This window comes from Hordeum vulgare, chromosome 7H (assembly GCF_904849725.1).
Source record: "Hordeum vulgare subsp. vulgare chromosome 7H, MorexV3_pseudomolecules_assembly, whole genome shotgun sequence".
NCBI lineage: Eukaryota > Viridiplantae > Streptophyta > Magnoliopsida > Poales > Poaceae > Hordeum > Hordeum vulgare.
In genome coordinates this window covers 367,440,531-367,512,619 of record NC_058524.1, presented here as the reverse complement: position 1 = coordinate 367,512,619, position 72,089 = coordinate 367,440,531, and positions in this window count along the sequence as shown.

Here is a 72,089-nt window from a genome sequence, read left to right as displayed (position 1 = left end):
GAAAGCCAAGACCCGGAATAAAATGGTGAATAAAAACGACCCTCTCGCCTTCTCTAGGCTTAGGGATGACCTAGCCCTTCTCCGGAACGCAGTGGATGATGTTCGCCGACAAATAGTCGGCGCTCCTCAACTCCACGACATCCTCCTCAATGACACATGAGGCCTCCCACTTGCCTTTCGAGCCCGAGCTAGCCATGGATGGACTCAGGAAGATGTTCAAGGGGATTGGGGGAAGGAGAGACCTTGAAAGCTAAGGAGGTTATTGTTGCGGTTTTTATTTTATAAGGTGCTGAAGTACCAAGAGCCCCTCTATTGTCCTGTAAACTTCACCATTTCCCGATAAATCATCCAATTATGCATGCGTGGGATAAACTAAATCATAAACCATATCCCTCGAAAAGAGGGACACGATCTCCATGGTGGAACGTGTCAATAAATATGGTCTCGAACCACGCTTCCATAGTGGGTCATTGGTCTTGACGACCCGCGACCTTTTGTTAAAAAGGTGTCACACAAAAACACTGTTAACTATTGAATAGTTAGCCTGGGATGATAAATTTTGTCTTTCTAGATTTGGAAACAGGAAGGTCATCGTCGGCCGAGTTATTACCGGTTGAATGTAAGAAGGGGAGAACTCTTCGTGCAAGCCGGAGACCTTGGACACATGAAGTAGCCGGAGGTCAAGACTATGGCATTGGAGGCTAGTTAGGGGCTACTGAGTGAGTTCGGGACTAGGGGATCCTTGGACCACTTACGTTTTCCTATGGGCCGAACTCCTAAGGTGATGATGTATCCAAGATGGACTCTTCTGAAGACTTGGCGTGCACCCCATGGCCAGGTGGTAATCGTCATGTTTGCTCCTTTGTGTAACCGATGTTGTGTAACACTATCACCCCTGGTATCTTTATAAAATGGAGGGACTTAGTTCATAGGACACGTTAAGATCATTACTCCTAGGGTTTAGACCACAACATAATCGAAAGAAGAATCAGTGTGACAAGGAAGCACCTCAAATAATCAAAAGAATGTTCATATGTATAATCATTCAATAGAAACGTAAGTATGCTCGAAAAGCAATTGGGACAAGAAAAGGAGCACTATCTTCAGTAAGTATTTTGGCAATATTTCGTCGGGATGCATACCATGGAGGAGCTCTCCACCGGCTGCATTAGGTAAGCCTCTAGATCAGGCCGCCAACATAGTGCAGTTTCTTTAAAATGAAACTAGGTTTGAGTATAATACCTTTTCATGAAGTATATCATTGGTAGCCTTCAGAATGCCTTCTTGCAAAACGGAGGCACAAAGGGACACTGCTGATGGGAATTGATATGCTCATCTTTCTACAAGTAAGTGCAAGAAATCTCATTGGAAAAATAAAATTTCATGTGGGGCGAACCTTGGTCTTGAACATCTTGATCTGCACCGCTTAGCAGAATGGGGTAGTATATTAAAGTAATAATACCTAAAAAATAATAATTTCATCCTCATTTCCATGTTCGGCATCCCCCACTCCCCGCCGCCACTGCCAATCGTCCCTTCGAGCTACTATCCTTTCCTCATATCCCGACCAACTGCAACCACCTCCCTGGTCGACAGTGACTGATGTCGCCCTCCTCCCCTCCCTGTGATAGATGGGGGCCCAGATCCACTCGAAGCAGTTATTATGAAGCGAGTTCCGAAGGGTGACAGAATGGTAAACAAGGAGATCAATAGCTAAGGTAGGGGGAGGGTACTTACAACCATACTATGGCGAGCATCGTCTGGCGCATCCGCATCTCCACACACACACGACCTCATTTTCTCCGGCGCAACCTCTTCTCCTCTCACATGCGGCCTCATTTCTCCTATCCCACCATCTCCGGCATGGCGCCCTCCCTCTTATTGGCATCATGGAGGAGGGAGCCTCCTACAGAGGCCATGGCAGCAGCCACGGCTTGTTGCATGCTCCTCGTCGGCTTCCTTCCCACAGGCTCGCGAACGGGCGTCTACACACTCGCGGTGGCGATGGCCCGTGACATATTGCAAGGCAGTTTCCTTCCAGTGGTGTGGCCATCAGATAGAGAGGAGAGTGGCGACGACGGTGGCTGAAGAGGAAGGATGGAGGATGAGGGACTCTTGGAGAGGCTAGGGTTTGTGCAGTGGGGGTTGGGGACCTACATGACTTGATACAAGACATGGTATGGTGCGCGTTGAGTTGACTGGAGGATGCCTTTGGTACACGAGTGTGGCTGACCCAACTAATACAAGGGCGAGACGGGCCCACCCGTCAATCGGCACGAAAAACAACTGCGTGGTGAAAACAACATTTACCAGCAGGTGTACAACTGACGATCGAGGCTCAAAATGAGGACGACCTAACGGCCACGGAGGCAGCAAATCGAGGGATCACCATGGAGACAAGTTAGCTAACCTCATTATATGTTAAAATAAGGTGCCAAGTAAATCCTTTGGGGTAGTGTGGATACTTGTTTATTTGATTTTGTGCAAAAAGAGAATCTTTGACATCGAGTGCAAAATTTCTCTAATTTTACTGGAGCACCAAAAAATTCTGAAATTTTTACACACTTGTTATATAAAAATTCTATGCGTTGTACTAATGGTTCACAATTGTTAGAGTCACGGAAGCATGGTGTTCATCCAGATCTTCACAGACTATTATGTTTTTTACATATTCTGTTTTGCATGCATAGTTTGCTTATTTTAGTGTTTCGGTAGCTTATATTGAGTGATATACAATATGGTAATGATAGAATACAATAGGTATTATGTTATAACACTTATGAATCTTTCCTTGACTATAACTAAGTGAATGATCTATATTTATTATACTAACCCATCTCACGAAGTTCTCTTAAGTTTTGTCTGATTAAAGTTTTAAAGATTTGGATCAGATACAAATATGAGGGTAATATGGAGCATCAAGAACCTAAGCTTGGGGATGACCAATGCACCCTCAAGGTAATATCCAAGGAAGGCTCAAGCGTCTAATCTTGGGTATGCCCCGAAAGGCATCCCCTCTTTAGGCTACAACACTATCGTTATATATTACTTGGATCTATATTTTTTCAGTAGATGATATGTGTTTTACTGGGAGCGTTATATTTTTTTCTTATTCTCTGTTATATATTATTTATAATGGTATTTTTCAATATAAATTTCCAAGTATTTCCTTTAGAATGCTTGGATTGCATGTGTGATGTGTGTTGTACAAAAGTAAAAACTTTTGATGTAGTAATTTATTAGATTTTACTGGAACATTGAAAGTTTTTGAAATTTTTACACAATACTATCAAACAAATTATTTACCATTTCCTAAAATTTAATAATTTTTGGAGATACATAAGTACACCTTTTAAATAGATTCCCACAGACAGTTTTGTTTGGATAAATTGTTGGCATAGTTTTATTATCTACTTATCCTAGACTTTTCATGGCTTATATTGGTAGATACAAATTACAAAAAAGATAGTATAAAGTACCTAATATCTGAAAATTATTATCCAACTTGTCTTTGTAGTACATGAAGTTTTTATTTATCCTTATGTGTACTAATCGATCTCACGAGTTCTTTTCAATTTTTGTGTGCATAAAGTTTTTGAGAATTAGGTAAAACTTGGATATGAGAGGAATGAATGAGATATGAAACCTCAAGCGTGGGGATGCCCAAGGCACCCCAAGTAAATATTACAAAAACTCTCAAGCATCTAAGCTTGGGGATGCTATGCATCCCACCTCTCTTTGTCAACAAATATCGGTTAGTCCATGTTGAACCTTATTCTTTATTTGTCCACATGATATGTGCTATTCTTCGAGTGTATTTTTGTTTTGTTTCTTGTTTGAATAAAGTTATAGAATCTGAAATTATCAATGAGCTTTATTCTTATTAGTAGTTTCACATTGGGTTTAGAAAGTAAAATCTATTGAGTTTTGACAATCACAATATTGGTGGTACAAGCAATTCAAGAATGATCAGTATAAGAAAGAGAACTTTCACATACAAATATATTATCGTGGACATCCTTATGATTGTGAATGCCCATTAATTGTTTTCAACCTTGATCAAATTGTTGAAGTTGGACAAAGAAGATAACATAATGGTTATGTTTGCGTATATTTGCATAGAAGATATATTGTTATGGATCCTCCAACATGTGGTGCTTGTTTAGAACCATCTGCTAGCCAAAACTTCGGACTAAGTAGAGACACTACTTGTGCATCCAAATCCTTGAGCCAAGTTTCTTCCATGAGAGTCCACCATACCTACCTATATATGGTATTTCATTGCAATTACAAGTAATTTGCATGTGCCACCTCTAAAACATTCAAATGAACAACATATTTGTGTGCCCACCATCCCGCTCATGGAGCGATCAGGACGGTCAATATCTTCCATGCTAAGTGGGTTATTATTAGAATGAGTGTTTATTCACTTGTCATTGCAAGAAAGAGGTTGGTAAATAGATTCCCAGTCCTGCATAATACAAAAATAAATAAACAAGGACCCCCCTAGTAAGTTGATTCTTTGGAGGGCATTCGTGGATACGATTATCCATGGAATGTGTTTGAATGGTTGAGAGGGAGTAAAATTTCAATTTTGTCTGGGAACCACCAATAATATGATTATCTTAGAACATATAGATATCCCTTGTCGTAATGTTGACAAGAAAGGCACACCACCCAAAATATATTCATCGTTGTTTTAAACAATGAGCTATGGCACCTCTGCAAATCCCTGCTTCCCTATCCAAGGGGACAATCTATTTACTTTCATGTTATTTACTTCTCATGTTGAGTGAACTCCTTATTACAATCTAAAACTATTAGTCGGAAAGAACTATGTGGTGGGTAAAGATCCAAGCATATATCTCGAGTCAAATATCTTTGACCATGATTCATTATTGTTGACAATTATCTTCATGATAAATATGTTGGGAGGCGAAACATTGAGCCCCTATCTTTGTGTGTGTTTGATGGATGTTGTTTGTTCTACAAGTATGCATTGAGTGTTAGCAATCATAGAAGACTATGTGATAATTGAGTATGTGGAGATCTTATTTAGACTTTGTTGAAAATAAGATTGTTTGGTGACTAAGAACATAGGCTGCTAAGTTTGAAGAGAATGCATTGTTTGAAGCATGACATGTGAATTGATTGCTACTCTATCATGATCAGTTCTATGAGAAAAACTTGATGGTTATGATGCTAGAAAAGTGACTGAAATTATCGTTGATCAAAATTATACAGTATGTTAGCATTTAGACTTTATAAATTACTTCTTTTATCATTTACCTACTCAAGGATGAGTAGGAATTAAGCTTGGCAATGCTGATACGTCTCCAATGTATCGATAATTTATGAAGTACTCATGGCATATATACATATATTTATAATACATTTATGTGGTTTTAATGCAGTTTACATGATTTAGTTAGAACTGACACGGACTAACGATGTTTTTAGTGGAATTACTGTATTGTTGTTTTTTGTGCAGAAAATAAAAGTTCTCGGAATCGCCCGAAACTTTTTGATGATTCTTTTGGACAATATGAGAAAAATATTGCGAAGAACCACTAGAGGGGTGATCCTGTGGGCCACAAGCCAATAGGGTGCACCCCCTAGAACGCTATGTTAGCTTGTGGGGCCCACATGGGTCCGGCTAACGTGATTGCAATACTGAAAATTCCTATAAATCCTGAAACCCCCAAAAGTTAACCTATAATTTACTCTCTGCTGCCGCAACTCTCTCGGTAGAAACCCCCCATCTGGAGCCTTTATGATACCCTGTCGAATGGGGAAATCATCACCGGTGGCCATCTTCAGCATCCCGGCGGCATTCATGACGAGGAGCGAGTAGTTCACCCTCGGGGCTGAGGGTATGTACTAGTAGCTATGTGTTTGATCTCTTTCTCTCTCTCGTGTTCTTGAGATTTCAAGATCTTGATGTATCACGGGCTTTGTTAATATAGTTGGATCATATGGTGTTTGTCCCTCGCTTCCTGATGTGATGAATTGAATCTTTCCCCTTGAGATTTTGTTATGTTGGATTGAATATTGGATTTGAGGTCACTTGATGTAAGTCTTGGTACTCAATTGTGGATTCCCGTGGTGACAGTGGGGTAATCTATGCATAGGGGTTGATACACATTCTTCTCCTACTTCCACCGATTGAAGATGATGAATCTGAAATTGTTGGATGCATGTCAAATAATTAACCCATGGATACTTGTGGTGACATTGGAGTATCTAGGTAACATTGGGGTTGATTGATATGTATCATAGGTGTTATTCTCGTATGAACTCTAGGGTTGTTTGTGACATTTATAGGAATAGCTCAATGGATCAAACTAAAAGAATAACTTTGAGGTGGCTCTACTACCTACAACAATTTCATCTTATGTTCTCCCCAAGATATGAACTTTGGAGTGATTCTTTGTTGCACTCTGAGCAATGATCATATGATTATATTATGTTAGAATTGTTGAGAGATTGCACTAGTGAAAGTATGAACCCTAGGCCTTATTTCCAAGCATTTATACAACATTTTGCTCGCTCACTACCACTTGCTACCTTGCTTTTTTTTATAGATTTAGATTATAAAAATCTATTTCTACTATCCATGATACACTTGTATCACCATCTCTTCTCCAACTAGTGCACCTATACAATTTTCCTTTGTATTGGGTGCGTTGGGGACACAAGAGATTTATTTTATTTTATTGTAGGGTTGTTTGAGATAGACCATCTTCATCCTATACCTCCCACAGATTGATAAACCTTAGGTCATTCACTTGAGGGAAATTTGTTGTTGTCCTACAAAACTCTACACTTGGAGGCCAACAACATCTACAAGAATAAAGTTGCATAGTAGACATCACTATGCAAAGATTTAATCTCGGTATGGACGGTATGATCAAGCTACTCACTCAAGAGCACCCCTTGATAGGACGACTATCGATCTTATAACCTCGTCTCCCAACTAACACCATGAGACTAGTAAGATAGAAAACATATAAAGGTTATACCTTTTCCTTGCGCATAATCCAATTGACATAGATGATGACAATCTTGACCTTCTAAAGTTGGACCATCTTTCCTGATTGCGGTAGCTAGATTAAGACTAGATAATTGCTCCCCATACTCCATTATGGGGGAGCCTCTCTTAGGCACATATCCACTTGCACATCATCACCAAATGGATGGTACTTCTCTAACATACCTATAATTTCTTGTGGTTCCATGCTATTATATTATCATTCTAGGATAGTTTCTAAGTATTTACTTGTAAATTTATATTATTTTTAGCACTAACTAGTTAACCCAGTGCCAAGTGTGAGTTGTTGGTTTCTACATGTTTTTGGCTTTTCGGGAATACTATACCTAACGAAGTCCAAATACCCCGAAACTTTTTTGATGATTTTTTAGACAAAATAAGGACTTGGAAGCTTTGGAGGAAGACAAGAGGGCACACGTGGCACTCCAAGCCAACAAGGGCGCCCAATGGGGTCACGCATGATGGCTTTGGCCAACCTCCCAGCCATGCAGCCCTTGTTCCCTGGCTTATAAATTCTCTAATATCCCAAAACACCTAGAGAGCCACTCGAAACACTATTTCCGCTGCTGCAAGTCTTTGTTATGTCGTGTGCCCATCTAGAGCCATGTTCTGGTGCCCTGTCGGAGGGCGATCGATCATGGAGGGCCTCTACATGAACCTTGCTACTCCCATAGTGATGTGGGAGTAGTTCACCATAGACCTACGGGTCCGTAGTTAGTACGTAGATGGCTATCTCTCTATGTACGTTCTTCGTTGCCAAGCCATGATTCCCGTGCTCATCTGTCTTATGTAATCACTTTTGTGTGGTGTGTTTGTTGGGATGTAATGAATTGTGGGTTTATGTTCATATTATTCATGAGATTATATTGTAATTATCTCTGATCTATTGATTTGGTTTGGGCAACTAGATTAATATATCTTTGGTAGGAGAGATGCGTTGTAGTAGGTTCAATATTGCGGTGCTCAATCCGAGTGAGAGAAAGGCACATGGAACTTCTTGTATTTCTGCCACTAAGCATAAAACGACGTGGTTAATTCATATTAGTTGGATTTACTTTGTCTACATCATGACATCCTCCTCCAAGCATTACTCTGTTTTTACTTAATACTCTAGATGCATGCTGGATAGCGGTCGATGGGTGGAGTAATAGTAGTAGATGCACGCCGGAGTCGGTCCACTTGCTTATAGACGTGATGCCTATATGAAATGATCATGGCCATGAATAAATATTGCATAACTATGCATTTTTTTATCAATTACCCAACAATACATTGTTTACCCACTGTATTCTTTCTACGAGAGAGAAGTCTCTAGCGAAAACTATAGCCGCGGGGTATATTCACATATATAATTACAAAAACTCAAAATACCTTCCTTCCCTTATTTACTCTTTATTTATTTCTACTTATATTTCTCAAACTATCCATCTACATTACTTATCTGTTGCAAGTAACGAGTTTAAGGGGATTGACAAACCGTCTTGCCCGCGTTGCGTGCAAGTGTGTGATCTTTTGTGTGTAGGCGCTAATGACGGGAAATTGCATGGTTCTCCTATTTGTTCGATAACCTTGGTTATCAATGAGGTAAATACTTACCTCTACTGTGTTGTATCGTCCCCTTCCTCTTTGGGGAAAAACCCAATGCACATCATAAGTTTCATGAAGGATATCTGGCGCCGTTGTCGGGGAGTATCAATAATTTCCTATCAAGTACCTTCTCACAAATTATCATTTGCTTATACTAATTAATATTTGTTGTTATATTTTTCTTATGAAAATAAAAATATAAACATATTTACATTTGCTAGTTTACTTGTTTGCTTGTTTTGCTTGCTTGAAGTTTCTATCATGTATGATTTTACCATTGAGAATGATGATGAAGGTAAAACCCCAAAAGAGGAAACTCCCAGAGTGAGATGTGAAAGTTTTTATTGTGGTTAAGGAGAATATCATTGGGAAAATCATTATCCAATAAATCTTTAACTATACGGGTACTTTGTCTTCCAAGGATACGAAAATTTGCTTACCCAGTGCATTCTTTCTACGAGAGAGAAGCCTCTAGCGAAAACTATGGCCCCAGGGTCTTTCACAAATATAGTTACAACAACTCAAAATACCTTGGTGCACTTATTTACTTTTTATTTATTTTATATTTATATTTATCAAACTATGCATCTATTATACTTATCCCTTGCAAGTAACAAGTTCAAGGGGATTGACAACCCTCTTGCGCATGTTGCGTGCAAGTGTGTGCTCTTTTGTGTGTAGGTGCTGAAGACGGAAACTGCATGGTTGTCCTATTTGTTCGATAACCTTGGTTCTCAATGATGTAAATACTTACCTCTATTGTGTTGCATCATTCCCTCATCTTTGGGGAAAAACCCAACGAACATCACAAGTATAGGGAAGGATATTCGTCGCCGTTGCCGGGGAGTATCAACAATTTCCTATCAAGTACCTTCTAACAAATTATCTTTCACATATTCTACTATTTATTTCCAGTTATATTTTTCTTGCTATGAAAATAAAAAATATAAACTTATTTATATTTGCTAGTTTACTTGTTTGCTTGTTTTGCTTGCTTGAAGTGTCTATCATGTCTGATTTTATCATTGAGAATGATGATGAAGGTAATACCCCAAAAGAGAAAACGCCCCTACAATGAGATGAAAAAGTTTTTATTGCGGGTAAGGAGAATATCATAGGATAAATAATTATCCAAGAATTCCTTAACTATACGGGTACTTTGGCTTGCAAGGATACGCCAATCCTAAAAAGAAGCAAAAGATACGGTGATGCTATTTTTGCTCTTGTTCTTAAACTTGAAAGAAGATTTATGCATACCCACCATACTTTGCAAAGGATTTTCTATGAGTTGTCGGTCATAAAAGACCCTAGGTCTAAGAAGATAGCCACTCTTACCCTCATGCATGAATTTCACTATATAGTGAGAGAGGCTCGAGATATCTTTAATCACTATACTACAAGTCGTGAACATCCTGTGATAGACGAAATTTTCTATAACTTAAACTTGAAAGAAGATTTATGGATACTCACCCTACTTTACACATGATTTTCTATGACTTGCCGGTCATAAAACACCCTAGGGACAATAAGATAGCCACTCTTATCCTCATTCATGAATTTCACTATGTAGTGCAGCAGAGGCTCGAGATATCTTTGATCACTACACTACGAGTCATGAACATCGTGTGATAGACAAAATTTATATAACAAGGACTATATGATGAGGTATGTGTTTCGAGATAACCATACTTTTGATGAAACTACTATGAAAGAAGTTCCTCCCATTCATATTATCCAACAAGTTTTCAATGCTGTCAGTAAACAATATTCTTGGATAGTAAGAGAGAATACACAAGGTTTTGAGGAAAGTAGTATTGATAATGCTAAGATATTGTTGATCATGTGTTTTCTATTGTATTTGAAAAGCCTCATTGTGAACACACATCCCAAGATGTGAATGCCAAGAAGGATGACAATACTTTAAATTATGCATTATGCCTAGCTAGGGGCGTAAAACTATAGCGCTTGTTGGGAGGCAACCCAATAGGTATCTTATTTTTATTGTTCTGCTTTTTGTTTTTTTGATTTAACATGATTATTGATACTATAATTATTGTGTTTTTATGTTTAAATTAGTGTATGTGACAAGTAAAACCTTTGGGATGATTTTACTGATAAGTGAAATTGATGAAGTGGAAAAATAGAAACTTTTATGCCTAGTGCAGAATTTCTGTGATTTTATGGGAACGTATTTTTGATCTGAATTTTTTACGAAGTATTGCTCTAGAAATTAATCAGGTCGTCCTAATATTTCAGAATTTGCATCGTTACAGAAGAATGGTGTTTTGCAGATCACAATAGATTATTTTGTTTTAGACACATTCTATTGTTGTTTGCTTTTTTTATGATGCTATTGATTATGTCGGGGGGGTATTAGTCATGGAGAAGTTAGTATACTGTACCTTATGAAATAATAAAATATGAATCAATTTGTAACAGTACCTAAAGTTTGGCTCACCTATCATACTAACGGATCTCATGAGTTTTCTGTTTATTTCCGTGTGCTGTAGTTTTCAAGTTTTGGGTGTTATCATGATGTATAAAGGAATAAGGAGAGGCAAAGAGCTTAAGCTTGGGGATGCCCGAGGCATCCCAAGGAAAATTCTAGGAAGACTCAAGCATCTAAGCTTGGGGATGCCCCGGAAGGCATCCCATCTTTATTCTTAATCCATCAGTATGTCACTTGGAGCTACATCTTTATTCATCACATGATATGAATTTTACTTGGAGCATTGTGTGCTTTAGTTTTTTTTTGTTTTAGATTTCCACAATCATTGTTTCTTTTACACACGCACTTGAGATAGACATATGTTCACCATGATTTGTTAGAATACTTATGTGCTTCACTTATATCTTTTGAGCTAAGGAGTTGCTCTAGTGCTTCACTTATATCTTTTAGAGCGTGGTGGCACATAGATTTTCTAGAAATAATTGTGCTCTCATTCTTCACTTATATTTGTTTGAGAGTTACATAAATACTAAGGGTAGTTTGCATGTATTATAAGACTAGTCCAAAAATAATAGGTGTTCAAGGAGTGCATAATCAAAACCTTCCTCTAGCACATAAAAGAGAAATTGTGGATTAATAATATTGATGTGGTAATATGAAAGGGCGTGAGTGCATGGTTGTTGGTTAGTAAACATATCAATAGTTAAAGGATGTTCATTTGTTGTTCATCTAAATATTGGTTATGTCATGGTGAAGATGTGTGAGCATTCTTAATCCTCATATTTGCTAGCCTCTTCGGTACCGTTCATTGCCCATTCTCAGCTCGAGGATCGGTGCAAACTTTGTCGATGCATCCAAACCCCGTGACATGGTACACTCCATTGCAAATAAGCCAGCTTATATATTCCTCAAATAATCCACCATACCTACCTATCATGGTGTCTCATAAACATTCCTAGATATATTGGCATGCTATTTCGGCCGTTACAACATATAACTACTACACTCATTGTCGTATTGCTTTGCATAATCATGTAGCTGATATAGTATTCGTGAGAAAGACACCATTAATCATTGTTTACATATTATGCTAGATCATTGCACATCCTAGTGCACTGCCACAGACATTCATATAGATTCATATTGTTTAGTAGTTTTTCATAACGAGTTGTAAGTAAATAGAAGTGTGACGCTTTTCATTATTAGGGCGCTATATCGGTGAGGAAAGAATGATGGATATAATAATTCCCCCGCAAGCGAGATGAGACTCTTGAAGAATAAATAAAAAGAAAAACAAAAAATAAATAAAAAAGGAGGGAAAATAAAAATTATAAATAAAAATAAGAGAAAAGATAGAAGGGACACTTCTAGTACCTCTTTTTCCACACTTGTGTTTCAAAGTAGCACCATGTTTTTCCATATAGAGAGTCTCATGTTCTATTACTTCCATATGCTAGTGGTGATTGTTCATTATAGAAAATTGCTTGTATATTCCGATGATGGTCTTCCTAAAATGCCTGAGGTCTTCATGAGGAAGCAAGTTTGATGCACACCCACTTAGCTTCAGTTCAACTTTCATACACTTATAGCTCTAGTGCATCCGTTGCGTGGCAATGCTTACTCCTCGCAATGATATTTATTGATGGGCATATCCATACCCATTGAACCGCTTAGTTGATGCAAGACTTTATTCTCCACTTTTACCCTTTGAAACCTACCACCATATTCTATTCCACATTATGATGTATCCATGGTTCACGCTCATGTATTGGGTGAACTATAAAAAGCTGAAGTCCGATAAAAAAAAGATGATCCAATTGCTTGGCTTAACACCATGGTGCTTGGCATTCGTATTTAAGTGGAGAAGATGGAGCCATTCCATGATAATATGATGAAATGAATGGGGGGTAAACATTATCTAAGGATCATATATTTTTTAAATTGATGATTTCGTTACTTATGTTCATGGATATTACTGTGTTGATGTTCGTTAATTCATAGTTTCGCAATGATCATACCTACAAAAGATTAAAATGTTGGGTACCATGTCACATAATTTTTTTTGTTTTATAATTTATCTACTCGAGGACGAGCTGGAATTAAACTTGGGGATGATGATACGTCCCCAACCCCCATTGAAGCGATTCTTATATTACTGATTTCCCCTCACCTCTATCCTAGTCATTTGACTTGGTTGCTCGAAACAGGATGCTGACTACAACCTGCAACAACACCTTTGCCAACCCCGTCGCCGACAATTCCACCTAACAGCAGGGACCTGCTGGGTCTACTCAGGCTGGAGATCACCTGGAGTAGCCACAAGGAGACATTCCCCCGCCACCACCTCCATCGGAGAACATGACCATAGCCCAGTTTCTCCAAGTTCTCTGGGAGGAAAACCAAGCCAGCTCCGCAGGTATCCAATATATGGCTTAGATCCTTGTCAATAATCACCAGCAAGGAAGGAATGGTGATGGCCGCTCCACTCTGTTGGATTTCATGAGGAATTCACCGCCAACCTTGGGAGCTACACCCTTCTTTGCCTTAGATGGAGGCTTAGGAGCAGATTTCATGGCATCTACCATGATCTTCTTCTTCTTATGAGGAACCGTGATCTCATTAGGAACTTCTTCTTCAGCAGCTTCTTCAGGGGCTTCATACATAGAAGTAGGTCTCCCACACCATGAACTATCATTTTCCTTGTTTTCTACACTCCAGTCTTCTTCACAGGTTCATCACTAGGAAGTGTTGTGCTTCTCCTTACATAAGCAGGTGCTCTCAGATCAGCAGGATCAACAATTACCTTCCTGACTGTCTTCCTTGGAGCCTTTGGAGGAGTTGAAGTTTCATCCTACACAAATTCTAAGTCCTCTTCATCAGAATTCAGTTTCTTCCTCTGGCTTGTGGCTGCCTTCGGCAAGCCATGGGAGTTGTAGGATCCATGGTCAGTGTCAGACTTCTCTGGACTAGTGGCTGAGTCCATCTCAACACTTGGTTCTCTAAAATCATTTTGGCTATCTTCTGAACCAAACATCTCTAATACACAAGCAGAAACTCAGCACCAAACAACAAAACATGTGAAGTGTATATAGGAAAGGTAGAAGGGTTGAGCATCACAAAATTCATATGTTTTCAAAAAAATGGAACAAAGAAATCCTTAGCTTTCACTTTTCGTAGATCACATTTCGGTAGCACCAAGTTCAAACTTTCGGAGTCACCGAGACACAAGAACTCCTTTATAGAATCTTGGTCATCATTTCGGTGGAATCGAAATTGACAACTGGGTTTCACCGAGTTCATACTCAGGAACCCTAGGTTCAAAATCGTTGGAACCGAGTTTTGCAAATCGGTGTCACCGAGATGAGGTCTTCGGAAAATTAAACTTAAAAACTTCTCGTCGACTAGTTCTACGGGAACTTCTGGTAGAAGAGGGGTTTGCACGAGGTGGATTGTAGATAAAACTTCCCAATGGTAAGAGTTGGATAGAGGAACGCAGAAGGATATCCGAACCATACTCTAAATAAGCGACGGTTCGGATACATCGACGACGGTGTGAAGAATCCGTCGACGGCGGCGATTCCCAGTGGCAGGGACGCATGGGGAGTCAAGGGCGACGACCAAGGATCCAGGGGAGGCAGCTTATGGCTTGAGGCAAAACGGCTTTGACGATAGGAAATCAAAGATTCTGTCCGCTGGAATATATACCCTCGCGCTGTCGGTGTCACGAGATGACGGAATCGGTGTCACCGAGTTCCTCTACTGTCTGTTGACAGGGAAACTCGGTGTAACCGAGTTTGTGATTTCTGTGGTACCGAGATGGAAAACCATATCAGCTTTGTAAGTTCGGTGGAATCGATTTTGTGAAGTTGGTCTCACCGAGATTTTCAAAGAGGTTTCAGAAGTCAACCATTAACTATACGAAACTCCGAGTGCACCTTCAAACAGAGGGATCGACAAGTGCTTGTTCAAGTTTTGTGATGAAGCATGAATAGAACTTGAGATGAGATAGCATAGATAGCTAGAGAAGGGTCGTAGGCATTCTTGTGCATCCAATTGGGAAAAGATAAATCAAGAGCCAAATAACAACAGTTGGATTTCCTCAAATGATCAAACACATGCAGACCAACATGCTCACAGAATAAGAATGAAACATAGAACATGGTGAACATGCACAAACATCCTAGCAGCTATCAAGCACTAGGGCGATGACAATAGTCATCTATATATGAGTATATTGACATAGGAGCCAAGTAAGAATACTCGATCATAGGTCATACTCATCGTTAAGCACAAGTGGGGTTACCACTTTATATAAGCATTAATGTGTTCATATCCTTAGGAGATACTTATACTCAAGTCTTTGAGTAAAGCACCCCTTGATATGACATCCCCCCTAAGAGGGATCAACGAACGTTGGGTTTTGTCGTAGAAGACTTCAAGTAAGTGAAGTAGTAGTGGATGCTCGAAGTTGATGAAGATCATCTTGAGTTGGGAGTAGTCTTTATTGTTTTCTTACTCTTCTTCCCTACATGGGTTAGTCCCAAAGCACAAGGAACATATGCATGAATATCTATGGACATGGAGTGAAACACAAATGGGATGATGTCCAAAGATGCATTATTTACCTTGTTCCTTGCTTACCTTTGAGGAAATGTGTGACTCCTTGAACTAATACATATGGTTGAGGTTGATTGCAAATAGTTCTTGCCAAAATAAATAAGAGTGAATTTCATTGGCAGAGTCACCCGTCAATAACTTTCTAGTTCTTCCTCTTGGGAATCCACATCAACTTGATGGGGATTCTTGGAGTTGTGGTAGCACTAGATGAGGTAGAGCTAATAGAGTCCTTGGGAATCCACCTAACTTTGACTTGGGGTTCTTCTTCAAAGAGGTCAATGTCATCTTGATGCTTTCCCTTTACTTTGTGGTCTTCTTGTAGAAGTCCATCTTGTGAGCTCGTTCCTTCGGGAGGAGTAGGATCATACTTCTTCTCTTGGGGAAAAAACTTAGGAATAGGGTATGGACCTTCTTCCCAATCATCTCTGTTGACGTTGAAGTAGCCAACACCTTGCTTCTTCCGATGTCCTCCTTGCATGCGCACAATTTCCTCCATTTGCTTACTTCTGGCAAGACTCTTGAAGACACCTCTCTCTATAATCCCTTTCAACAAATCATTTTGTTTCTCAAGTGTAACTTGGCTAAGAGAATCATTAGTGGAACCAATAGAGCTACTAGCAACAACATTATTGGATTTAGCTTTAGCATTGTTGCCACTAGATGAAGAAACTTTATTGCATTTGTTACTAGTGTTCCTAGGTTTAACATGTGGAACAAAAGTAGACAAGAGTAATCGTTTGGCTAGATAAGAACTCTTTTTCAAAGATCATCATTGATCCCTTTTAGGAATTCATGCTCTTGCTCCAAATTGAGCTTATCGAAACATAGCTTCTCATGAGTTCGTGCAAGCTCTCTATGATCTTCTAGAGTAGTCTCATGAGATAACTTGAGAGTTTTTAATCATTGAGTTAGTCGTCCAATATCTTTCTTATCATCATCATTCGATTTATCTTGACTAGCATTATAATTAGCAAGTTCTTTTTCAGTGCAATCACTAGTTTTCTCAAAGAGCAAGTCATCTTTTCCTAACAAGTCATCTTCATAAGTATAGAAATCAAGATACTCGGGGTGTGATACCTTACGGCCTTTAGCCATGAAGCAGTTTCTGACTCCCTCGTTTGGTGAATCAAATAAGTTCGTACGAGTTGGAGGAAACAAATGCAATGCCGGCAACACCTTCATATTGACTATAGTTGGAGTTGGAGTGATAGCTTCGCTCAGAGTGGTGATCACACTCAGAGCCAGAAACCCATTCACCAACATGAGCTTGATATTTTCTTCTTGATATGATCTTGGTGTATTTTTCCTACTTCTCTGATTCCTTGCCTCTCTATGAGTGTCTTCGTTCATAGCGATCTTCTCTACTCCTTCTCTCTCTGCGAGGTGACTAATCTCTTGAGCTTCGTCTTCGAGGTGACACTTCTCTTATTTTGTAGGGAGCTGAGCACTCATTGGAGTAGTGTCCGGGCTTCCTACAATTGTAGCAGTTTCAGTCACGACTTGACGAACGCTTCTCATCATGTCTTGAGCTTGAGCTTCTCTCTTTTCCTCTACTCTTGTAGAACTTGTTGAATTTTCTGATCATGAGGCTTATCTCTTCATTAGTGACAAGATTGTCCTTTGAAGTAGCGGAAGTATCAGATGACGCTTTGTAAGCACCGCTTGACTTGTTGTGCAGCTCATCTTTGACCTTCAGTGACATTGCATGAGCGACAATCCTACCAATGACTTCAGTTGGCTTGAGATCTTTGTAGTTTGGCACCATTTGGATCAATGTGCACACTGTGTTATACTTGCCATCAAGAGCTCTAAGTATCTTCTTGATGATGAATTCGTCGGTCATCTCTTCGCTTCCTAAGTCGACAATCTCATTGGTGATGAGAGCTAGCCTAGAGTACATTTCAGCGACAGCTTCACCATCCTTCATCTTGAACTTGTCAAGCTAACTTTGAAGCACATCCAACTTAGATTCTCTGACAGAATTAGTACCTTCATGCATATCGATCAAAGTATTCCAAATTTCTTTTACATTCTAAAGACAATTGATTTTGTTGAATTCTTGGGGGCATAGACAGTTGAAGATGATGTCGCGGGCTTGAGCATTGAGTTGCAACATCTTTAGTTTATCAGTTGTCGCATTACGATCAGGTTCATGTCCTTCTCCAAAGAAGTTACCTTGCACACCAACACGAATAACAACCCAAACATGATGATTAAAACCAAGAATATGCATTTTCACTGTTTGCTTCCAACTAGTAAAATTAGTGCCATTGAAATATGGACCTCTATGGTGACAATTTCCCTCACTAGACACCATACTATCCTAGGTTGTTAAGCCAATGAAATGGAGACCAAAGCTCTGATACCACTTGTAGGATCGAAAGTATGTCTAGAGGGGGGTGATTAGACTACTTGACAAGATAATTTTTTTGCCTTTTCCCAATTTTACTTGAGAGGGAGCTATGGAAATTATAGCAAGTCAAGTACACCCTACACATGCAGTTCTAAGAGTATAGCAGAGGAATGTAAAAGATGAAAGTGTAAAGTAGAGGAGTAAGGTAGGGAGATCAAACGCATGAGGTTGACACGGCGATTTTTGGCATGGTTCCGATAGGTGGCGCTATCGTACATCCATGTTAGTGGAGACTTCAACCCACGGAGGGTAACGACTGCGAGAGTCCACGAAGGGCTCCACCCACGGAGGGTCCACAAAGAAGCGGCCTTGTCTATTCCACCACGGCTTCCGTCCATGGAGGACTAGCCTTACTCACGGTAGATCTCCACAAAGTAGGCGACCTCCTTGCCCTTACAAACATCTTGGTTCAACTCCACAACACGAAGTAGGAGGCTCCCAACCAACACCTAACCAATCTAGGAGGCACCACCTTCCAAAAGGTAATAGATGTGGTGGATCAACGAACTACTTGCTCTTGTGCTTCTAAATATAGTCTCCTCAACACAAAATCATTCTCTAACAGAATATGCATGGGTAGGAGAGATTGATTTGGTGGAAAGCTGTTTGGGGAGTCTAGAGATCAAGTTTGAAATGATTGGATTGGAATATCTTGGTCTCAACACATGAGTAGGTGGTTCTCTCTCAGAAAATGGATTTGTCAATGAAGTGTGTGTTGTAAGTGCTTTTCCCATGAATGAGAGGTGGGTGAAGGGGTATATATAGGCATCACACAAAATCCAACGGTGACACACAAAGTGGCAAACTCTGTGACACCCAAGTGAAAATCTCGATGGTACCGATTAGCACAAAGGTAGCAACTTTTGAATCTCAATGAGACCGATATATGAAACTCGATGGCACCGAAAAGGTGGCTAATGGTCAGATGGACAAACTCGGTGGCACCGATACTCAAACTTGGAATTTCTGATTTTGTGCACCGAGGCACCCGAAAGTTGGTCACCCAAACTCGGTAGCACCGATATAGATTCGGTTGCACCGATTTGGTGGGAATGGCTAGGGTCCGTGTGTGAGGTCAAACTCAGTGGGTCCAAAATGTGGAAGTTGGTGACACCGAATTTGTGTATATGGACATGTGGGAGAAATGACTGAATATTTTGGTGGCTAACTTTGAGCATTTTGAGAAATCAGTTCATTTTACTACTTCACCCCTTTTAACCGTATTGGCTTTCCTATGGACTCAAAAGTGATTTCTCACAAATATAAAATGAAGAGTCTTCTAGATTGAAGCTTGAGTCAATATTATTCCTTTCTTGTATCAAGGGGCATCTCCTCATAAGCCTTTAGCAATAGCATATTTTGAACTTTTTTGAAATATACTTGGAAAACATATTAGTCCAATGATGCATATGTTGTGATCAATTATCAAAACCACCCTAGGGAGCAATTATGCTTTCAAAGACCCTGCTGCTGCTTGTGGTGGGATTGCTTGAGGTGGAAGACAAGTACAAATGTGTGTTCATCCCCTAGCCCGGGGATGAAAGTTGGATCCCCTCTATGGAGGCCGAGACTCTCCTATATATTTGCCTGTTGGAATTATGCCCTAGAGGCAATAATAAATATAGTTATTATTATAATTCCTGTATCAAGATAATCGTTTATTATCCATGCTATAATTGTATTGAATGAAGACTCATTTACATGTGTGGATACATAGACAAAACACCGTCCCTAGAAAGCCTCTAGTTGGCTAGCCAGTTGATCAAAGATAGTCAGTGTCTTCTGATTATGAACAAGGTGTTGTTGCTTGATAATTGGATCACGTCATTAGGAGAATCACGTGATGGACTAGACCCAAACTAATAGACGTAGCATGTTGATCGTGTCATTTTGTTGCTACAGTTTTCTGCGTGTCAAGTATTTATTCCTATGACCATGAGATCATATAACTCACTGACACTGGAGGAATGCTTTGTGTGTATCAAACGTCGCAACGTAACTGGGTGACTATAAAGATGCTCTACAGGTATCTCCGAAGGTGTTAGCTGAGTTAGTATGGATCAAGACTGGGATTTATCACTCCGTGTGAACGGAGAGGTATCTCGGGGCCCACTCGGTAATACAACATCACACACAAGCCTTGCAAGCAATGTAACTTAGTGTAAGTTGCGGGATCTTGTATTACGGAACGAGTAAAGAGACTTGCCGGTAAACGAGATTGAAATAGGTATACGGATACTGACGATCGAATCTCGGGTAAGTAACATACCGAAGGACAAAGGGAATGACATACGGGATTATATGAATCCTTGGCACTGAGGTTCAAACGATAAGATCTTCGTAGAATATGTAGGATCCAATATGGGCATCCAGGTCCCGCTATTGGATATTGACCGAGGAGTCTCTCGGGTCATGTCTACATAGTTCTCGAACCCGCAGGGTCTGCACACTTAAGGTTCGACGTTGTTTTATGCATATTTGAGTTATATGGTTGGTTACCGAATGTTGTTCGGAGTCCCGGATGAGATCACGGACGTCACGAGGGTTTCCGGAATAGTCCGTAAATGAAGATTGATATATAGGATGACCTCATTTGATTACGGAAGGTTTTCGGAGTTACCGGGAATGTACCGGGAATGACGAATGGGTTCCGGGAGTTCACCGGGGGGGGGGGGCAACCCACCCCGGGGAAGCCCATAGGCCTTGAGGGTGGCACACCAGCCCTTAGTCGGCTGGTGGGACAGCCCAAAAAGGGCTCTATGCGCCAAGAAGAAAAAATCAAGAGAAAAGAAAAAAAAAGGAGGAGGTGGGAAGGAAGGGGGACTCCCTCCCACCAAACCAAGTCCAACTCGGTTTGGGGGGGGAGTCCTCCCCCCTTGGACTCGGCCGACCCCCTTGGGGCTCCTTGAGCCCCAAGGCAAGGTCCCCTCCCTCCCACCTATATATACGGAGGTTTTAGGGCTGATTTGAGACGACTTTTCCACGGCAGCCCGACCACATACCTCCACGGTTTTTCCTCTAGATCGCGTTTCTGCGGAGCTCGGGCGGAGCCCTGCTGAGACAAGGTCATCACCAACCTCCGGAGACAAGGTCACGCTGCCGGAGAACTCTTCTACCTCTCCGTCTCTCTTGCTGGATCAAGAAGGCCGAGATCATCGTCGAGCTGTACGTGTGCTGAACGCGGAGGTGCCGTCCGTTCGGTACTAGGTCGTGGGACTGATCGCGGGATTGTTCGCGGGGCGGATCGAGGGACGTGAGGACGTTCCACTACATCAACCGCGTTCACTAACGCTTCTGCTGTATGATCTACAAGGGTACGTAGATCACTCATCCCCTCTCGTAGATGGACATCACCATGATAGGTCTTCGTGCGCGTAGGAAAATTTGTGTTTCCCATGCTACGTTCCCCAACAGTGGCATCATGAGCTAGGTTCATGCGTAGATGTCTTCTCGAGTAGAACACAAAAGTTTTTGTGGACGGTGATGTGCGTTTTGCTGCCCTCCTTAGTCTCTTCTTGATTCCGCGGTATTGTTGGATTGAAGCGGCTTGGACCGACATTACTCGTACGCTTACGAGAGACTGGTTTCATTGTTACGAGTAACTCCGTTGCTCAAAGATGACTGGCAAGTGTCGGTTTCTCCAACTTTAGTTGAATCGGATTTGACCGAGGAGGTCGTTGGATGAGGTTAAATAGCAACTCATATATCTCCGTTGTGGTGTTTGCGTAAGTAAGATGCGATCCTACTAGATACCCATGGTCACCACGTAAAACATGCAACAACAAAATTAGAGGATGTCTAACTTGTTTTTGCAGGGTATGCTTGTGATGTGATATGGCCAATGATGTGATGTGATATATTGGATGTATGAGATGATCATGTTGTAATAGAAATATCGACTTGCACGTCGATGGTACGGCAACCGGCAGGAGCCATAGGGTTGTCTTTATACTAACGTGTGTGCTTGCAGATGCGTTTACTATTTTGCTAGGATGTAGCTTTAGTAGTAATAGCATGAGTGGCACGACAACCCCGATGGAAACACGTTGATGGAGATCATGGTGTGGCGCCGGTGACAAGAAGATCGTGCCGGTGCTTTGGTGATGGAGATCAAGAAGCACGTGATGAGGGCCATATCATGTCACTTATGAATTGCATGTGATGTTAATCCTTTTATGCACCTTATTTTGCTTAGAACGACGGTAGCATTATGAGGTGATCTCTCACTAAAATTTCAAGACGAAATTGTGTTCTCCCCGACTCTCCACCGTTGCTACAGTTCGTCGTTTCGAGACACCACGTGATGATCGGGTGTGATAGACTTAACGTTCACATACAACGGGTGCAAAACAGTTGCGCACGCGGAACACTCGGGTTAAGCTTGACGAGCCTAGCATGTGCAGACATGGCCTCGGAACACATGAGACCGAAAAGTCGATCATGAATCATATAGATGATATGATTAGCATAGGGATGCTTACCACTGAAACTATACTCAACTCACGTGATGATCGGACTTGAGCTAGTGTAAGTGGATCATGAACCACTCAAATGACTAGAGAGATGTACTTTTTGAGTGGGAGTTTAGCGAATAATTTGATTAAGTTAAACTCTAATTATCTTGAACATAGTCTAAGTCCATTTTGAATATATTTGTGTTGTAGATCATGGCTCACGCGACATTCATCCTGAATTTTAATACGTTCCTAGAGAAAGCTAAGTTGAAAGATGATGGAAGCAACTTTGTAGACTGGGCTCGTAATATTAAGCTAATCTTACAAGCTGGGAAGAAGGATTATGTCCTTAATGCTGCGTTAGGAGATGAACCACCCGCTACGGCTGATCAGGATGTTAAGAACGCTTGGTTAGCACGTAAGGATGACTACTCAATAGTTCAATGTGCAGTCTTGTATGGCTTAGAACCGGGACTTCAACGTCGCTTTGAGCGTCATGGAGCATTTGAGATGTTCCAGGAGTTGGAGTTTATCTTTCAGAAGAACGCCCGGATCGAGAGGTATGAGACCTCCGATAAATTCTATGCTTGCAAGATGGAGGAAAACTCATCTGTCAGTGAACATGTGCTCAAAATGTCTGGGTACTCAAACCGTCTAGCTGAGCTGGGGATTGAACTCCCGCAAGAAGCTATCACTGACAGAATCCTTCAATCACTGCCGCCAAGCTATAAAGGCTTTGTGTTGAACTACAACATGCAAGGGATGAACAAGTCTCCCGGCGAGTTGTTTGCGATGCTGAAAGTCGGAGAGTCTGAACTCCGTAAAGAGCATCAAGTGTTGATGGTGAATAAGACCACTAGGTTCAAGAGAAACGGCAAAGGCAAGAAGGGCAATTCGAAGAAGAGCGGCAAGCCTGTTGCCAATCCGATGAAGAAACCCAAAGCTGGACCTAAGCCGGAAATGGAGTGTTACTATTGCAAGGGTATGGGTCAATGGAAGCGCAATTGCCCCAAGTATCTAGCAGATAAGAAGGCGGGCAAAGAAAAATCAGGTATATTTGATATACATGTTATTGATGTGTACTTAACCGGCTCTCGTAGTAGTGCCTGGGTATTCGATACCGGTTCTGTTGCTCATATTTGCAACTCGAAACAGGAACTGCGGAATAGGCGGAGGCTGGCGAAAGATGAAGTGACGATGCGCGTAGGAAATGGTTCCATGGTTGATGCAGTCGCCGTCGGCACAGTGTCACTTCAGTTACCGTCAGGATTAGTGACGAACTTAAATCATTGTTATTTAGTGCCCGCGTTGAGCATGAACATTATATCTGGATCTTGTTTATTGCGAGACGGTTACTCTTTTAAGTCAGAGAATAATGGTTGTTCTATTTCTATGAGTAACATCTTTTATGGTCATGCACCGAATGTGAGCGGATTGTTCATATTGAATCTTGATAGCGATACGCCTATACATAACATTGAGACCAAAAGAGTTAGAGTTAACAATGATAGCGCCATATTTTTGTGGCACTGCCGCTTAGGTCATATTGGTGTAAAGCGCATGAAGAAACTCCATGCTGATGGACTTTTGGAGTCACTTGACATTGATTCACTTGACACGTGCGAACCATGCCTCATGGGCAAGATGACTAAGACTCCGTTCTCCGGAACAATGGAGCGTGCAAGTGACTTGTTGGAAATCATACATACCGATGTGTGTGGTCCGATGAGCGTGGAGGCACGCGGCGGATATCGTTATTTTCTCACCTTCACTGACGATTTAAGTAGATATGGTTATGTCTACTTGATGAAACACAAGTCTGAAACATTTGAAAAGTTCAAGCAATTTCAGAGTGAAGTGGAAAATCATCGTAACAAGAAGATCAAGTTCCTACGGTCTGATCGTGGGGGTGAATATCTGAGTTTCGAGTTTGGTACTCACTTAAGACAATGTGGAATTGTTTCACAGTTAACACCGCCTGGAACACCACAACGTAATGGTGTGTCCGAACGTCGTAATCGTACTCTATTAGAGATGGTGTGATCTATGATGTCTCTTACTGATTTGCCGTTATCATTTTGGGGCTATGCATTAGAAACAGCTGCATTCACGTTAAATAGGGCACCATCAAAATCCGTTGAGACGACACCATACGAACTGTGGTATGGCAAAAGGCCAAAGTTGTCGTTTCTTAAAATTTGGGGATGTGATGCTTATGTCAAAAAGCTTCAGCCTGAAAAGCTGGAACCCAAAGCGGAAAAGTGCGTCTTCATAGGTTACCCAAAAGAGACAGTTGGGTACACCTTCTATCTCAAATCCGAGGGCAAAGTGTTTGTTGCTAAAAACGGAGCTTTTCTCGAGAAGGAGTTTCTCTCGAGAGAATTGAGTGGGAGGAAGATAGAACTTGACGAGGTTGTCGAACCTCTCATCCCTCTGGATGGTGGCGCAGGGCAAGGGGAAACCTCTGTCATTGCAACGTCGGTTGAGGAGGAAGTTAATGATGATGATCATGAAACTCCAGTTCAAGTTTCTGTGAACCACGCAGGTCGACGAGACCACGTGCTGCTCCAGAGTGGTACGGTAATCCCGTCTTATCAATCATGTTGTTAGACAACAATGAACCTGCGAATTATGAAGAAGCAATGGTGGGCCCAGATTCCAACAAATGGCTGGAAGCCATGAAGTCCGAGATAGGATCCATGTATGAGAACAAAGTGTGGACTTTGGAGGCACTACCTGAGGGCCGCAAGGCCATTCAGAACAAATGGATCTTTAAGAGGAAGACGGACGCTGACGGTAATGTGACCGTTCATAAAGCTCGACTTGTGGCAAAGGGTTTTTCACAAGTTCAAGGAGTTGACTACGATGAGACTTTCTCACCCGTAGCGATGCTTAAGTCCGTCAGAATCATGTTAGCAATAGCTGCATTTTTTGATTATGAAATCTGGCAGATGGATGTCAAAACGGCGTTCCTTAACGGTTTCCTTAAGGAAGAGTTGTATATGATACAACCCGAAGGTTTTGTCGATCCTAAGAATGCTAACAAGGTGTGCAAGCTCCAGCGATCCATTTATGGACTGGTGCAAGCATCTCGGAGTTGGAACAAACGCTTTGATGAGGTGATCAAAGCATTTGGGTTTATACAAGTGGTTGGAGAATCTTGTATTTGCAAGAAAGTGAGTGGGAGCTCTGTGGCGTTTCTAATATTATATGTGGATGACATATTACTGATTGGAAACAACGTAGAGTTTTTGGAGAGCATAAAAGGTTACTTGAATAAAAGTTTCTCTATGAAGGACGTAGGAGAAGCTGCTTACATTCTAGGCATTAAGATCTATAGGGATAGATCAAAACGCCTGATAGGACTTTCACAAAGCACATACCTTGATAAAGTTTTGAAGAGGTTCAAAATGGAATAGTCCAAGAAAGGGTTCTTGCCAGTTCTACAAGGTACGAGATTAAGTAAGACTCAGTGCCCAGCAACTGATGAAGATAGAGAGCATATGCGCTCCGTCCCCTATGCTCCAGCCATAGGTTCTATCATGTATGCAATGCTGTGCACTAGACCAGATGTTAGCCTGGCCATAAGTATGGCAGGTAGGTTCCAGAGTAATCCAGGAGTGGATCACTGGACAGCAGTCAAGAATATCCTGAAGTACCTAAAAAGGACCAAGGAGATGTTTCTCGTGTATGGAGGTGACGAAGAGCTCGCCGTAAAAGGTTACGTCGATGCAAGCTTTGACACAGATCCGGACGACTCTAAGTCGCAAACCGGATACGTATTTATTCTTAATGGGGGTGCAGTAAGCTGGTGCAGTTCCAAGCAAAGCGTAGTAGCAGATTCTACATGTGAAGCGGAGTACATGGCTGCCTCGGAGGCGGCTAAGGAGGGTGTCTGGATGAAGCAGTTCATCACGGATCTTGGAGTGGTGCCAAGCGCACTGAATCCAATAACCTTGTTCTGTGACAACACTGGTGCCATTGCCTTAGCAAAGGAACCACGGTTTCACAAGAAGACCAGACACATCAAACGACGCTTCAACCTCATCCGCGACTACGTCGAGGGAGAGGACGTGAATATATGCAAAGTGCACACGGATCTGAATGTAGCGGACCCACTGACTAAACCTCTTCCATGGCCAAAGCATGATCAACACGAGAACTGTATGGGTGTTATATTTATTACAATCTAATTCACATGGTGATGTGAGGGCTAGATTATTGACTCTAGTGCAAGTGGGAGACTGTTGAAATTATGCGCTAGAGGCAATAATAAATATAGTTATTATTATAATTCCTGTATCAAGATAATCGTTTATTATCCATGCTATAATTGTATTGAATGAAGACTCATTTACATGTGTGGATACATAGACAAAACACCGTCCCTAGCAAGCCTCTAGTTGGCTAGCCAGTTGATCAAAGATAGTCAGTGTCTTCTGATTATGAACAAGGTGTTGTTGCTTGATAACTGGATCACGTCATTAGGAGAATCACGTGATGGACTAGACCCAAACTAATAGACGTAGCATGTTGATCGTGTCATTTTGTTGCTACTGTTTTCTGCGTGTCAAGTATTTATTCCTATGACCATGAGATCATATAACTCACTGACACCGGAGGAATGCTTTGTGTGTATCAAACGTCGCAACGTAACTGGGTGACTATAAAGATGCTCTACAGATATCTTCGAAGGTGTTAGTTGAGTTAGTATGGATCAAGACTGGGATTTGTCACTCCGTGTGAACGGAGAGGTATCTCGGGGCCCACTCGGTAATACAACATCACACACAAGCCTTGCAAGCAATGTAACTTAGTGTAAGTTGCGGGATCTTGTATTACGGAACGAGTAAAGAGACTTGCCGGTAAACGAGATTGAAATAGGTATACGGATACTGACGATCGAATCTCGGGTAAGTAACGTACCGAAGGACAAAGGGAATGACATACGGGATTATATGAATCCTTGGCACTGAGGTTCAAACAATAAGATCTTCGTAGAATATGTAGGATCCAATATGGGCATCCAGGTCCCGCTATTGGATATTGACCGAGGAGTCTCTCGGGTCCTGTCTACATAGTTCTCGAACTAGCAGGGTCTGCACACTTAAGGTTCGACATTGTTTTATGCATATTTGAGTTATATGGTTGGTTACCGAATGTTGTTCGGAGTCCCGGATGAGATCACGGACGTCACGAGGGTTTCCGGAATAGTCCGGAAACGAAGATTGATATATAGGATGACCTCATTTGATTACCGGAAGGTTTTCGGAGTTACCGGGAATGTACCGGGAATGACGAATGGGTTCCGAGAGTTCACCGGGGGGGCAACCCACCCCGGGGAAGCCCATAGGCCTTGAGGCTAGCACACCAGCCCTTAGTGGGCTGGTGGGACAGCCCAAAAAGGGCTCTATGCGCCAAGAAGAAAAAATCAAGAGAAAAAAAAAAGGAGGAGGTGGGAAGGAAGGGGGACTCCCTCCCACCAAACCAAGTCCAACTCGGTTTGGAGGGGGAGTCCTCCCCCCTTGGACTCGGCCGACCCCCTTGGGGCTCCTTGAGCCCCAAGGCAAGGTCCCCTCCCTCCCACCTATATATACGGAGGTTTTAGGGATGATTTGAGACGACTTTTCCACGGCAGCCCGACCACATACCTCCACGGTTTTTCCTCTAGATCGCGTTTCTGCGGAGCTTGGGCGGAGCCCTGCTGAGACAAGGTCATCACCAACCTCTGGAGCACCGTCACGCTGCCGGAGAACTCTTCCACCTCTCCGTCTCTCTTGCTGGATCAAGAAGGCCGAGATCATCGTCGAGCTGTACGTGTGCTGAATGCGGAGGTGCCGTCCGTTCGGTACTAGATCGTGAGACTGATCGCGGGATTGTTCGCGGGGCGGATCGAGGGACGTGAGGACATTCCACTACATCAACCGCGTTCACTAACGCTTCTGCTGTACGATCTACAAGGGTACGTAGATCACTCATCCCCTCTCGTAGATGGACATCACCATGATAGGTCTTCGTGCGCGTAGGAAATTTTTTGTTTCCCATGCTACGTTCCCCAACATTGCCTTGGTCCTCCTCCCCCGAAAACATTTATGGGAAGGGTTTCCCCTCCGGCCATTTTTAAAAGGGATAGGACTGCAGTCCGCCCTGACAAAGGTGGTCTTCGCGTGCAAAAGCTGCTCTTCATGACGTGCATGTGGGCTCGGGGGTGACCTTCGTCCTGCCGTGCTCCCAGCTTTCGTCCCCTTGCACCAGACGAGAAACGTTTGGGGGACACTTAGGGAGCAAGTTAACTGGCCCAACCTGCTTATCACGGAAGGGGAAATCCTCCTTGTCTGCACCCGCTTGCACCGCTATTGCACCGCCTGCATAGCCTGCCTCATCCATGTGGAGGAGCTGGGTCATGGGACCCTACCGATGCATCCTCGGCCGGTCCACCCCGCGAGAGTCTCAGGGGAAAAGACCTCACTTTGGACGCCCTCCGAGGACCTTGGCAACGATCTTCAAGCGCTCATCTCATGAGGCAAGGGCCCTCACGAGGATCCTCCTTGCCCTCAGCTAGGCACATCGTGCCGCGTTGCGCCTGGGGCCGCATGCCGACGGGCTTGGGTACCCCTGGTCCCACGGGCCCAACAGAGAGCTTAGCATTCTTTTGTTACCAAAAAGTTTGCCATACATAGTGGTATGAAGCCTACACCCTTGAATAGTCTCATGTTGGTGCACACCCCAGGATCATAGTTGAGAACACACATAGGGTGTAGAGGATTTGGGATTAACATCAACGGGGTAGACTAACTAGCAGACGTCATAGTTTTGGATTCGCTGGGCTTGGATGTGATCCTTTGTATGAATTGGTTAACCAAGCGTCAAGGCTTGCTAGATTGCACCGAATGGACCAACACCATGACCAATAACTAAGGATTCAAATTCAAGTATGTACCCAACCCTTCCTTAACTCAAGCCCCTCAGGCGAATCATCTATTGGGGATCGAGTTGGACCAAGTGCCATTCGTATGTGAATACCCAAATGTCTTTCCTGATGAGCCACCCGGAATGCCTCCTGATCGTGACATAGAGTTCATCATTGAGCTAATGCCGGGAGCAGGACACCTCTATAAGAATCTCTATAGAATGTGATCCAAAGAATCGGCTGAACTAAAGAAGCAACTAGCTCAGCAGCTCAGAAAAGGATTCATTTGCCCTATTGCCTCTCCTTGGGGATCACTTGTTCTATTTGTGTCAAACACGGACGGTACTATTCAACTCTTTGTCGATTACCTATCTCTTAATGAAGTCATAATAAAGAACAAGTACCCACTTCACAAGACTGAAGACATGTTCAATACATTAAATGGTGCCAAGGTGTTTTCCAAGGTCGCTCTCAGGTCTGGCTACTATTAGTTGGATATTAGACCCGAGGACATTCCTGAGACCGCATTTGTAACGCGGTATGGCCTATACGAGTAAATGGTCATGTAGTTTGAGTTGACCAATTCCCTAGCCTACCTCATGTACCTCATGAAAAAAGTTTTCATGGGGTACTTGGACAAGTATGTTGTCATCTTCATTGATGGCATACTTATATAGTCCATGTGTGAAGAGTAGGATGAGAAACACTTGACAATGGTCGTGGATAAGCTTCGAGAACACTAGCTTTATGAAAAATTCAGCAAGTGCGATTTCTGGTGCATGAAGTTGGATTCTTGGGTCATGTGTTGACTGCGGAAGGATTGTCACTAAATGCTACCAAGATTGAAGCCTTGACTGAATGGCAATCCCCAAGAAGTATGAAGGAAATCAGAAGCTTCCTCGGACTCACGGGATACTATCGTAAATACATCGAAAAATTCTCAATCATTGCCCCATGACTTAGCTCTTCAAGAAGGACAAGAAGTTTGAATGTAAGCCGAAGTGAGAAAAAAGTTTCCAAGAGCTCAAGAAGAGATTAATAACAGCCCTAGTTTTGGCCACCCCCGATAGTCACAAGGAGTTTGTGATATATTGTGATGCATCGACAACCGGGCTTGGTCTTGTTCTGATCCAAGAAGGCAAAGTCATAGCATATCTAGCCACACACCTATGCCATTAGGAAGAGCACTATGCTACTCATGATGTTAAGTTGGCAGCTGTGGTTCTTGCCTTGAAGACATGGCGACATTAGCTTGTAGGGAAACAATGCGAGATGTACACATACCACAATAGTTCGAAGTATATTTTCACTCATAGTGAATTGAACATGAGGCAAAAAAACATAGTTGGAGTTAATCAAGGACTATGACCTCAGTGTTCAATACTAATCTGGAAAGGCTAATGTGGTAGTAGATTTCTAAAGCGGAAAGGCTTGTTCCTTGAATGCTATGATTAAGGAAAGGCTACCCGCCTTGTATGAAGAGCTTGAAAGCTTTGGCTTGTAACTAGTTGCACGAGGGTTCCAGGCCAACCTTGAAGCATACCCTACCTTGATGGATGATATTAAGGAAGCTCAAAAGGGAGACGTGAGCATTGAAGGCATCAAGAAGAAAATCAGGAAAGGCAAGGCCCCAGGATTCTCAATGGATGAACAAGGAGCCGTATGGTTTGTGAATCGTATTTGCATACCCAACAAAGTTGAGATCAAGAATTTCATCTTGAAACAAGCCCATGCCACACTGTATTCCATACATCCCGAGGGAACCAAGATGTACCAAGACCTCAAAACAAAAATTCAGGTGGCATGAATGACGAGGGAGATAGCCACATTCGTCGCCATTTGTGACATATTACATAGTAGCAAAGATGAGCATCAACGACTAGCTGGATTGCTTCAACCTCATAAAGTGCCTTAATGTAAGTGGGCTAAAGTCGGGATGGACTTCATCACCGGATTGCCCAGGTCAAGCAGGGGATATGACTCCATATTGGTCATTTTTTATCACCTGGCCAAGGTTGCCCGCTTCATTCCTGTCAAGACCACCTACGATGGAAAGAAGCTAGCTAGTCTTCACATCGACCGGGTTGTGAGCCTCTATGGAGTTCCTAAGGATATTGTGTCAGAGTGGGATACCTAGTTTACCTCGAGATTTTGGAAGCAATTCCAAGATGCCTTGGGAACTAAGCTATCCTTTAGCACTATTTTTCAGCCTCAAACCGGAGGACGGACGGAACAAGTACTCTGGATACTAGATGATATGCTTCATGCTTGTGTTTTGGCATATGGATCCAACTATGCAGATTGTTTTCCATTCACTGAGTTCTTCTATAACAACAACTATCAGTCCAGCCTTCAGATGGCACCGTTTGAGGTGTTATATGGGCGTAAGTGTTGCACTCCCTTAAATTCGTCAGAGACTGGAGAAGGATTGATCTTTTCGCCAGATATTCTTCGTGAAGCCCAAGAGCAAGTCCAACTCATCAGAGAGCGTCTACAGACCATCAATTTAAGACATAAGAGCTATGCCGACTCCGCTATGGAGAAATGAGCTTCAACAATGGATACCATGTCTACCTATGAGTCGCACTCTTAAAGGAACCAATTGTTTCCACATCAAGGGATAGCTTACACAAAGATATATCGACCCCTTCAAGATCACCACAAGGCAAGGAGAAGTTTCCTATCAGCTGGAGTTACCTTCCGAGTTTTCTGATGTGCACAATTTTTTCCATGTGTCGCAACTCCGGAAGTGTCTCCAATTTCCTAACCGCCCCAACCTCTACAAAGACATCGACCATCACAACATTGACCATCATGAAATCGACCTTCAGCCATATCTCACATATCACGAGACACCAGTCCGCATCTTGGATGATGTCGAGCATTGCACTCGAAGCCGCACCATCAAGTACTTCAAGGTCCAATGGAGCAACAACAATGAAGCGCAAGCAACTTGGGAGCGTGAAGACTACCTTAGATCAATGTTCCCTTATCTTTTTAGCTCCTAGCTTAGGAATCTCGGGGACGATATTCTTGTAAGGGGGGTAGGTCCGTCACACCGAGCGTTTGTACCACTAAGCTATGATTATGATTTTAAAATTTTGGAAAAATTAAAAGTTTACTGTGTGCATGAGAATGCTTGAGTTGATTCCTATTTTCTTCTGTGATTGTTTATGTTTCAGTTCACAAAAATCCCTCTGCTCTCAAAACTCATATCCCTGAATCCAAATCTTTGCCCAGTGACCATGCCATGTGTATAGGAATAAAACAATTTTTATAAAATATTATTTTGGCCAAAAATCATTTATTTAATTTAATATTTCAAAAACCCCTCAACTAAGGTATGTACTACAAGTCCTCAAAGTAGGGTGAATGTTTTGCCCCCAAAGATTTTGTTTGGAACCTATTATCTATAAGACTTCCCAAAACCACAAAAAAATTAAAATGTCTTTTTCTAAGGCCAAAAATGATCTTCTATAGGGAAAGAAAAATTATGCTTCCAAAATATTTGAGAAAATTTAGGAAACTAAGTGGACACATATTTTCCATATATATGAGTTTCAACACATTGTCATGTTCAAAATATTGGACAAAATCCTCCAAAACACTTTGTGGTTATTTCAAGTATTTGAAATATTTCTATAAGAAATATTATCAAATAAATCCAGGAAAATACCATTAGGCCACATATGCCATATGTGATGTTGCGAAGTTTCATCTCAATCCCAATATCTTTGCCTCTTTGTTCAACGAAATGCCCCAAAACCCTCTTTGTCCATAACCAAATTTGAGAAACTTTGCATTGTTAAGTATTTGCATTTGAGATCAAATTTTGTGGGCATGATCTAATCCCCAAATCATGCCAGTACACTAAGTAGTGCATCAAGGAGAATAAGTTAGCATGGCTAAATCTAAGGAAATTTGTTTTTGTTGATTTCTAGGGTTTGCCAAAGTTACATTGGCAACTTTCATCAAATGGGCTCAAACTTGGTGAATAGACCCATTTCTATCTAGCATTTACTTCTGTTAAATCTCATAGAAAGGAGAACCTTTTACCTTGCCGAGACTAGCAACAAATACCTTCTCGTAAATTCTAAGATTTATTGTTGTGACCCCTTCTACTCTTCTCCTCGAGCTAAGAATTTTTCGGAGCTCACCGAGTCACCCTCTACCTCCAGTAATTTCCCCATCACCTCACATTAGTGATTGAGTGGTCAAAAACCAAAACTACCACTCTAGACATCATATTTTCCTCTCTCTCTCTCTCCACTTCACTTGTCTTCCAAGGAACATCTAGAGCATTCAAAGCCAAGGCCCTCCTTGTTTATTCCACCCGTAGCCCTAGACACCAATGGGTGCGCGGGGGCAAAAGGGTGCTGGCCAAAAGAGTGTGTCGTAGTGTGTCCACGAACTCCATGGAGGGTTGATCTCGCGCATGACCAACTCAGGACTCCCCCTCACTGCCCTCGAGACAACTCGGGGTCCCTGACATGCCGCCTTGTCGATATCCTCCTCTTCCCTCTTTGTGTCACCCACAACGCACATGCCCGAGCGTGGCTCGTCTCGGACAGTGAGCGCCAGAGATTGGGGTCTGGCAGGACATGCCCCATTTCCTCTCTCTCCCTCCCCGGACCCAAATTACGTTCATGATCTCCTGAGGCACACCTAGAGCACCAATATGGTCTTTTGCGATGCCCTCGACCCTATCGTGCGTGCTGTCCACGAGGTGCCACTGTTGGCTTATAAAGAGCGGTCCCCGTGCTCATCTCTCCCCTTTAGACTCCCTCTAACGCTCCCAATTTTTCCCCTACACCACCTGTTCCTCCCCAAGAGCTCGTGAGAAAAAGATCAGGTCGGAGCTCTGCCGCCTCGGGCCAGCCTCAATCTTATGGTAGGGAGCCGCTCTCGTGTTTATTTCTTGTCCTTAGAGTCACTCTCGTCATCCTGATCAGTTCACCTCCATCGCGTGCGCGTTTCGCAAGATGGAGTGACCGATACATCCTCGACCAAAGCTCCTCCACCCCTCGTGCTCCTCGCTTGCGAATCAGGCCACTCTAGCGAACCCCTTGACCACCACGAGAACGGAGGCAATGCCCTGAGTCCATTTCTACCGCCAGCTCCCTCTGTCGTACCTTCTAACCTCATCGGTGAGCGCTACCACCTCCCTAACGGGAGGTTGATGACGATCTCGCACGGGCATGCACGTCAGACTCTCATCCCTTCCCCTTTTCGCTAACTTGAGGGCCTGCTCTTCAGGTTTAGACCTGGCGCCCGCGGGATATCGGTTCTCCCCGGGCTGGTTCGCCTTTGGATCACCCATATCGTTCCAATATGGCCCAACCACCCTCTAGTCTCTTATTTTCTTCTTATCCGTTTTTTCTAAGAAATTCACAGCCCAAATTATTTGTCCAAATCCAAAAATTCTAACTCCTAAATCCTTGCAATATTACAACATATTTAATGGTGTTGTTTTCATGCATGACAAATAACCACTCATGTACTGTCCACAATTAAAACCCTATTTAAAGTATTTAAAACCTTTGTTTACATCCAAATCACAGTTTTTGGCACTCCAAAAACAAAAACTAGGAAATTGGTATTTTTTTCATAACAGAAGAAGATCGGGAAGCTTGGGAGCCAAGGCAGGGGGGCCCCAGGGGCCCCACAAGCCCCCACCCCGCGGTAGGGGGGAGGTCATGGCCCACAGGCTTGTGGGCCCCCTTGGCGCCCTCCGCCTAGGGGTTGTGCCTATATATTCCCTAAAAATCCCCAAAAAAATCAGGAGATCATCGAAATCACTTTTCCGCCGCCGCAAGCTTCTGTCTCCGCAAGATCCCATCTGGGGCATGTTCTGGAGCTCTGCCGGAGGGGGGATTCGGATAAGGAGGGCTTCTTCATCAACACCATGGCCTCTCCGATGATGCGTGAGTAGTTCACCATAGAGCTACGGGTCCATAGCTAGTAACTAGATGGCTTCCTCTCTCTCTTGGATCTTCAATACAAAGTTCTCCATGATCTTCATGGAGATCTATCCGATGTAATCTTATTTTGTGGTGTGTTGGTCGAGATCCGATGAATTGTGGATTGATGATCATATTATCTATGAATTTTATTGGAGTTTCTTCTGACCTCTCTTATGCATGATTTCATATCCCTGTAATTCTCTTCGAGTTGTGGGTTTTGTCTGGCCAACTAGATCTATGATTCTTGCAATGGGAGAAGTGCTTGGTTTTGGGTTCATACCGTGCGGTGACCTCACCAAGTGACAGAAGGGGTAGCAAGGCACGCATCGTGTTGTTGCCCTCAAGGGTAAAAAGATGGGGTTTTCATCATTGGTTTGAGATTATCCCTCTACATCATGTCATCTTGGTTAAGGCGTTACTCTGTTCGTCATGAACTCAATATACTAGATGCACGCTGGATAGCGGTCGATGTGTGTACTAATAGTAGTAGATGCAGAAAGTATCGATCTACTTGTCTCGGATGTGATGCCTATATGTATGATCATTGCCTTAGATATCGTCAAGACTTTGCGCGGTTCTATCAATTGCTCGACAGTAATTTGTTCACCCACCGTGATATTTGCTATTTTAAGAGAAGCCTCTAGTGATCACTATGGCCCCCGGGTCTACTCCACACCATATTTTTAGCCTTACCCTTTTTACTTCATTGCACTTTCCGCCTTCTGATCTCACTTTGCAAACAATCTTGAAGGGATTGACAACCCCTTTGAAGCATTGGGTGCAAGCTTGTTTGTGTTTGCGCATGTACTCTGGACTTGACGAGACCCTCCTTCTGGATCGATACCTTGGTTCTCAAAACTGAGGGAAATACTTACTTCTCGTGTGATGCATCATCCTTTCCTCTTCAAGGGAAAAACCGACGCAAACCAGAGAAGTAGCAAGAAGAATTCCTAGCGCCAGGGAAGGACTTTTGTTGCGGTAGCAGAATAATTTATGGCACCGTTGCCGGGGATGATCAAGTCAAGAACTCATCCAAGTAGGTGTCGCAAACTCATCTCTTGCATTTACTTTGTTTTCCAGTTGCCTCTCGTTTTCCTCTCCCCCACTTCACAATTTGCCTTTTTTCGTTTGCCTTTTTTTGTCTGCCTTTTTCGTTCGCAATTTTCTCTCGCTTGCTTTCTATTCGCTTGTGTGCCATGTGCCTTCAATATGCTTGCATCTTCGCTTGCTGAAAATCTAGTGATATGGATCCTCATCCACTTGCTAATCTCTTCAAGAGATCCAATTATGTTGATCCAATTGCTAGTGAGTTGAGTGCACTTGACTATCTTTATGGAGTTTTGCTTGAGATGCGTGAATCTAAAAATTGTGAGGAAGAAATTTATGAAGTGATTCACGAGGACTCCTTGGATGAAAAGCATGATTGCAATGGTTTCACTATAAATTCTATTAGTGACAATCATGCTAAAAATATGCAAAACCCTAAGCTTGGGGATGCTAGTTTTGCTATGTCCACTACTTGTTGCAATGATCATGAGTGGGGCAATGATTTTTCTTATGATCTTGAAAATTTGTTTAAGACTCATGATGAATATGATGTTTGCAATAATATTGAAAGTGGGTTTGGAGAAGTCATGACTTTAGTTGATGATAATCCCACTATTTTTGAAGAGCACCAACTTTGCATGCATGTGGATCATAAAAAGAATATCCTTTGTGATAGCTATTTTGTTGAATTTGATTATGATCCCACATCTAATTGCTATGAGAGAGGAAAATATTGTGGTAGAAACTTTCATGTTACCAAATTACCTCTCGTTATGTGGAGATTGCTATTGTATCTTTCTTCTTCCTTGCATATGGCAACTATTGGTTGTCTTGACAATCTGTTTTCCTATAAAATGCCCATGCATAGGAAGTATGTTAGACTTAGATGTGATTTTCACATGCTTTATGATGCTCTCGTTGTGCTTCAATTCTTGTCTTTTGTGTGAGCATCATTGATTTATCAATGCCTAGCTAAGGGCGTTAAAAAATAGCGCTTGTTGGGAGGAAACCCAATGAATTTATCTTTTTTCTTTCTGTTTTGTTGCGTCCACACCATCATAATTATGTTTTGATTGTCTTTTTTATGTTTCTTTTTGTGTTTGAGCCAAGCAAAACCTTTATGACTAGTCTTGGTGATGGTTGTTTGATCCTGCTGGAAAAAGACAGAAACTTTTCACTCACGGGATGATTTTTCATTTTTATTCAAAAAGATCTTTTGAGTTTATTCTTTTTGCTGCTGGTTGATATGCCTTTTTCCCAAGCAGTCGTAATTGTTCACAATTTTTGAGGTACCAGAATTATACGAAGTATACAGATTGCTACAGACTGGTCTGTTTTTGACAGATTCTGTTTTTGTTGAGTTGGTTTCTTGTTTTGATGGAACTATGGTTAGTATCGGGGGGTAGTAGCCATGGAAAACTGAGAATAGAGTAATCTAATACCAATATAAAAAGAAATCAAGATTGCTACAGTACCAAAAGAAGTGGTAGTTTGTTTTCTTGTGTTAATGTTATCACGACTTTCTGTTTAAGTTTTGTGTTGTGAAGTTTTCAAGTTTTGGGTGATGTTCTCATGGACAAAGAGATAAGGAGTGGAAAGAGCTCAAGCTTCGGGATGGCCAAGGCACCCCAAGCCATATTCAAGGACACCAAAAATCCAAAGCTTGGGGATGCCCCGGGAAGGCATCCTCTCTTTCGTCTTCAATCCATCGGTAACATTACTTGGAGCTATATTTTTATTCACCACATGATATGTGTTTTGCTTGGAGCGTCTTGTATCGTAGGAGTCTTTTCTTTTTGTTTTGTCACCATCATCCTTGCTGCACACCTTCTTGAGATAGAGAGAGAGACATGCACTCATCATGATTTTGCTAGAATGCTCATAGTGCTTCACTTATATCTTTTGAGCTAGATACTTTTGCTCTAGTGCTTCACTTATATCTTTTAGAGCACGGCGGTGCGTGACTTGGTAGTTGGTTTATGCTATGAAAGTAGTCCCAAATGTGATAGGTACCCAAAGAGGATGCAAAAACCTCCATCTTCATGTGCATTGACTAGAAAGAGAAGTTTCGATTCCTCTCAATTAGTTTTGAGACGTGGATTCGGTAATATTGAGAGCTATGTTAGTAGGGTGTTGTGAATCTAGAGATACTTGTGTTGAAGTTAGTGATTCCCGTAGCATGCACGTATGGTGAACCGCTATGTTAGGAAGTCGGATCATAATTGATCTACTGATTGTCATCCTTTGTGTTGAGGTCGGGATCGCGCGATGGTTAACACCTCCAACCCTTCCCCTAGGAGTATGCGTTTAGCACTTTGTTTCGATTACTAATAAAAACTTCCGCAACAAGTATGTGAGTTCTTCATGACTAATGTGAGTCCATGGTATAGATGCACTTCCACCTTCCACCATTGCTAGCCTCTTTAGTGCCGCGCAATTCTCGCCGGTACACAAACCCAGCATATGCCTTCCTCAAAACAACAACCATACCTACCTACTATGGCATTTTCATAGCCATTCCGATATATATTGCCATGCAACTCCCACCGTTTCGTCTCATGACTTGTGCTGTCACTCTCATATTGCCATTGCATGATCGTAAGATAGCTAGCGAGATGTTTTAAACATCATACGCTATGCTAGATCGTTGCACATCCCGGTATACTGCCGGAGGCATTTCCTTTAGAGTCATCATCATTTTGAGCTGTGAGTAAATAAAAGTGTGATGATCATCATTATTAGAGCATTGTCCCATGTGAGGAAATAAAAAAAAGCCCAAAGAGCCCAAAAATAAAATAAAAAAGGAGAAAACAAAAAAGAGGCCTAAGAGCCCAAAAATAAAAAAAGGAGAAAAAAAGGCCTAAGAGCCCAAATGAACAAAAGAGAAAATAGAGAAAAAGAGAGAAGGGACAATGCTACTATCTTTTTTCCACACTTGTCCTACATAATAGCACCTTGCTTCGTCACGACCATATGCTAGTGGGAATCTTCATTATATAACTTGGCTTGTATATTCCAATGACGGGCTTCCTCAAAATTGCCCTAGGTCTTCGTGAGCAAGCAAGTTGGATGCACATTCCCTACTTTTAGCTCTAGTGCATCTCTTGTATGGCAATACCTACTCATTCACATTGATATCTATTAATGGGCATCTCCATAGCCCTTTGATATGCCGAGTCAATGTGACCATCTCCTCCTTTTTGTCTCACAACCACCACCACACTCTATTCCACTTGTAGTGCTATATCCATGGCTCACGCTTTTGTATTGCGTGATAGTTATAAAAAGTTTGAGAAAGTAAGAGTGCGAAAACAAGTACTTGGCCAATATCAGGGTTGTGCATGATTTACATTAGTTGTGTGAGGATGATGGAGCATAGCCAGACTATATGATTTTGTTGGGATAATTTTCCTTGGCCTTGTTATTTGGAAAGTTCATGATTACCTTGCTAGTTTGCTTCAAGTATTATTGTTTTCATGTTAATAGCAAACTATTGTTTTGAATCTTACGGATCTGAACATTCATGTCACGTGAAAGAAGTTGCAAAGCACAACTATGCTAGATAGCATTCCACATCAAAAATTCATTCTTTATCACTTCCCTACTCGAGGACGAGCAGGAGTTAAGCTTGGGGATGCTTGATACGTCTCCAACGTATCTATAATTTTTGATGGTTTCATTCTATTCTCTTGTCAAACCTTGGATGTTTTGCATGCCTTATATATATATTTTTTGGACTAAATTATTGAGTCAGTGCCAAGTGCCAGTTCCTGTTTTTACCATGTTTTTGACCCCTTTCAGAGGAGATTTTGAAACGGAGTCCAAACGGAAGAAAATCGCCGAAAAGATTTTTTTTCATAACGGAAGAAGATCGGGAAGCTTGGGAGCCAAGGCAGGGGGGCCCCAGGGGCCCCACAAGCCCCCACCCCGCGGTAGGGGGGATGTCACGGCCCACAGGCTTGTGGGCCCCCTTGGCGCCCTCCGCCCTAGGGGTTGCGCCTATATATTCCCTAAAAATCCCAAAAAAATCAGGAGATCATTGAAATCACTTTTCCGCCGCCGCAAGCTTCTGTCTCCGCAAGATCCTATCTGGGGCACGTTCTGGTGCCCTACCGGAGGGGGCATTCGAATACGCAGGGCTTCTTCATCAACACCATGACCTCTCCGATGATGCGTGAGTAGTTCACCATAGACCTACGGGTCCATAGCTAGTAACTAGATGGCTTCCTCTCTCTCTCGGATCTTCAATACAAAGTTCTCCATGATCTTCATGGAGATCTATCCGATGTAATCTTATTTTGCGGGGTGTTTGTCGAGATCCGATGAATTGTGGATTTATGATCAGATTATCTATGAATTTTATTTGAGTTTCTTCTGATCTCTCTTATGCATGATTTCATATCCTTGTAATTCTCTTCGAGTTGTGGGTTTTGTCTGGCCAACTAGATCTATGATTCTTGCAATGGGAGAAGTGCTTGGTTTTGGGTTCATACCGTGCTGTGACCTCACCCAGTCACAGAAGGGGTAGCAAGGCACGCATCGTGTTGTTTCCATCAAGGGTAAAAAGATGGGGTTTTCATCATTGGTTTGAGATTGTCCCTCTATGTCATGTCATCTTGCTTAAGGCTTTACTCTGTTCGTCATGAACTCAATACACTAGATGCATGCTGGATAGCGGTCGATGTGTGGAGTAATAGTAGTAGATGAAGAAAGTATCAGTCTACTTGTGTCGGACATGATGCCTATATGTATGATCATTGCCTTAGATATCATCATGACTTTGCTCGGTTCTATCAATTGCTCGACAGTAATTTGTTCACCCACCATGATATTTGCTATTTTGAGAGAAGCCTCTAGTGAACACTATGGCCCCCGAGTCTACTCCACACCATATTTTCAGCCTTACTCTTTTTACTTTGTTGCACTTTCCGCCTTCAGATCTCACTTTGCAAACAATCTTGAAGGGATTGACAACCCCTTTGAAGCGTTGGGTGCAAGCTTGTTTGTGTTTGCGCAGGTACTCTGGACTTGACGAGACCCTCCTTCTGGATCGATACCTTGTTTCTCAAAACTGAGGGAAATACTTACTGCTCCTGTGCTGCATCACCCTTTCCTCTTCAAGGGAAAAACCGACGCAAACCAGAGAAGTAGCAAGAAGAATTCCTAGCGACAGGGAAGGACTTTTGTTGCCGTAGCAGTGCTCTAGCATGCATCGTTTTACCTTGCCCAAGAATGGGTTGCTTGCAAGTACATTCAAAGTACTCATTGGCTTGCCATTGGTTATTTAATTTTTGAGGCATGGTAGAGAATTTTTTTTATGAAGATGAATATGTTAATTAGGACGCTTCCCAATTAGAATGCATGTAGCGTTAAGGTAGATGGCATGGGTCCATGGTATCATTGAAGATTTCTGCTGCAAGTTTATGATTGGTGTTTGACCTAAATGGCCCTATCTATGTAAGACTTCACCATAATGGTCATAATTTGTGTAATATGGTATGTATGGATGTAAGACTCTTGTTATTCAGCTTCTGGGATCACTATACACGTGCAATTGGTGAGTTTGACTTCTGAGTCGAGGTCTCCACATTGATCTTCAATACCAGGTTGTCCTTGATTTCCTTGGATTTCAATCTGATGTAATCTTCTTTTGCGGTGTGCTTGTTGGGATCTGGTGAATTATGGGTTTATGATGAGATTATCCACTAAAATTAATTGGTTCTTTTCTGAACTTTCTTATGCATGATTGTTATAGCTTTGTGTTTCTCCCTGATCTATCTATTCGCTTTGGCCAACTAGATTGATTTATCTTCAATTGGGGAGTTGCTTTGTAATGGGTTGAATCTTCCAATGATCTACATCCCGGTGAAAGAAGGGGACAAGACACGTATTTGTACTGTTGGCATTATAGATGAAACTATGGGGTTTCTTCATATTGATTGGGTTTACTTTGTCTATATCATGTCATCTTTGTTAAAGTGTTACTACCTTCATATGAACTTAATTACCATAGATGCATGCATGAGTCAGCAGATTCGTGCAGTAAAAGTAGTAGATACATAATTGTTTTGGTCTACTTGTTTCACACGTTATGCATGTATACATGATCATTGCCATGAATAATATCACAACCATGCACTTCTCTATCAATTGCACAATAGTAAAAAAAATCTACCCACCGTATGTTATGTGTTCGGGCGACAATCCTCTAGTGAAAACTAAGGCCCTGGGTCTACTTAATCATATTAATAAATATCAAAAGTACCTTGCTGTAATTTATTTACTTTACTTTTTATCTATCTATCACTATCAGAATTTATCCTTGAAACTAATGAGTTCAAGGGGATTGGCAACCATCTTGCCTATGTTGGGTTAAAGTGTTTTATTTTGTGTGTGTAGTAGCTCAAGATGGGAATTTACGTGGTTCTCCTATTTGTTCAATAACTTTCGTTCTCACTGAGGGAAATACTTGTCCGCTACTATATTGCTTCACTCTTCCTCTTTGGGGAAAACCGCAACACGTCCCACAATTAGTAGAAAGACTTTATGGCCCTATTGCCGAGGAGGATATATGAAAGTAGTTTCCCGTCAACTTGCCAATTTCTGGTGCCTTTGCTCGGGAGACATCATCAAACTTTCATCAGTTACCTACATAAAAACTATAATCTACTCGTTCTACTTCTTATTTTCCTTTTTGATTGCCTGGCCTCTCCCTTTCATCTCCCTACACTTCTCTAGAAAACAAAAGACACAAGAATATTTTTATTTTCTAGTTTGCTTGTTCTACTTAAGGTTGTTATCATATGTGCGCTTGATAAAGTTAGTGATGCTCCTGGTATCAGTGTGGAACCCATTAATCGCCAAGCTTTGCCAATTAATGAAAATATTAAAAGAAGTTGTCATGAAATTGCTAAAGAAACACTAGACAATCTTTCCGATGATGATCCTTCTAAAGAAGGATGGACTATTATGCATACTAAAAATTTTCCTATACCTAGTGGTAATATTATTGGGAAAGGTATGATTCAATATTTTTCCTATACCTATGATAGGGGGATCAATTGTCACAACCCAAATTTTGGTTGTGAAACTAGAAGAATATGCATATATTTTTCTCTTACATCCTTGGTTTTGAGCCCAACAAGGCCTACATTGAGTTCAAACCATCATTTTTATTCAAATGAAATCCACAGGGGTCCCACCCTAAAAGTCATTTTCAGAAAATACATTACGGCAGGAAAGAGTTTTCCTAATATTAGTACCCATTTTATTTTGAGTGCACCATGGTTTTAAACTGGTCTATTATGGGAAATAAACTATAAGTAAGAATATGGACATTAAAAACAAAACAAAAAAAATATGCAATTGAAATATTCAAAATAGTCATATAAGAGTATTGAACATTTGGTGAGCAAAACACTTGGATAAATGTTCCATAATTTTAAATATTCTCAGGACAATTTACAAATTCTTCCCATTTAAAGAAGATTTCAAATCCTATTTTTAAATAGAAAAACAAAGGACAGAAAGAAAACATAAATTAAAATATAAAAATAAAACAAAAATAAAAGGCGCTAGCCAGCCAGCCCACGTTTGCGCTCTCTCTCTTTGTCTGCTCTCACTAACAAGCGGGCCTCGCTCGTCACCTTCTTTCTTCTCCCACAACTGTTGCCCGCCCCACACACGCATGACAGGAGTGTGGTCGCGCCCACGACCTCCTCCTCTCATGCTCTCCAAGCACGCCCGTTGCCCCCTGAGTCGCCCGTAAAATAGACTCGAATCCCCTCTATCGAACACATGTCCATTTCCACCGGAGCGTCGTCGGGATGCTAGCACCACCTCCACTCTCTCTGCCTCGGACGAGAAATCACCGGTGCCATTCTGGTGAAGCCCGACCTCGCCTTGACCAACCAACACCAACAAGAGATCCTCCATTCCACGGCGAATCCCCTGGACATCGACGACGAGCCCCAGGACCCCCTCAATACCGTGTTCGACAGAAGCCGAAGCCCTCCTTCGCCGTAGTCGTTGCTCCGGTGAGCTCCATCGTCCATTTGGAACCGGAGATTGTCCACTAGACTCGACGTGGTCATGCGCATCTTCTAACATAGCATCGTGTCTAGGAACAGTTGTGTCAAAACTCGCCATCAACACCCGTGCCCCTGCAACTCTAGCGAGCCTCCCCGACGTTGACACTCTTGTCCTCCATCCCGTTCGACGCCAGCATCATCAATTCGTGCCTTTTGCGTAGCCTAGGAACTCTTGGAACGCAGGAACCCTTGACGCTCGAACATTGTGATGTTGCGTCTATGCTTTCCATCGAGACTCCAATGAAGACCTCCACTAGGCCTGTGACATCCTCGACTTTTGCTAGAGTGATGATTGTAATTAAGCGACACTGATCCTACGCTAATGATGCCACGTCACCGTTAACTATATCAATGTTCTCGTGATGGTTGAAACCGAATCATAATTCGAAGCTTCGGGATTAAGTCAAACGTGAAAAGATTTTTATGTTGTTGAGATAACAACGTCGGGGAGTTATAAAGATTCCCTAACAGATTATAATATCAAGTCAGGTACTTTGGAATCATTGATGATCCCGATATATTAAGAAAGGAGCTTTAACAAAATAAGTAAAGAAATATAGTAAATGAAAATAAATAAACAAAAGAAAGGACTAAAAGTACAAATTGTAAATTATAAAAGAAAGTAAATAAAAATAGAATAATAAAAGGGATTAGAATTAATAATAATAATAATAAATATAAAAAAAAGACCCCTCCACCCCCTGGCCTAACTGGGCCTAGTGGCCCAGCCGGCCAGGCCTCCAGCCGCCGCGCTGGGAACCCTAGCACTCCCCCTGGCGAGACCCTCGCTCCCCACCCCCTCGCGAGATCCCTCCCTCCCTCGTCAGCCCCCCTGGCCGCCGCCAACCCCCACTCCCACCAACCGTCCCGACCCCCTCCCCCACGCGAGGCCCCACCCCACCGACACCTCCCGCTCGCCTCACCCCCACCCACCGACGAGGACCCCCCCCCCACGTCCCTCGTTCTCCCCATCTCGTTCCCTCCCCCAGATCACCACCTACCCCCCCCCCCCCCGCTCGCCCTGGTCTCCCTCTCTCTCACGAGACCATCTGCACCAGAGCCCCTCTCCCCCCACGACCCTCCTCTCCTCCCGTCGGCCTCCCCTCCATCCCTTCCGCCGGCGGCCCCGAGCCCCTCTACCTCCCCCGGCGCCCCCCTTACGGCCACCCCCTCCTCTCCCTCGGCAGCCTCGAGGAGCCCCGCCGGCGGGAACCCCTCTCGGCCCCAACCCGAGCTCCCCACCATCGGCGGCCTTCCCCCGCTGGCCTCCGGTGGCCACATCCCGGCGCCGTACCAGCCCCGTGAAGGAACCCCACCGGCGCCTCCGGATCTCCACTCGTCAACCCGGCCGGCCACCACCACGGCCACGGCGGCCCGGCCACCTCGGGCTCCTCCTTGCCGGCACCGCACCATCGGCCTCCTCGTTCATCCTCCACAACGGCCGACCCCGAGCCTCGCCGCCCCGTTCCCCGACAACGCCGGTGAGCCCTTTTAAGGGATCCTCCCACCCTCTCCTTCCGTTTTTCGTCCCGGTTCCGTTCCGGAGATTAGTTTCTATTTCCGGCGCCGTTGAGGTCTCATAGGTGTAGTGGAGTTTTGTCCCATTCCTCTCTGTTGAGAGATGACCACAGAGATGGCAGAGATGAGAGTTAAGATAGAAAGAAAAAGAAATATACGTATGGCGTATGTATCTATCCGAATGTATGTATGTATATGGAATTGAGTATGTATTTGTGTTAACATGTGTGTATAAAAAAAACGTGGTATACGGTCTCTGTGTGCGCGTTTAGTGATTGTGATGCTCACTGTCTCTATGACATGCGGGGCCCACCCCCCTGAAAATGAAATTTAAAATAATAATTAAAAATATTTTTTTATATATTAAATAAATAAATAAATAAATATTAATTAATTAAGTAATTAGTTTAATTAAGGAGTCTGTTAATTAAGGTAATTAAAATATTCTAAACAGTATGACATGTGGGTCCCATCCCACTAATTAATCTTGATTAATAGTAACTTAGTTAATTAAAAACCCGTGTCTATGACAACGAGGACCCACTGGCCAGTTTGACCAGTCAACCACTGATATCAGCATGACATCATGCTGATGTCATAATTGCATTTAATAAATTAGCTAAATCTGTTTTTAATTCCTAAATAATTAATAAAACTTTGAAAATTAATATTAAATAATCCGTAAGACAGATCAAAATATTTTTCAACATGAAAGTTGATCAGCAAAACGAGACGAACCCGGATACACGGTCCATTCGTGTGTCACGCGTCCCTAGCATAGCAAACTTGGAACTTTTCCATCGTTTCCAGTATAACTGGTAGTAGCCCGAGACCCAGAAAATATCGTCAGATATTCTTCCGACCCGTCTATGACGGATGTTGCTGCGTTAGCTCATGTCTAGCCTGCATCTTGCCATGTCATGCTTTGTGTTGCACCGTTGCTATTATTTATTGTTTCTTCCCCCTCTTCTTACCGGTAGACCCCGAGACTGACGCTGCTGCAGGGTACATCTAAGACCCTGCCGATCAGTCCTTTGCCGCAGAGCAGCAAGGCAAGCAAACTCCTCTTGATCATTCCTATATCGCTTATGTCCTTCTTCCTACTGCTTGCATTAGTATTTTTCTACTGTTGTAGTTAGCTCCTATATCTGATGCATAGCCTATTTTTGATGAACTGCTACTTTCAGTCCTGTACTTTAAATATGCTTAGTATAGGTGGAGTAGTCATCCCCTCTGACCCCGTAGTCCAATTGCCCCGCTTGTATTCAAGTCTCGATCTCTGATCGACGAGCCAGGCCCGACACAGCACATACTCCCCCTTCGTTGTACCACGCTACAGAGATACTATCGGGTACCGAGGGTGACACCTTGCTAAGTACTCCTGATGATATCTTTGTAGTATAGCTAGTCGGTCGTGGTTATCGAGGGTGATTCCTCTTTCACCATTCCCGATGACGCCCCTATCGTGCAACCCCTCAACTGTGGGACCCCCGAGGGTGATTCCTCTAAGCCCACCTTGAAGGGTACATCGTTCCGAATCCAACGAGGGTGATACCTTGGATCCCCCCCCCAATGTTACAACCACACAGTTACTCGACCATGTTACTGGGATCTTTGGTGATTAGTTGTAAGACGGATGGATTCCCGTGAGACTGTGTTGATGGCCTAATTAAAATGCTAATGGATTTGGGTATTTGATCTGGGTTGGTCGGAGACCTTTTCGCACTAACCGGCTATGCGGGAAGAATTATGGGTACTCGGCGTCGCGGTATCAGCCGAAGCTTTTCAGATGCCAGCAATGTAGCGGCGCGCGCCCGAGTGGTCCCGAGATGCATCGTGCTTGTGATTAAGGGATGCTAGGACTGACGTCGGCCGCCCACGCCACGTGCAGGAGCGTGAAGGGGAACTGGGCCCACGAACCCTTTGTGCTTAGGAGTTAGACCGGCGGGCTGGCCTCTCTGATTAGTCTTAGGTGGGGCTGCGACGTGTCGATATTCCAAGGCCGGGCAGGACCCAGAAAAGTATGTCCGGCCAGAGTGTTATCGAGCGTGACGGGACATGTGGTGCACCCCTGCAGGGATGAAACTTAACTATTCGAATAGCCGTGTCCACGGTTATAGGACGACTTGGAGTTGTGCCCCGATCTTTTACAACTACAATTGTTACTTAACTGGTATTATTTGCCTCAGGATTGCTCCCTCGCAGGGAGTCGAGGGAGGATCTTTAGGCGTGACCTCACTTTAATACTGCTGCAACAATATGACTATTAATGTGATACCCCTGTTCTACTCTCGTCTATTGCTGCAAGACCCTGAAGATGCTAGTCCTCGATAGGACTAGGCCTTCTCTCTCTATTCTCGCATTGCTGCAGTCAGTCCACATATAACCCCCTTCTTTGATACTGATGCATATTTAGAATAGTTCTAATGTAAGACTTGCGAGTACTTTGGATGAGTACTCACCGCTGCTTTGCTCCCCCTTGTCCCCTTGATCCGTTGCTGCGACCAGATGATGGAGCCCAGGAGATGGAGGTCCCCGCCGCCGACGACTGCTACCCCGACGGTGCCTACTACTACGTGGAGGCCGCTGATGATCAGGAGTCGTTAGGAGGTTCCCAGGCAGGAGGCGTCGCCTCGTTCGATCGTTGTATCTTTTGTGCTAGCCTTCTTTAAGGCACCCCATGTTTTATGTCTGTACTCAGATATTTGTTGCTTCCGCTGACTCGTGTGTTTATCGTGCTTTCGTATTCTAGCCCTCGAGGCCCCTGGCTTGTAATATGAAGCTGATGTTATTTTATTTCTGTCTAGAGTTGTGTTGTGATATCTTCCCGTGAGTCCTTGTGTTTGATCGTACGCATTTGCGTGTATGTTTAGTGTATGATTAAATCGAGTGCGTCACAAGTTGGTAACAGAGCCGACTGCCTATAGGTAGCCCCCTTTCCAACTCCTTGGCCGAAGTTGAGTCTAGTGTTTGAAAATTTTTACTAACACTGATGCTGTGGCTTACGGGCCCACATCTAAATTGGGTGGTATTAGTATCTTTTACTCCTTTCCTATACTCTGGGCTCTACTCTCTCTTCTCTTTTGGGTTAAAGATTTTACTAACTCTAACATTAGGTTCGCGTAAATATTTTCTCCCAGGGAGTCTCGTATTTCAGACGATGGCTTGATCTATCAGAAGACTCCGAAGTTACTCTCTGATGTTATCTCGAGAACTAGTGCCTATCGCTCTTGCGATTTCCTTTCCTCCGACTACCACTATGGATGACTACATACATATGTCGTTCATACTTTCTTCTCCAATTGTTCTTGTTTTTACGAGATGCAACGAATTATCTTATCGGGGATTCGTCCATCATCAGTTGTCATGGGTTTCGAAAGTTCTTCGACTTACTATTCGTTCTTCAGAAATCCTCCGTAGCCTAATGTTCATGACCTTCTCACCTGCTTACATTATTGTTAAATCCATATGACTAGCCGCATTCATTAAAATTCCTTGGTGAATTTTCCCGTGATCTATTGATTCTACCTTTGGGTGAATTCACACAATCATCTGATGATACTCATGAATTATCTTCCGGCTCAGACGTCCTGCCAGACGGAGCGGGTTCTCGACAAATCAACTTTGGTTGGCTGTCCATCTAAGTCCATTCAACCTACTAGTATTTGACCAGAGCATCTGTTTATGATACACCAATCTGGAAATCCTAATTCCTTTGGTAGTTAAGTATTGATATTTTTCAGATGTTCTATAATCCGATGCCTTGCGTTTTACCCCTTCGGATTGAGCACCGATACTGACATCAGATATTTTGTGTACTGCCATACTCATTCTGTGTTGTTAACCGACGACATCCTTTGCTTTAGAAAATTCTTGTGATTGCTTCCCCTGACACATGATGCCATTGGTAAATTGTGTCTTCTCCCTTTGATAAGCTGTACCATACGATTTGTCATCCATGCCCTTCAAGCATGTGCTAATTACTCTTGAAGTTTGTGGTATATGTTCCTGAGATGCCCCGATGGGTGGAACATGTGCCTTCCTTAATCAATATGACCTGAAGAGTTTTCACAAGTCTTGCTCTTCTGGTGTTTTGCCAAATGTTCTTTCAAGCTACAACATTATCAAAGGCGAGGAATAAATGGCAGGTGATGCATTGATGAAGTGGGAGTCGACCTTGAACTTTGTGTTCATGCCCATGGAAACGACGTTGATCCTATCATAGAAACTTCTCGTATAAATAATCAATTCATTCTGTGGTTTAATAAGGTATCGGTGATCTTGTCCTTTGTAATCATGGTTCCGACCATGTTGTCCGACCTTAATTTCAATTCTCAGACGAGTTAAAGTACTTGTCTTCTTTAGATCGATACATCGGTCCAACCCTTAAAGTTGATCTACCTCCGAGTATTATTCCTTGTAGCTCGAGGATATCGCGGAGCAATATAACATCTTGTGAGCTCCTCATCAACTATGATATCTTCATTTATTCCAGTTTTTCCTCGTACTTTGAATTGTTGGACACGCGAGTACATCGATAACTGAATCGAGTACGCATTGTGATTCAACAATTTTTAGTAATCTTCCTTGTTTACGAGTTTGTACTCGATCCTGTCATTCCAAGTTGTTAAGCTACATCATCATCGTCATGTTGGAGCTCGACCATGCTATCTATACCCTTCATCCCTGGAACACGATTCCAACTGTGCGATAAGCTTGCATCGAGCTTTCCACATCATGTTGGTTGTCTTGAAAGGCAATCTCAATTCTAAGCTAGTAGTCTTATCTGTGTTTCCGGCAACCTGTAGCTTCACCATTCCCTTGCTTGATGTCGTCGCTGATCGATTACATCTTCGTGACGTTCTCGACAATTGTGCCGTGGTCATTGTCAGCATGCCAAGCTCTTGCAGGGTATCGATCGAATGCATGATGAGAAATGCCATCCTTGCCCCTTGATGATTTGTGTTTTCATCAACAACCTTTTTGCCTCCCCGCCAACACAAACATGTTCGTGCTTGGTGTTGTCCCTCAAGTTCCTTGCTTTTCAGCTTATGTTATCCTCTGCCTTGAAGTATTACTATCTTTTATGTCAAGAATGTCGTGACGATTGCATGCCTCTTAAGAATTCTTGATATAGTAATATTTCTCGCCGTCACCATTCATTCTTGGTCCCGTGTTGTTTCAAACCGGACTACCGACAAGTGAACTCTATGTGTGATTCCAATACTTTTGTCAACCCTATCGCCTTGAGGTTAATAACAGATTGTTTCCTCCTTAGTGTGTTGGGTGTTGACTCATCATTTTAGCATTGGTCGTGCTACTCATTCCGTGTTTCCGAGTGCACCCGTTGACCAATGTTTAATTGTTGTTGATCCCTCGAGCATGCGACATTATACCATTAGACTTTACAAATGCTATCTCCTCGATATTATAAAACTTGAAAATTCGTATGTGTCAAAATCTTGAGGGATTGTTGCTGAGCCCATCGGTCGCACCCTCAAGTTCTCCATGGTTCGTGATGAAGCTTTTGAAAGCACTATCTTTGTGCCTAGCTCATGGAGGATATGTTTGATATAAAAAGTGTTTTCCCAAAGTTCACGTGCACTCTTTCTGCCGTGAATATGTGAAAGTTTTGTTTCGCTTCCTCTCGTGAAATACCAAATCATTCACGCATGTACAAAGTGTTATATGTTTTGAAGAATTGTTATCTTCACTTGATATAATTTCTCTTAGCACGCCAAGCCACCGACTGATTTGATCAAGGAAAATAAGTTCTTTCATAAGAGCTAATCCAGACTTACACATGGAACCTTGTCATCCTCGAAGATGTTTTCCAAATGAGAACTCGATTGACTTTTGACGTAAGAATTCTATGTGGGCACGAATGTCTTGACATTGTGTTCATATGTCTTATAGTCGAACTCATGATTCAAGGATTGCTTGTGTAGTTCATATCATGAGACTCCTGCATCATCATGTTTTCTTCTCAGGTATCTTGAGCCTGAGGTATCCTAACACCAATCAGATCTGAATCTCTAACAGATATGATGGTTGGAACATTTTCCAATAATTATAACTTTGGTCTTATGTAATCTGCTACGATGATGTCTTGTTTGGAACACCGGGCCGGAGGACCTATTGTTATAAACTCTCCCACATGTAAGATTCGCCATCCTTTCATGTGGAAACTATATTACTTATTTCATAAGTTGACCCTCATGAATCCTCTTTGTGCGCCCATTGGTCCAACCTTTGTATGATGACCATGTCGATGCTACCTCGAAGCACGGATGTGGTACTTCAAATTTCAACAAGAACATTGGAAGCGCAATGCTAAATTTTTCCTGATCCATTATCCAAACCGTATGGTATGGGTAAACATCATGATTCTTCTTGCCTTTTTGTCTAAATGATTATGTACTTAATGACCTATCATGTATACCATACTCTATGTTTTCCTCGGGAGTGGTATACTTTAAATTCTTTGTGGGAGTGGACACATTCTCATTCCCATTAGTTTGTTTGAACTTTCTTGTGGCATAACTTATCTAAGCAGTGTTAATTCCCTGCTTAGGTAAAATTATCGGTATATAAATCTGTCAGTAAGACCGTGTTACTATTGTGGATAACATTCCGGTAGCCGCCGGTGGACGAGAACCTTGCCTATTGGCCCGCCTCGTTTGAACGAGCAGGAAAATGGTTCTATTCGTTCCCCGCCCTTGGTATCGACGATGTTGCCAACATAACTGACAGGTTATCCTCTGACATGTCTTCTTACCAAGACCGTATAATATGTCACCCCTCTACCTACTCCCGACCCACATGGTGGACCCATAACCCAAAGTTCCACAGGATTGAAACCTGACTCTCCTGTACATCATTTGACTCCAAGGTATCCCTTGCACTTGACTCGTATGTAATTCTCGAGCCACCGTTCAGTGGACCGATCACTCTTCGGTCCGGATATTATCCAACATGTCGAAGATCAAGTCCGCATTATTCATGAGAATCCGAAGGCTGCTCAGTCTCGTCAGAAGAGTCAGTATGACCGTCATCATCAAGATATGGTCTATCAACCTGGCAAAAAGGCTTATCTTCGTGTCACACCAATGAGAGGTGCACACCGTTTTCAGATCAAGGGCAAGTTAGCTCCTCACTAGATTGGTCCTTTCCCTGTTCTCGACACGCGTGGAATAGTGGCTTATCAATTGGACTGCCGGCGAACCTTTCTCAGGTTCACGATGTCCTCCACGTGTCTCCGCTCCGCCGCTGCTTCAAGGATCCTATTCGAGCAGTGGATCATGATATGTTTGAGTTGCAACAATACCTCTCTTGTAAAGAGCATCCGGGCCGCATTCTCGACCAAGCTGAACGTAAGACTCGTCGCCAAGTCACCAAGTTCCTCAAGGCACAGTGGACAAATCATTCTGAAGATGAAGCCACTTCGGAACGCGAGGATCATCTTCGTGATGAATACCCCGGGCTCTTTCCCTCTACCTCTTAATTCTCGGGACGAGAATTCTTGTTAGGAGGGGAGAATTGTGACATCCTCCACTTTTGCTACAGTGATGATTGTAATTAAGCGACAGTGATCCTACGCTAATGATGCCACGTCACCGTTAACTATATCAATGTTCTCGTGATGGTTGAAACCGAATCATAATTCGAAGCTTCGGGATTAAGTCAAACGTGAAAAGATTTTTATGTTGTTGAGATAACAACGTCGGGGAGTTATAAAGATTCCCTAACAGATTATAATATCAAGTCAGGTACTTTGGAATCATTGATGATCCCGATATATTAAGAAAAGAGCTTTAACAAAATAAGTAAAGAAATATAGTAATTGAAAATAAATAAACAAAAGAAAGGACTAAAAGTATAAATTATAAATTATAAAAGAAAGTAAATAAAAATAGAATAATAAAAGGGATTAGAATTAATAATAATAAAAAAAATTATATATAAAAAAAAGACCCCCCCACCCCATGGCCTAACTGGGCCTAGTGGCCCAGCCGGCCAAGCCACTAGCCGCCACGCTGGGAACACTAGCACTCCCCCTGGCGAGACCCTCGCTCCCCACCCCCTCGCGAGACCCCTCCCTCCCTCGTCAGCCCCCCTGGCCGCCGCCAACCCCCACTCCCACCAACCGTCCCGACCCCCTCCCCCACGCGAGGCCCCACCCCACCGACACCTCCCGCTCGCCTCACCCCCACCCACCGACGAGGACCCCCCCCCCCCACGTCCCTAATTCTCCCCCTCTCGTTCCCTCCCCAGATCGCCACCTACCCCCCACGCTCTCCCTGGTCTCCCTCTCTCTCACGAGACCATCTGCACCAGAGCCCCTCTCCCCCCACGACCCTCCTCTCCTCCCGTCGGACTCCCCTGCATCCGTTCCGCCGGCGGCCCCGAGCCCCTCTACCTCCCCCGGCGCCCCCCCCCTTACGGCCTCCCCCTCCTCTCCCTCGGCAGCCTCGAGGAGCCCCGCCGGCGGGAACCCCTATTGGCCCCAACCCGAGCCCCCCACCATCGGCGGCCTTCCTCCGCTGGCCTCCGGTGCCCACATCCCGGCGCCGTACCGTCCCCGTGAAGGAACCCCACCGGCGCCTCCGGATCTCCACTCGTCAACCCGGCCGGCCACCACCACGGCCACGGCGGCCCGGCCACCTCGGCCTCCTCCTTGCCGGCACCGCACCATCGGCCTCCTCGTTCATCCTCCACAACGGCCGACCCCGAGCCTCGCCGCCCCGTTCCCCGACAACGCCGGTGAGCCCTTTTACGGGCTCCTCCCACCCACTCCTTCCGTTTTCCATCCCGGTTCCGTTCCGGAGATTAGTTTCTATTTCCGGCGCCGTTGAGGTCTCGTAGGTGTAGTGGAGTTTTGCCACATTCCTCTCTGTTGAGAGATGACCAGAGAGATGGCAGAGATGAGAGTTAAGATAGAAAGAAAAAGAAATATATGTATGGCGTATGTATGTATCCGAATGTATGTATGTATATGGAATTGAGTATGTATTTGTGTTAAGATGTGTGTATAAAAAAACGTGGTATACGGTCTCTGTGTGCGCGTTTAGTGATTGTGATGCTCACTATCTCTATAACATGCGGGGCCCGCCCCCCTGAAAATGAAATTAAAAATAATAATTAAAAATATTTTTTATATATTAAATAAATAAATAAATAGATATATTAATTAATTAATTAATTAGTTTAATTAAGGAGTCTGTTAATTAAGGTAATTAAAATATTCTAAACAGTATGACATGTGGGTCCCATCCCACTAATTAATCTTGATTAATAGTAACTTAGTTAATTAAAAACCCGTGTCTATGACAACGAGGACCCACTGGCCAGTTTGACCAGTCAACCACTGATATCAGCATGACATCATGCTGATGTCATAATTGCATTTAATAAATTCGCTAAATCTGTTTTTAATTCCTAAATAATTAATAAAACTTTGAAAATTAATATTAAATAATCCGTAAGTCAGATCAAAATATTTTTCAACATGAAAGTTGATCAGCAAAATGAGACGAACCCGGATACACGGTCCATTCGTGTGTCACGCGTCCCTAGCATAGCAAACTTGGAACTTTTCCATCGTTTCCAGTATAACGGGTAGTAGCCCGAGACCCGGAAAATATCGTCAGATATTCTTCCGACCCGTCTATGACGGATGTTGTTGCGTTAGCTCATGTCTAGCCTGCATCTTGCCATGTCATGCTTTGTGTTGCACCGTTGCTATTATTTATTGTTTCTTCCCCCTCTTCTTACCGGTAGACCCCGAGACTGACGCTGCTGCAGGGTACATCTACGACCCTGCCGATAAGTCCTTTGCCGCAGAGCAGCAAGGCAAGCAAACTCCCCTTGATCATTCCTATATCGCTTATGTCCTTCTTCCTACTGCTTGCATTAGTATTTTGCTACTGTTGTAGTTAGCTCCTATATCTGATGCATAGCCTATTTTTGATGAACTGCTACTTTCAGTCATGTACTTTAAATATGCTTAGTATAGGTGGAGCAGTCATCCCCTCTGACCCCGTAGTCCAGTTGCCCCGCTTGTTTTCAAGTCTCGATCTCTAATCGACGAGCCAGGCCCGACACAGCACATACTCCCCCTTCGTTGTACGACGCTACAGAGATACTATCGGGTACCGAGGGTGACACCTCGCTAAGTACTCCTGATGATATCTTTGTAGTATAGCTAGTCGGTCGTCGTTATCGAGGGTGATTCCTCTTTCACCATTCCCGATGACGCCCCTATCGTGCAACCCCTCAACTGTGGGACCCCCGAGGGTGATTCCTCTAAGCCCACCTTGACGGGTACATCTTTCGGAATCCAACGAGGGTGATACCTCAGATCCCCCCCCCGATGTTACAACCACACAGTTACTCGACCATGTTACTAGGATCTTTGGTGATTAGTTGTAAGACGGGTGGATTCCCGTGAGACTGTGTTGATGGCCTAATTAAAATGCTAATGGATTTGGGTATTTGATCTGGGTTGGTCGGAGACCTTTTCGCACTAACCGGCTACGCGGGAAGAATTATGGGTACTTGGCGTCGCGGTATCAGCCAAAGCTTTTCAGATGCCAGCAATGTAGCGGCGCGCGCCCGAGTGGTCCCGAGTCGGCCGCCCACGCCACGTGCAGGAGCGTGAAGGGGAACTGGGCCCACGAACCCGTTGTCTTTAGGAGTTAGACCGGCGGGCTGGCCTCTCTGATTAGTCTTAGGTGGGGCTGCGACGTGTCGATATTCCGAGGCCGGGCAGGACCCAGAAAAGTATGTCCGGCCAGAGTGTTATCGAGCGTGACGGGACATGTGGTGCACCCCTGCAGGGATGAAAATTAACTATTCGAATAGCCGTGTCCACGGTTACAGGACGACTTGGAGTTGTGCCCCGATCTTTTACAACTACAATTGTTACTTAACTGGTATTAGTTTGCCTCGGGATTGCTCCCTCGCAGGGAGTCGAGGGAGGATCTTTAGGCGTGACCTCACTTTAATACTACTGCAACAATATGACTATTAATGTGTTACCCCTGTTCTACTCTCGTCTATTGCTGCAAGACCCTGAAGATGCTAGTCTTCGATAGGACTAGGCCTTCTCTCTCTATTCTCGCATTGCTGCAGTCAGTCCACATATAACCCCCTTCTTTGATACTGATGCATATTTAGAATAGTTCTAATGTAAGACTTGCGAGTACTTTGGATGAGTACTCACCGCTGCTTTGCTCCCCCTTGTCCCCTTGATCCGTTGCTGCGACCAGATGATGGAGCCCAGGAGATGGAGGTCCCCGCCGCCGACGACTGCTTCCCCGACGGTGCCTACTACTACGTGGAGGCCGCTGATGATCAGGAGTCGTTAGGAGGTTCCTAGGCAGGAGGCCTCGCCTCGTTCGATCGTTGTATCTTTTGTGCTAGCCTTCTTTAAGGCACCCCATGTTTTATGTCTGTACTCAGATATTTGTTGCTTCCGCTGACTCGTGTGTTTATCGAGCTTTCGTAATCTAGCCCTCGAGGTCTCTGGCTTGTAATATGAAGCTGATGTTATTTTATTTGTGTCTAGAGTTGTGTTGTGATATCTTCCCGTGAGTCCTTGGGTTTGATCGTACGCATTTGCGTGTATGTTTAGTGTACGATTAAATCGAGGGCGTCACAAGGCCAAACAATAACCCCCATTTATAATCTAAGTCGTTAGATCCACTTCGAACGTCGAGGATTTGATCAATTAAACGGTTGACCTATTTTCTTTTAGCCCTCAGCCGTCCATCGTTTATCTCCAGTCACGAACACTCTCGGGCCAATAGAAACACGTCAGGTGTGACCCCTATCTGTCACGTAAAAATAAGAGGAAATGTTAATTAACAAGGAGAATACATTTTGTAAAAAAGATCCCCGAAACTTGGAAATATCATAACTAATTATTCAAAGTCCAAATTGAATGATACTTTTTGCAAATGAAACATTATGAAATGTAGTTTTTGAATAATTTAATTGTGACACCCTCGATTAAATCGTACGCTAATCATGCATGCAAATGCGTACGATCAAACCCAAGGACTCACGGGAAGATATCACAACACAACTCTAGACACAAATAAATTAATACAAGCTTCATATTACAAGTCAGGGGCCTCGAGGGCTAGAATACAGAAGCTCGATAAACACTGGAGTCAGCGGAAGCAACAATATCCGAGTACATACATTAAACATGGGGTGCCTTAGAGAAGGCTAGCACAAAAGATACAACGATTGAACGAGGCGAGGCCTCCTGCCTGGGAACCTCCTAATATCATAGTAGTAGGCATCATCGGGGTAGCAGTCGTCAGCGGCAGGCTCCTCCATCTCCAGGGCTCCATCATATGGTGACAGCAACGGATCAAGGGGACAAGGGGGGAGAAAAGCAACGGTGAGTACTCATCCAAAGTACTTGCAAGAATTATATTAGAACTGTGCTAAGTATGCATCAGTATCAAAGAAGGGGGTTTATATGTGGACTAATTGCAGCAATGCGAGAAAAGAGGGAGAAGGCCTAGTCCTATAGAAGACTAGCATCTTCAGGGGTCTTGCAGTAACAGATGATAGTAGAGCAAGGTAGCACAAATATTATAGTCATATAGTTGCAGAAATATTAATATGAGGCCACACCCAAAGACCCTCCCTCGACTCCCTGCGAGGAAACAATCCCGGGGCAACTAATTCTAGTTAAGTAACAATTGTAGTTGTATAAGATCAGGGCACAACTCCAAGTCATCCTGTAACCGTGGACACGGCTATTCGAATAGATAAGTTCTTCCCTGCAGGGTTGCACAACATATTCCCCGACGCGCTCGATAACACTCTGGTCGAACACACTTTTCTCGGTCCTGCCCGGCCTCGGAATATCGACACGTCGTAGCCCCACCTAAGCTCAGTAGAGAGGCCAGCTCGCCGGTCTAACTCCTAAGCACAAAGGGTTCATGGGCCCACTTGACCTCCGCACTCCTACATGATGCGATGGCGGCCGATGCAGTCCTAGGATCCCTTAATCACAAGCACGATGCATCTCGGGACCACTCGAGTGCCCGCCGCTACGTCGCTGACGTTTGAAGAGCTTCTGCTGATACCGTGAAGTCAAGTACCCATAATTCTTCCCACGCACACGGTTAGTTCGTAATAAGGGCTTCCGACCAACCCAGATCAAATACCCAAATCCATTATCATTTTAGTTAAGCCATCGACACAAACACGCGGGAATCCTCCCGCCTAACATCTATTCATCAAAGATCCCAGTAACATGGTCAAGTAACTGTGTGGTTGTAACATCGGGGGGAATCCGAGGTATCGCCCTCATTGGATTCCGAATGATGTAACCGTCAAAGTGGACTTAGAGAAATCACCCTCGAGGGTCCCACACTTGAGGGGTTGCACGACAGATACATCATCGGGAATGGTGAAAGAGGAATCACCCTCGATAACCACGACCGACTAGTTGTACTACAGAGATATCATCAGGAGTACGATATTATCTCTGTAGCGTCGCACAACTAAGGGGTGTAAGTGTTGTGCCGGGTCTGGCTCGTCGATCAGGGATCGAGATTTGAAAGAAAAGCGGAGCAACTGGACTACGGGGTCAAGGGGGTAGACTCCTCCACCTATACTAAACTATTTAAAGGTACAGTAGTGAAAGTATGAGTTCATCAAAATTAGGCTATGCAGCAGATATAGGAGCTAACTACAAGAGTAGCAAAATACTAATGCAAGCATGAGGGAGAAAGACATAGGCGATATAGGGATGATCAAGGGAGGTTTGCTTCCCTTGTTCCTCTGCGGCAAAGGGCTGGTCGACACGAGGGTAGGTGTACCCAGCAGCAACGTCAGTCTCGGGGTCTACCGGTAAGAAGAGGGGGGGAGAAACAATAAATAATAGCAACAGGTGCAACACTAAGCATGACATGGCATGTTGCAGACTAGGCATGAACTAACGCAGTAACATCCGTCATAGACGGGACGGAAGAATATCTGATGATATTTTCCGGGTCTCAGGCTACTACCAGTGAGATGAAAAACGATAGAAAAGTTCCACGTTCGCTATGCTATGGACGCGTGACACACGAAAGGACCGTGTATCCGGGTTTGTCTCGTTGTGCTGATCAAATTTCATGTTGAAAATATTTTGATGTGACTTACGGTTTATTTAATATTAATTTTTAAAGTTTTATTAATTATTTAGAAATTAAAAACAGATTTAATTAATTATTTAAATATTATTATGACATCAGCATGATGTCATGCTGGCATGAATAGTTCACTGGTCAACTGACGAGTGGGTCCCATGTGTCATAGACACAAGTTTTAATTAGGTTTAATTATAAATTAATCATATTAATTTAGTGGGGGACCCACGTGTCATACTCTAATTGGGTAATTTAATTATCCTAACTAAAATTATCTAAATAATCTATTTAATTAATTAAAAAATTAATTAAATACTATATCTAATTATTTATTTACTTACTCTATTAATAAAAACATAGATATATTTTTCTTTTTCTTTTTCTTTTCTCTACATACATGCATACATACCCAATACATACATACATACATACATACATACATGCACATATACATCATCTAATACATATTTCATTTCTTTCTTTTCTCTCATCTCCAACTTCTCTGCTAGCTAACATGGAACTCTCAACACAGAGAGGGAAGGCTATCTCCTCCTCCTACCGGAGCCTAACGGCGTCGGAACGCGCCGGCGATCGTCGGAATGGAACCGGGACGGAGAGAGGATGAGAGGGGTGTTCTGACCCATGTTGTTGGGGGGCAGATTCGGCGAGGCTCGACGGAGCTGTCGGCGACGAGATGAGGAGGCCGGCGACGTCGACGGGGTGGTGGCATGGTTGGTGACGGGGAGGCGCCGTGGCCGGAGGGGCCCCGGGCCGGTGGTGGTGACCGGCGATGGAAAAGCCGGGTCCGGCCGGACCCGGCCCGGAAGAGGGGCGGTGCCCAGATGCGGGCCGCCGGAGGGGCGAGGCGAAGTGGAGGAGGGATATGGGGAGAGAAGAGCGAGGCACAGAGGTGGAAGGCAGGTGGCGCTCGCGAGGGGACTGGGCGAGCGGGATCTGGGGCGGTAGGTGGGATCGGTGGGTGGGGACCCGCGGTAGGTGGGGCGTGGTACCGAGGTGGCAGTGGGGCAGCGAAGAGGGGAGGCTGGTGAGCGTCGGTAGGTGAGGGGAGTTGTGACGAGGGGGCGGTTGGTGGGACGAGGGATTCGTTCCCCTCATCTAGAGGAGGCGGCAGGAAGGAGTTGGGGAGCGGGGGCGCGCCCTAGGGTTTGCCGAGGTGCGGTTGGGCCGGTAGATGGCCGGCTAGGCCACTTGGCCCAGTTCGGCTAGGGGTGTTTTTTAATTACTTTTTTATATTCTCTTATTATTTATGTTCTAAATATATAGGGTTTCAACAAATTCTAAAAATGCCCGATTTATTTTTATAAATCGTTAGAGGATTTTTATAGGTCACCCGACATCTTTTTATATTTTAAACATTATAAAACTTTTCCCGTTTGATTTATTTTTAAATTTTGAATTTTGACTCGGTTTCAATTAACACGAGATCAACGATATAATTTATGATGACGTGGCATTCATTGCATAGATTTACTGTATCATAATTACATCCAACACTGTAGCAAAAGCCGAGGATGTCACAACTCTCCCCTACTAACAAGAATTCTCGTCTCGAGAATTAAGAGGTAGAAGGAAAGAGCTCTGGGTATTCATCACGAAGATGATCCTCGCATTCCCAAGTGGCTTCATCTTCAGAATGATTTGACCACTGCACTTTAAGGAACTTGGTGACTTTGCGACGAGTCTTATGTTCAGGTTGGTCGAGAATGCGGACCGGATGCTCTTATAAGAGAGGTCTTGTTGCAGCTCAAGCATATCATGATCCACTGCTCGAATAGGATCCTTGAAGCAGCGGTGGAGCTGAGACACATGAAAGACATCGTGAACCTGAGAAAGGTTCGCCGATAGTTCCAATTGATAAGCTACTTTTCCACGTCTTTCGAGAACAGTGAAATGGCCATTGATCCCGAAATGGTGTGCACCTCTCATTGGTGTGACACAAAGATAAGCCTTTTCGCTAGGTTGATAACTATAACTTGATGATGACGGTCATACTGACTCTTCTGACTAGACTGAGCAGCCTTCAGATTCTCATGAATAATACGGACTTGATCTTCGGCATGTTGGACAACATCCGGACCGAAGAGTGATCGGTCCATTGGACGGTGGCTCGGGAATTTCATACAAAGCCAAGTGCAATGGATACTTTGGCATCAAAAGATGTACAGGAGAGCCAGGTTTCAATCTTGTGGAACTTTGGGTTATGGGTCCACCATGTGGGCCAAGAATAGGCAGAGCGGCGACATCTTATACGGTCTTGGTAGTAAGACATGTCAGAGGATAGCTTATCAGTTATGTTGGAACAACATCGGTACCAAGGGCGGGGGACGAATAGAACCATTTTCCTGCTCACTGAAACGAGGCGGACCAATGGGCAAAGTTCTCGTCCATCGGCGGCTACCGGAATGATATCCTCAATAGTAACAGGGTTTTACTGACACAGTTGTATAACGAGAATTTTACCTAAGCAGGGAATTAACACTGGTTAGATAAGTTATGCCACAAGAAAGGTCAAACAGACCAATGGGAAGGAAAATTGTGTTCACACACACAAGTATTAGAGTATACCATTCCCGAGGAAAACCTAGAGTATGGTATACATGACAGGTCATCTAGTACATAACCATTTTGATAAAGAGGCAAGAAGAATCAAGATATTTACCCATACCACACGGTCTGGATAATTGATCAGGAACAATTTAGCATTGCACTTCCAATGTTCCTATTGAAACTTGAAGTACCACATCCGTGCTTCGAGGTAGCATCGACATGGTCATCAGGTAAGGGTCGGACCAATGGGTCTACAAAGAGGATCCATGAGGAACAACTTATGGAATAAGTCATATAGTTTCCGCATGAAAGGATGGCGAATCTTACATATGGAAGAATTTATAACAATAGGTCCTTCAGCCCGGTGTACCAGACAAGACATCACCGTACCAGGTGACATAAAGACCAAAGTTATAATTATTGGGAAAATGTTCCAACCATCACATCTGCCCGAGATTCAGATCCGATTGGTGTTAGGATACCTCAGGCTCAAGATGCCTGAGAAGAAATGATGATGATGCAGGAGTCTCAGGATATGAACTACACAAGCAATCCTTGAATCACGAGTTCGACTTTAAGATATATGAACACAATGTCAAGACATTCGTGCTCACATAGAATTCTTACGTCAAAATGCAACTGAGTTCTCATTGGAAAACCATCATCGAGGATAAGAAGGCTCCATGTGTAAGTCTGGATTAGCTCTGATGAAGGAACTTATTTTCCCTTGATCAAATCAGTCAATGGCTTGGCGTGGTCAGAGAAGTTATATGAAGTGGAGATAACAAATTCACGGCGCAAAGAGTGCACGTCAACTTTGGGAAATACACTTCTTCTATCCAACATATTCTTCATGAGCTAGGCACAAGGATAATGCTTTCAAGAGCTTCATCGTGGAACATGGAGAAGTTGAGAGTGTGGCTGATGGGCTCAACAACAATCCCTCAAGATTTTTACAGGGATGAATTTCCAAAAACTTATAATATCAAGGAGATAGCATTTGTCAAGTCAAATGGTATAATGTCGTATGTTCGAGGGAACAACAACAATTAAACATTGGTCGAAGGGTGTTGGGGATATTACCTGCGGTGTAACCCACCCTAGCTGGGCCGGGTGACTAAAGGGGCGACTCATCCATTGGTAATACAAGAATTGGCCCAAGGTTCCCACGACACAGATGGAGGTTCACGAGCTATACGGAGGATAGGCCGCCAAGGAGGTTTCTAGTCTTGGAAAGCACGACGACTTAGAGATATGGAAAACCATGATCTGTAGCGTGGCTAGGACACTTGTGAATCCTAGGGCCTCGACCTGTATATAAAGGCGAGTCCCTAAGGAAGATAGGGAAAGTTACAAATCATCGAGAGCTAGGTCAGGCGAGTTACACCCTCCTTGTAATCAAAACCATCATCAATCTACACAAAGCAGGACGTAGGCTTTTACCTCCACACGAGGGGCCGGATCTAGGTAAATGCGAGTCTCGCTTTCGCTCACCCAATTTGAGTCGCCACCAAGGTGCGATGGCTCCTTCATTAAGTCCTTTCATGAGGACATCTGCCATGACAAAACCACGACAGTTGGCGCCCACCGTGGGGCTAGCGCACTGTGGAGTTGAGTTCTCAAAGGGAACCCTACCAGGGCCAGAAAGCTATGCGGTCGGCATCATGACGAAGAGTCGCCACGGAAGGTACTACATCGATAACTCGCTGTGGGGGCCAGAAGCCGACTCAGTCAAATTTGGTTACAGAGTCCCCTTCGGCAAGATCAACATCTTCATCGACATGATTGGAACACCCGTGCCTGAGCCGGACACCTCCACCGACATCGTCGAGCCGGCCAGGTACGTCCTCCCCATCACACGACAGGACAGGAGACACCATGTTTTTGTCGGTTTTACGCAGGGAGCCAGCGTACAAGACGAACTGACAATCCAGGAGGTCACCCTCGTCAATTCTGATGGCGAGTCATCCATGGGCGAGACAGATTCCATTCATCCCCTTCACGAAGGACAAATCGGAGGGTTGTCACTGGCGATGGACCCAGAGATCCTTGAAAGATCCCGTCGACAAATCGCCATCTATATGGCAGGGGCGGCACAACCTCAACAAATCCCGGCCAGCAACAACGAGACTGGCAAGACGTCGAAAACCCCGGCTCAAGCCATGGCGGACTTAACGGCGGAGGTCACCAGGCTCATGACAACCGCTGTGACGACAGAGAATCAGGAAGCGATCAACGCCGAGCTCGCAAAGCTGCAGGAGGCGATGGCCAAAGCTTAGCGGGATGTGGAAGCGGAAGCCGCCAGGACGGTGACACATCAGGCCATGATCACTATGGAGACGGAACGACTGAACACCGAAGGCTGGCGGCTCGAGGGACAACAACGCGCATCCGACGCTATTCACCAAAGGAGGCATCACGGGCGCCTCCCGGCCGACTTACATCCAACTCGCCTCTTCGACACCCCGCGCACTCCTGGGGCGAGACCTGATCAACCTTTGCAAGCCGCTCCAGGGGGAGGTCCGGTTCAACCACCTAACCCGTCACCGCCTCAACCAATGGATGCCCATGCAACTCGCTTCCAGACACCATGAGACCACTTCTCAAATCTAGTGGACAATGTGCTGGCGGCAACCCACCACTTGGAGTCCCTCCCGATCTACAGAAACTCCCCGGCCGAGGTGGAGGCAAGAAATGCCATCGAGATGCTGAAGACAACAATGGTCCAACATGCACAATACTCACACAGCCTTGACCGGTTACACTCCATGCCCCAGGCGAGTCACACTAGGAGTCACCACAAGGACCAACCCGCAGTGACCAGTGGGCAACGGCGTTTGCCTCAGACCAACCCGCTCGGGGTACCTGATATGTGAGCCCAAGACATTGTGGATGCAGCGCGAGCCGCGCGTCAGATGGAGACGGTAGCCAAGGCGGGTCAGGGTTATCCGGCTTATACCCAGACACCTCCCGCACCACTCGATGACGAAGGCAGGCACATTGGGGTGTCGTGTCTCATGCCCGCTCTACGCAATGAGCGGATGCCGAAGGATTTCAAAGGACCAAGGAAGGTACCCAACTACACACCAGATCTCGAACCAGGGTCATGGATTGAGAGTTACGAACTTGCGATGGACATGCTCGACGTGAACGAGGTGGTTTGCGCCAAGTATTTCACTATGATGCTTGAAGGAACCGCACGTGCATGGTGAAAAACCTGCCACCTAACTCCATCAACACTTGGGCAGAGTTAAAGGAGCATTTCATCAAAAAATTCTGAGCGACTTGCAAACGCCCGATGACCATCGTTGACTTACAACACTGCGTTCAGCGGCCGGATGAGTCGGCCCATCATTGGGCACGGCTAGTTGCGGAGGTCATTCATTCGTCCGACGGCATCTCGACGGCTCAGGCAGTGTTGATTCTGGAGAAGAATTGCCATTACGAGCCTCTAGTGCTGAAGCTGGGGCGACTTAAGCGTAAGGTGCAGGACATGGGCGATTTGATGGACACCGTCACCAGATACGCCGAGTCAGATGACACCAAGGATCCTGGAGAGGACGATGACAAGGTTATCATAGCCAGGAAGGGCGAGTCATCAAAGGGTCTCTCCCAGTTTCAAGGACGGGGTAACCACAACCATGGCGGGCAAGGTAAAAGAAGACAATAGGAAGGTCCCATAGATTTTGTTGCTAATACCAATACTGGCAACGGAAACCAGTGCCAGAAGAAGCGTGGTTTCCGTGGGAAGAAGCCACGCAACTATCATGAAATGCTCAAGGGCCCCTGCCCGCAGCATGCTACAGCTAAGGGGACGGCGACACATTCTTGGGAGGATTGCTATGTGATTCAGGAGTTCCGAGCTGAGGTGCTCAAGATGACGGTGGCAGACCAGGAGAAAACGTCCTTCATAACCCCCTTCGGAGCCTTCTATTACGTGTCTATGCCGTTCGAGCACAAGAGTACGGGGGCGACTTATCAGCGTTGCATCCAAAATTGTTTGCATAACCAAATCGGACGTAATGTCCACGCTTATGTTGACGACATCGTAGTCAGATATCAGAAGGAAGAGTCCCTCTTGGAGGATCTCAAGGTGACTTTTGACAATTTGCGCGTGTACCAGATGAGGATTAACCCCACCAAGTGCGTGTTTGGTGTTCCTGCAGGAAAGTTACTTGGTTTTCTAGTGTCAGAACGCGGCATTGAAGCTAACCCAGACAAAATTAAAGCAATCACTTCTCTAGGAAAGCCGGCCAATATTAACCAAGGCCAACGCATGGCGGGTCATATCGCGGCTCTAAGTCGCTTTATAAGTCTCCTTGGGGAGAAAGCCATCCCTCTTTATCAGTTACTCAAAAAATTGACCCATTCGTATGGAGGGACGAAGCCAACGAAGCCTTTGAAGCCTCGAAGCGACGATTAGCTAAGCCGCTAGTGCTGGTGGATCCGACGGACAAGGAGCATATGCTCTTGTACATCGCGGCTAATTCTAAGGCAGTGAGTGTGGCAGTGGTGGTCGAGCGAAAGGAAGAAGGGAAGGAATATCCGGTTCAGCGACCAATATATTTTATCAGCGAAGTCCTGACCCTCTCCAAACAACACTACCCGCATTGGTAGAAGCTGGTCTTTGGGGTATTTATGGCGAGTCGGAAGCTGAAGCACTACTTCCAAGAGCGTACCATTGATTACCCACAAGTATAGGGGATCAATCGTAGTCCTTTCGATAAGTAAGAGTGTCGAACCCAACGAGGAGCAGAAGAATCTGACAAGTGGTTTTCAGCAAGGTAAAATCCGCAGGCACTGAAATTGTCGGTAACAAGTGATTGTGTGGTGAGATGATTCGTAGCAAGCAACAAGTAACAAAAGTAGCAACGGTGCAGCAAAGTGGACCAATCCCTTTTGTAGAAATGGACAAGCCTGGACAAAGTCTTATAGGAGGAAAAACGCTCCCGAGGACACACGGGAATATCTGTCATGCTAGTTTTCATCATGTTCATGTGATTCACGTTCGTTACTTTGATAGTTTGATATGTGGGTGGACCGGCGCTTGGGTACTGTCCTTACTTGGAAAAGAATCCCACTTATGATTAACCCCTCTCGCAAGCATCCGCAACTACGAAAGAAGAATTAAGAGAAGGTCTAACCATAGCATTAAACTAGTGGATCCAAATCAGCCCCTTACGAAGTAACAAATAAACTAGGGTTTAAGCTTCTGTCACTCTAGCAACCCATCATCTACTTACTACTTCCCAATGCCTTCCTCTAGGATCAAATAATGGTGAAGTGTTATGTAGTCGACGTTCACATAACACCACTAGAGAAAAAACAACATACAAGTTATCAAATTACGGAATGAATACCAAATTCACATGACTACTATTAGCATGACTTATCCCATGTCCTTAGGAACAAAAGTAACTACTCACAAAGCATAATCATATTCATGACCAGAGAGGTAATGAGTAGCATCAAGGATCTGAACATAAACTCTTCCACCAAGTAATCCAACTAGCATCAACTACAAAGAGTAATCAACACTACTAGCAACCTTACAAGTACCAATCGGACTCGCGAGACGGAGATTGGTTACAAGAGATGAACTAGGGTTTGGAGATGAGATGGTGCTGATGAAGATGTTGAGGGTTACGAGTCCCCTCCAATGAGAGGAGTGTTGGTGATGACGATGGCGACGGTTTCCCCCTCCAGGAGGGAAGTTTCCCCGGCAGGATCGTCCTGCCGGAGCTCTAGATTGGTTCTGCTCAAGTTCCGCCTCGTGGCGGCGGCGAATCCACGAAAAAGCTCCTCCTCGATTTTTTTCTGGACGAAACCCTTCATATAGCAGAAGAGGGGGGCTAGTGGGCCAGCAGGCTGCCCACAAGCCCTCATGGCGCGGCCAGGGGGTGGTTGCGCCATGCAGGCTTGTGGCCACCTGCTGGCCCCCCTCTGGCGCTTCTTCGGCCCAGTATTTTTTATAAATCCGGAAAAAAATCCTCGTTGATTTTTACGGCGTTTGGAGTTGCGCAGAATAGGTATCTCAACTTTGCTCCTTTTTTAGGCCAGAATTCTAGCTGCCGACATTCTCGCTCTTCATGTAAACCTTGCAAAATAAGAGAGAAAAGGCATAAGTACTGTACCGTGAAGTGAAATAATAGCCCAAGAAGCGATAAATATCAACATGAAAACAAGATGCAAAATGGATATATCACCCATCACGGTGGTCAGTTCTGCCTCCCTTGGTGACATTATACAATATCAAGAAGCAACTGGATGGATTGCTAAGTGGGCCATCGAGTTAGGGCCTCATCACGTGCGATATACACCCGGTACGGCCATTAAGTCTCAAGCACTAGTGGATTTCATCAACGACTCGACCGAGTTGCAGATTCCAGAAGATAGGCCCGATCACACATATTGGACCATCTATTTCGATGGATCTAGGCAGTTGGAAGGCTCGGGGGCTGGCGTGGTGTTAACCTCGCCTCAAGGTGACAAATTCTGCTATGTCCTTCGGCTCATGTTTCCATGTACCAATAATGCAGCAGAGTATGAAGCCCTGCTCCATGGGTTACGACTCTCCAAAGAGATGAACCTCACGCGAGTCAGATGTTTGGGCGACTCAGATCTGGTGGCACATCAGGTCTCTGGCACCTGGGATTCTAGAGATCCCTTGATGGCGGCTTACAGGCGAGCTGTGTCAGAGGTGGCGGGTCATTTTCATGGTTATCAAGTGGATCACATTGATCGGCGACTCAATGAGGTGGTAGATGCTCTTTCCCATCTCGGTTCACAGCGTAAGCTGGTTCCTCCCAATGTCTTTTTGGATGTGTTACCTAACCCCTCGGTGAGGGTACCTTCAGAGGAAGATTTGGCGGTGCCGGACCCTGAGTCTCAACTTGTTGCGGCTCTTCCTGCTACCCGAGATTGGGCGATTCCCTACATGGCATATCTCACACGAGGTGAGTTACTCGCAGATGAGTTATTGGCTCGCTAGATCGTCTGTCGGTGCAAATCCATGGTCATACACAACGGCGAGTTGCATAAGCGAAGCACTTCAGGAGTATTTCAAAGGTGTGTCTCGTCCGAAGAAGGATGTATGATTCTTAACGATATTCATGTAGGCGACTGTGGTCATCATGTCGGGTCACGCTCCCTGGTCTCCAAAGCCTTTAGGCATGGGTTTTATTCGTTGACGACTCATGCAGACGTGAAAGAGATAGTTTGTCGATCTCATGGTTGCCAGAAATTCGGATGCCAGATGCACGTGCCGGCTCAGGAGTTGCGGATGATACCAATCACTTGGTCGTTTGTAGTCCGGGGGCTGGACATGGTTGGTCCTTTCAAGATGTCGTCCAACAAAAAGAGTCACCAATTGGTGGCGGTTGACAAGTTCACTAAGTAGGTCGAAACAGAACCTGTTAGTAGCTGTGATGCATATACGACTCTCAAATTCTTGAAAAAATTAATCTTCGAGTTTGGATACCCTCATAGTATCATTACTGACAATGGTACTAATCTATCAAAGGGCGCATTGCAAGAGTTTTGCGGTCGAGAGCATATCCGGCTTGACGTATCTGCAGTAGCACATCCCCAATCTAATGGGAGGCAGAAAAGGCGAATCAGGAAATACTGCAAGGAATCAACTTTGGAGCGTACTCCATGATGTTGGGTGGAGGAGTTGCCCTGAGTATTATGGAGCATCAGGACCACCCCAAACCGCTCCACGGGTTTTACTCCTTTCTTGCTGGTCTACGGAGTAGAGGCCGTGTTGCCAAGTAACATCAGACACGATTCACCGCGAGTCGGCTCCTATGTGGAACAGGACAACGAGTTGGCACGACAAGATTCGTTGGATGCTTTGGAGGAAGAGCAAGACTTGGTTGCATCACGATCGGCGATCTATCAACAAGACTTGCGACGCTATCGCAGCTGCCGTGTCAAAAGACGGACTTTTCAAGAGGGCGACTTAGTGCTCCGATTGATTCAAGACCACATTGGTATGCATAAGTTATCACCTCCATGGGAAGGACCGTTTGTCATCAGCAAGAATCTTCAGAACAGCTCATACTATTTGGTGGATCTTCGCCCTGACCGTCCAACTACAGAGGTTGAGACAACTCGCTAGTGGAACATAGCCCACCTGCGGCCTTACTACACCTAGAGCCATGGGCTCCTTTCTTTTCTACAAATCTTGGAACTTGTAATCTTTTATTTGTAAAGCAATAAAGCCGGCACCCACGAACTTCGGTGTCCTATGCCGTTTCAGCTTCTGGAAAGCATGAGTCTTTATTGTTCTATGAGTCGTCGAAGCATGGACGCTATCAGTACCAAAGAGCATAAGTCACCACGCTGCACTTGTTTCAAAACTGGGTACTAGTAAGCCAAAGAGGACCAAAGTTGCCACGTTGCACGGTTCAAACATGGACGCCTTATATGGTTTTGAGAATTAAGTCGGCTTACATGGGGGATACTAGTTCCCAAGTCGTTTTGTGGTAAGAGCGTAAAACGCTTCTGCAATCCTATGTTTGAGTTTTCCCTAATCATAGGTCACTTGGGGGCTTCCACTCACTGAGTTCAGCCTGAATACCCTCTTGACTAGCGAAAAATTACCGCATTACAAATGGTTATACTGGACTATGTGTTGGACGAGTCGCCATATGGACCCATGTCCTCTTGGCGAGCCAATCCGCTTTTTGGACCCTGAACTCGTCTTGGTTAAAACATGAAAGGTACCGGCCAGAGCCACACATGGAAAATAGAGCAAACATTGGTTCACTGAACCTGCTTCACTTAAGCCTGACTCGCGCCTGATCAGCCGGTCTAAAAACTTGGGGGCTATTGCACACGCCTTCTTCGGGTAGCACTAGAGTTTTGCAAACTCGTCCTATCCTGTCGTAGCTCATCGGCCGACATATTTTTACGACTATCCTCGTGGCACTGCCGCAAGGTTTCTTAAAACCGTATATGACTCGCCGTGACTCACTGAGAAGGCTCCTTGCTTATAAGTCGCCATGACTCATTGAGTCGTCCTATGGCATTTTCTCCCCGATATATAGGTTGAAGAAGTTTTCTCTTGTCGACAAACGACACTTCTTAAAACTATCAAGCATCAAGATTGGTAAAGGCGACATATGATTCGCATAAAGGATAGGCCATTCAGCAATGTCAAGAAAAAGGCGTGGATCGAAGATTGTTTCCCTAACAACTATTACATGGCTCACGCGGCCACACCGGGTATCATCTCCTGGTCAAGGAAAGATCAAATT